At 44.1% G+C, this 61,263-nt stretch overlaps 3 protein-coding genes across 18 annotated transcripts; all 3 read right to left on the bottom strand.

Moving 5' to 3' along the window:
* Positions 1 to 3,964: 3,964 nt before the first annotated feature.
* On the bottom strand, positions 3,965 to 7,794 carry cd79a (CD79a molecule, immunoglobulin-associated alpha). 2 transcript variants are annotated; one of them, XM_023833292.2, is made up of 5 exons: positions 6,811 to 7,794; positions 5,828 to 6,151; positions 5,193 to 5,308; positions 4,690 to 4,752; positions 3,965 to 4,593 (listed from the first exon to the last, which is right to left on the bottom strand). In XM_023833292.2, the coding sequence occupies exons 1-5, from the start codon at positions 6,848 to 6,850 to the stop codon at positions 4,474 to 4,476; spliced, it is 663 nt and encodes a 220-aa protein (XP_023689060.1). In that variant the 5' UTR covers positions 6,851 to 7,794; the 3' UTR covers positions 3,965 to 4,473. The 2 variants fall into 2 exon arrangements, with proteins under 2 accessions (XP_023689060.1, XP_023689059.1); XM_023833291.2 differs by having other exon boundaries at positions 6,815 to 7,794.
* A 139-nt stretch (positions 7,795 to 7,933) lies between these two features.
* arhgef1 (Rho guanine nucleotide exchange factor (GEF) 1) lies at positions 7,934 to 36,659 on the bottom strand. 15 transcript variants are annotated; one of them, XM_023833273.2, is made up of 32 exons: positions 36,550 to 36,659; positions 29,135 to 29,221; positions 28,828 to 28,941; positions 27,771 to 27,869; positions 25,135 to 25,177; positions 24,945 to 25,050; positions 24,288 to 24,428; positions 22,883 to 22,912; positions 21,525 to 21,621; positions 21,335 to 21,413; positions 20,827 to 20,856; positions 20,054 to 20,260; positions 19,787 to 19,913; positions 18,173 to 18,184; positions 17,459 to 17,626; positions 16,970 to 17,151; positions 16,673 to 16,819; positions 16,511 to 16,593; positions 16,280 to 16,405; positions 16,051 to 16,165; positions 15,854 to 15,954; positions 15,689 to 15,763; positions 15,289 to 15,364; positions 15,025 to 15,192; positions 14,852 to 14,936; positions 13,196 to 13,318; positions 13,050 to 13,108; positions 12,752 to 12,886; positions 12,318 to 12,425; positions 11,399 to 11,559; positions 11,187 to 11,298; positions 7,934 to 10,836 (listed from the first exon to the last, which is right to left on the bottom strand). In XM_023833273.2, the coding sequence occupies exons 1-31, from the start codon at positions 36,550 to 36,552 to the stop codon at positions 11,224 to 11,226; spliced, it is 3,162 nt and encodes a 1,053-aa protein (XP_023689041.2). In that variant the 5' UTR covers positions 36,553 to 36,659; the 3' UTR covers positions 7,934 to 10,836; positions 11,187 to 11,223. The 15 variants fall into 15 exon arrangements, with proteins under 15 accessions (XP_023689041.2, XP_072572682.1, XP_072572680.1 ...); XM_072716581.1 differs by having other exon boundaries at positions 11,399 to 11,556; XM_072716579.1 differs by having other exon boundaries at positions 12,318 to 12,422.
* Positions 36,660 to 41,061: 4,402 nt separating this feature from the next.
* On the bottom strand, positions 41,062 to 47,553 carry erfl1 (Ets2 repressor factor like 1). The gene is made up of 5 exons (XM_023833320.1): positions 47,489 to 47,553; positions 46,810 to 47,044; positions 44,810 to 44,996; positions 43,070 to 43,199; positions 41,062 to 41,921 (listed from the first exon to the last, which is right to left on the bottom strand). The coding sequence occupies exons 1-5, from the start codon at positions 47,550 to 47,552 to the stop codon at positions 41,098 to 41,100; spliced, it is 1,440 nt and encodes a 479-aa protein (XP_023689088.1). The 5' UTR covers position 47,553; the 3' UTR covers positions 41,062 to 41,097.
* Between the last annotated feature and the right edge of the window lie 13,710 nt (positions 47,554 to 61,263).

Below are 61,263 nucleotides of genomic sequence, written 5' to 3'. Positions count from 1 at the left end.
GTATTTATTTTGTTACAAAAGCAGGCATTCTTACTTTTGTTTAATATTTTAATCAAACTTTTAATTTAACACAAAAACAAATGAACAAAACACTGCAAACAAATCCACAGAACAGAAACTGAACCAAACTCAGTAAACAAACAGTATGTCCTCAGTGCAGGTTGACATTCAGAAAAATCAAATGCCTCAGCTTGGATGGGCTGATGCGGTTTCTCCTCTCAGTTAGTATCTGCCCTGTTTTTGAGAAGACTTTCTCCGAAGGAACAGATGTTGCCACAATACACAGTCTCCCCTCCATCACCTTCACCAGGTGTGGGAAGACTGAGGCCTTGGCCTGCCACCAGCTCAGTCGGTCTTCTATACGTTGGATGAGGGGCTCCTCAAGATAACATCGCATCTCCATTATAACATCAGCTGTAGTATTTCTCTTTGCAGCATCTCCTGTAGCTCTTTCATCCAAAAGCCTCCACACATCACTAGTTTGTGGCTCCTCCTCCACTTGGCGCTCTAATGGTGGAGCTGGCTGGGGTGCATTTTGCTGTTGCTGAAGTGCCTCGTCAATAGCTCTGTTTTCACTGAATGCAAGCTTTTTAAACCTAGGATCCCGTAATGTGGTTTCTGAAAGGACAGTGTTGAACTCCATACGCAGAAATTTTTGGTCCATGGCTGAACAAAGAGCCGTAACCAATTCCTTTACTTTCTGCACAGTTACTGTCAGTTGGTGTTGGGCTGTCACCCGCTGAAGACCTTTGCAAAGCAGGAGCATTTTGGAGGCTGTGACATAGCTGAAGAAGAGAAAACAGCAACTTTTAAAATTAGGCTTTGTAAAAATTATTTGGCGTATATATATATTGCTTTTTTCAATTTAGTTTTGTCAATCATATGTGTTGTTCCTGCAAAGTATAATAGTGACTGAATAGTACTAGAGAAAAAAACATCTGTCCAAGGTACCTGTCTGCACTTATCTCCACAGTCACTTCCTCAAATGGTTGCAGGACAGTGCAGACCTCTTTCACCAGCTCCCATTCCTCTTGTCTTAACACATCAACAGGTGCATTGGCAGATGTTGGCATCTTTTGTTTCAAGAATGCATTTCAACATATAAAATGTTGAATTCCACCTGGTGGCACACTCTTGTTTGGGCCTCAGTTCTGGCAACCCCATCTGGCGCTGCGTGGACTTCAGCCTCTCTGCAGCTACTGTGCTTCTGTGGAAAAACTCTACAATGGCTTTTACCTTGTCCACGGTTGTTTTCACCAACCTTCAGGGAATCTCTTATCATCAGGTTTAATGTATGCACCAGACATGAGTGGTGGTCCACTTCAGAATTTTTAAGTTTTCTGCAGTGTATCTGTCAGTGAACTCAAAGCAGTCCAGCAGGCAAGATGTCATCTTGTAATTTTCAATAAAGTGGCAAGTGACAGACATGAAAGAGCAGGTGGTTCTAGAGGTCCAGCAGTCAGTTGTCAGGCAAACTGATGGAGCTTTTTTCCACCCTGCCTTACCATAATGCACGTTCTATGTCATATAGTTTTTAGATCATTTTTAGGGACAGTATTTTTCTACTGGGTAGAGTGTACGTGGGATTTGAGGCTTTGACAAAACTTTTAAAACCTTTATCTTCCACAATGGAAAAGGGCTGGAAATCAGTGGCAATCATTTTAGCCAACTCCTCATCAATACTGTGCTGTTTGGCTGGGGTCATCTGCTTTGGTATAAACTGACTTATTTTGTTTTTAGTTGCAGTAAGAAAGGTTATACTTGCACCACTAGTAGCTGCTGCAGCAGTAGTTGTTGTTGGTTTGGGACCAGACACCCCAGGGTCAGTAGAGGTTGAGCTAGCTTGCCCTCTCTCTTCCAACTGCATTATGGGATGGACAGTTCTGATGTGTTTGTGCAGGTTTGTGGTGGAATCTGCTCTTACTGTTATTTTCATTTTACAATGAAGGTACTCTGTTCTGATATACCTAATGTCTTTAAACTGCAGTCAGATGCTGCTTCATTTACGGGTGTCAGTCATATTTACGTTTTTGCGACACACTGGCACTCTCCTCACTGCTGTCTACTGTCTCACTCACTGACTGAGAGGACCACTGTTGCTAACTCCTCAGCAAGGAATGTCGCTATTGGTTGTCCAAAAAGTCGCTGAATGACGCCATCGCCTAATTTGCATAATGTTCATGTAATTATAATGGACGCTGTAGGAGAGAGGAATAATGTCGTGGGAGAGACAAAAGGTGGTTAAAACATCCTAAATACGTTTAGAACTACAAATGAACGTTCTTCTGTCGATTCTTGTTTTTTTATATCATAATTCCAACCCTCTTCCTATATTCGGGCTTGGGACCGGCAAAAGTGACCCCAAAGAGACACTCTGGCGGAATTACTTATTCTTAAAAACTGTCATACTTGGCGGAGTTTTTGGCAATAAGCCAGGGCAGGAACAGCCAGTGGTGGTTTCGCGCATGCGCAATTCATTTGCAGTCTGGACACGGAAAGGTGAACATTTCTTGCTCTGACTGCAGCTGGGCGGGGCTGCTGCGTGAGGACTGTCCGCCTGTGAATGCTTTGGGACGAGAGGGGAGCCCACGGTAGCACCCGCTGCTCGGTGAGGAGAGTAAGAACAATACGTGCTTCTACGTCAGAGTCTCCAAAAGTCTCCAATAACACTAGAAAAAGTCGCTAGATTTGTCGCTAGTCGCTTTTTTGAAAACGAGTCGCCAGAGAGGTCTAAAAACACGCTAAATATAGCGACAAAGTCGCTAAGTTGGCAACACTGGAGAGGACGGACAGTCGCGTCTGTCACCCTCTCTGTTTTCACAAAATGGTATGATCCTATATCCTCACACGTGATTGGCCACAAGGCCGCCATGCTGTGACCAGAGCTGAGCCACTGACAGTGAGAGCTGACTAGCGAAAGGAAAAAAACTGTGGAGCCGACTCTCACTCGATGGTAGTCGGCTATTCTGATTCACTACAAAGCATCGCCTCTAGAGCCGATGCTTTTGCGCATGACACATCACTAATCAGAATACGCATATCATGAACACCATTAACAGCCGTGTTACAAACGATTAAAAATGACATGCATTACAGTTGATATAATTATTCATTACAAAATTAAAGTTTACATAGAATTGTTCAACCATTTAAAGATAAAACAGATTAAGTGCTTCTTTCTCTCGGCTGATCGACATACTTAGATTTAGAACACAATATGCAATATTGTTATTTGAAAAAATACCTTGTTTTCTACTTGACGAATACAGTTTCTCAGTTTTTGTCCGCAGGGTTATCTAATCTGGTCAGCTGGCAGGCGTGAGATTTTAAAATTCGAGTCTATTCTGCGCAGGCAGGTACATGTATATGCTTCAGTTACATTATCTTGTAAATAATCTGTAGGGCTGCAAATTACCCCAACGGTTTTGGTGCAGCTATTTTTAGTGTTATAAATGAACGATATAGACAGGGTTGCCAGTTTCGGTCGGCTGGCTGGCGTAAGATTTTATATTGAAGACAAGTCTGCATATGTATTTATATGTATGTATAAGTTTTATTACCTTGTAAATAGTCTGTAGTGTTTGCAAACTACCGCAACACTATTGATGTAACTAGTTTTCGGTTTATAATGGAATAATATAGATTTGTCGTAGTATTTCTTGTGTGAGCGAGAGTCAGAAAGCATGAATATCATGCCAGATGCATGAGTTATAGCAACCCTGTGTCCAGTTGTATATAAATGAACCGCATGCAAACAAGTTGAATTTTCCATACAGGGCGCAGTAAAGTTTGCTTCAGTATTTGGTGGTTAATACTAGCTGTAGTATTTTAACTGATTTATTTACATAATGTCAAGTCTGTGTAATGCAATATACGTATGTTCCATTTGCATTTTTATACATGAATTAGCGCCGCAGCCTTGCATTGGATGTTAGACAATTTCACATATGTGTTCCCAAAGGACTCGGCTCAGTTTTTTTTTAATAGTCATGAATCCAAACAACTGCGAAAGCAAGTTACACAGATAAATGAATGTACAACGGGCTATTTCACTTATTTAGGAGGCCTGAGCCGACGCGGGGGGGGGGGGGTGCTAAATAAAGTGAGACTAAATAAAATTGGACTTGCAGACGATAACATTGTTACAAAATGTGTACGAAAATAGGGGGCAAATGGATTAAAAGAAAAAATAGGGCGTTAAACCTCCCTGAACAGGGCCTAGAATCGCTACGCTAATGTGTAATATGGCAGTTTTCAGCCGCTTATTCTGGTCAGGGTCGCGGACAATTTACATTTAGCAGAAAAAAAGCCACGTTAGAAAATCTATACTTAAAAGAGTGTCGTTGCTGAACAGGTTAATAAGAGGCATGTATACTGCAATTTCTTTTGAATGTTCGTTTGCTCAGCAGCAGTTAGCCTTCCACTGTAATTTTATCTCCCTGTCATTATGTAGGCCCCTGAAGCCCCTCTCAATTACGGCTTCTCCAGCTGAATCTCTTCTCCCTTAATGTTATCCACATCCTGGTAGGGTCCTTGCACCTGAGATCGCTGAATCTGGTGGTAAGCGGAGCTGCACTCGTCGATATTCAGGCCCTGTGAATGGAAATGCAGACGGTAGGTGTAACGGGGGGGGGCAATGCGGATGATCGGATGTTCCGTGTTCTGTGTTGCTGCACACCCACAACTCACCTCATAAATGTTCTCTTCTTCCTTTTTGTACTTTATCTTCTCCAGCTGGTGGTGCCTCTTTGTCTATTGCAAATTAATGGCAATATTTATAAAAACAGTACCTCACACCCTACCTTGTGTATATTGATTTAAGGGAGGCTGAAGAGGGAGAACCAGAAGCTGGGGGGGGGGGTGTTGGTGATACTGGCAAGGCAATTTTTTTTAGGAAAAACCAAAATGCCATTGGTCTTCAAAATACCATCTAAATTCTGCATACCACAGTATGATGTCTGGATGGTATGAAAGTATTAAAATTAGACACCGCCCATGCTTTGTGCTGGTGGGGAGGATGGGGGCTGTTGTGCCAGTATGGGGAGGGGGAGAGGGTGCTCGTGGGAAAATTCCTGAGTGTGGGGAAATTTTACCACCTCTGAATATTCACTGTAGCAACGTTGTACATCGACATGCAGGATACAACAGCACAGCCAACATTCAGCGACTGGGTGGTATGACACTGTTCTCACCTTCTTGATCAGCATAACTCCTGGCATGATCACACAGAACAGCAGCAAAATACCCTCAAACATAAGTATCTTGTTCTTAGCACTCTCGCTGAGGTTCAGGAACTTCCTTAGAGGCCCTAAGGGAGGATGACTAAAATTAGGACACTGACGGAAAAAATATAGACAAGAAATGGATTGTGGGATGTCCGTTTTCTTCCCCAGTAATACATGCCGGAAGCTTAGCATCTTAAGATGTACATACTCGCAAATTTCCCTATATATTTCATAAGTACTTTTCCAATAGACTGAGCTTGGTGCTGGTTGCAGCAAATGCAGGGTATGGTGCATTCACATATTACATGCATGTTATTACATATTTACTTAAGCTGCATTCTTTTCACTGTGAGGGGAAATCCACACAAATATGTGAACACAAAGCCAGCAATTGGAATTAAATTGCGTGGCAGAATTGTTGACTGATTTTCATGAGCTTGAAAAAGTCAGCTGAAACATTTATTCATAAAAATTACAGCCCTGTGTTCTGTTCATTTTAAGTGTTTAAAGTGGTTGCAGTTTCTAGTGATGTTCAGTTACTCTAGTATTTATCCATCACCACAGAAACAACATAATAATTGTAATATTCATGCTTTACTCACTGTAAACCTGCAGGAAGGTGCCATGGGAATATATGCTGGAGTCATTGACAAGGCACTGGTAAAAGCCTGTATCCGTCAGTTTGACATTTGAGAATTTCAGTGTGTGGCAGCCCACTTTTCCTGCCTCTTGCTTGATTTCACTGGTTTCGTTTACACGGCGCTCTGGGTTGGTGGCATTTTTTGTGGCAACATTGCAAATCCATATTGGCTTCACATCATTCCCATCAAAGCAGCACTCTAATATGGCTGTTCTGGACACCTCGACTAGTAGAGAAGGTCTGTCCTTCTTGGGCGTGACCTTAGACGTATTTCCAAGGCTGACAGCTATGGAGCACATGGAAGGGCACACGTTAGCACGTCGATGCACAAAGCATGCTAGGGACATGTGTTTACTAAAGTAACTCTATGACAGGAGAACTCAACATAATGCATCAATGGCTCCAAGGTTTACTCACAACACGTTGGTTACTAAACAACCATATTTAATAGCACATCAAGTGAGCAGTGTCCATTCACAAATTAAATGAACTGAAGTGAAGGAAAAAAATATCTTTTATATAATTTTTACACATAATGTAAGGACAGGCTAGTCAGATAGAGGTATAGTGTTAGAACATAGTGTAATGGGAAGTGAAACTTAAGAAGAGACTGACATCTGTTTATAACTGATGTGTGACGCTGTGCTCTGACAGGAGATGAGCTTCATTGAAGCCATTATTAAAAACAGACATGGTCATCTTCACAAAATATGTTGGTATTCATCAACAGTGGAAGACATTTACCGTCATTTTCAGAAATGTACAGGCAAACTGACAAATCTCAGCAAAGTGCGTAAAACTACACTTGTAAAGTTTCTATATGGAAACAGTGCTTGAGTTGACCAAAGCTAGTGCATTCTTTTACCATTAAATGTAAAGGGTCAACAGGATTACTGGTCATGTACCAGATAAACTATCACTCTCCTTGATTCCCCTGTTACTCACCTACCCAGCAGCAGAAGAAAAGGATCACTTTGGCAATCATCTTGTCTCTGGAGCTTTTCTGAACCAAGAAGCAGCTCTGAGGGGATGGTTTCGAATCCTTCTGCCCTGGTTGTCTTGCTATGTAGGTTTCTTGCTCCTCCTACAACCTTATGGCCCCTCCCTCTTTTTTCACCCCAGTAATCTCTTGGTTTCCCTCCGACTGGCACAGGGCTGTCACCATCCTTTTCATACAATGTCCCCATACCCATGTTTGTACTTCCTGACATTCCCCCTGTGTTCTGATCCTGAGGTCTTCCATCTTCTGATTTCTTAACTGTCCTTCATCCTCATCTTCCCTTACACCGCTGTTGAAGGCATCACGTCACATCTGGTGTGCAGGAGATGCGCTCCACGGGCTCTAGAGAAGGGGGCCTGACGGGCCTCAGCATATGGGGCAGGGGGGATGAAGTGTGACTCCCCAGATATGCCCTGTCCTCTGCCACATTTATGTGCTCCATAGTGTTGCTTGGCCACCATTCCTCAGTGAAGACCTACAACCCAACTACCGGAGCAGCAGCTAAAGGCGAGAATCAGGTACAGGGGCAGAGGGTGTTTACACTGATGCTGCCCCCGAACGGGAATCAGCAGGCTCGAAATTCATTTCTGACAGTCATCCCTGCTTTACTAATTTTCAGGTTTTGATACATTTCCGGGTACATTGTCTGCCTTTCACGAGCAAAATTCTTAATATCAGACCTCTGCTCTGTCCTTAATATCTTTGTATACACTTTATTATGGGTAACTCTCCAGTATTTTATATAGGGTGCAGTTTATGGCTCTGTGTCTATGATTAGGAGGTCGCTGGTTCAAACCCCAAAGCCGGCAGAATCATGTTACCGTTCAGCCCCTGAGCACGGCCCTCAGCCCCTCAACTGTTTCAGGGACTGGCTGACCTGCGTTCTTAAAAATGTATGCTGCTCCGGATAAAAGCATCAACTAAATCATTAATATTAGCAGTCCGAGATTGTTTGCGTACTGGAAAAGTTATCAAATCAAAAGTCAAATAAGAGATAGGAGGCATTTGTCCTGATTTATTCACTGAGAAGACAAAGGCTTTTGATGTAAAACCCAATGACAGACAGTGTGACTGAAACAGGTTCATTTATTTAAAAAATGGAAGAAAAACGTACCTCTACTTAAGTTTACACAATTAAAACCCTCTTACAGATAAAAATCAAAGCCCAAATACACAGTATACTTCTTGAATATCCATATAGATCAGATAAATGTGTGTTGAGCTCCTCTCTGATCAGACCTGCTCCACACTGCCATCTGGGAAAACGGCCAGCTGCATTTGGCAAGTGATGAGAAACGAGCACAGCACCATAAAAAAAAAAAAAGAAAAAGGTGGATACAGCACAGATCAAAACGACACTAGATATACTCTGATTGACCGTTGAAACTAACTCAATGTGATCATGCACCAAAGGATCGCCACAGTGTTTCCAGAAAAGCCCTTTGGAAAGATGGAGGATTGATCACTACCAGGCACCCATATAAGTATAATTCTTAAACATATACGTCTGTGTATTTGCATATAGGATGTGTGTGGAAAGTGTGCAGGGGGGATGATACTAGGCTGGCTGCTGCAAGGAGAATGGAGGGGGCCTGGTGGCCTCCAGCCCCCAGTGTGTGCAGCTAGGACCCCTGCCATCTCCATGCACTCATGCAGCATCGCAAGGCTGCGTACTGCCAGGCCAAAACAGGCACGTTCAGCAGGAACAGACCAGAGAGAATCTCCTTCCTACAAATGATGAAATGATGGTCAAAAGCCAAATGAGACACTACATGTCTTTACTGATCACTACAGCCAGATATAATGGCAAACTATGGGTGTTGGTAGTAGACAGTTACGCTTAATGTTGGTCTCCATGCTTGTGATGGATGAGGATTTCCAAGGAACATCTCTGACGTGTTCGTCAATGCATAGTACGAACTTTAGACTGTAATTTTGAAAAAAGCCCATTAGAGAATATTTAAAGAAACACTCAATAAAATTGCATTATGGGGCATAGCAGGAAGAGGGCAGGAGAGTTAGGTCCTGGTAGAAACCCAGTCAGTAGGATCTCTGCCCTCCTCCTCGCGTGTCCTGCATCTTTGACCCAGAGTTTTTGTGGGGGAGGGGGGAACAAGTATGGAGAGGACATAGAGGGTACTCTGGAAAATACTTCTCAACTACAAGCATTTACAGGTCATTTATTTAGTCAAATCTGGCCATGTGCTTCTAAGATGCTACGTACATCGATAGGACATGGGAAGTAGCTGTGGAAACTAGAGGTCATAAATGGTGTTGCGGTTTAACTTATATACGGTGTCAAGGCCCTGCTTAAAAAATAAGCTAAACTGCATAATACAGCAGAGATGAAAGCACACTGATCATCAGCAGAAAGCGGACAGTTACAGTAATGGACTGCAGCAGCTGTGTCTTGGCTGATGTCTCGAGCTCTAACTCATTTAGATGACGCTGCCAGTGACCCACGTCAAGCCAGTGGCTTCAGTGACAACGGGAGAAGCTCATGTAGAGCCCACAGTGGGGACAGGGTTAGAGTTACGGCCTGCTATGGTGACAGCCTCCATCCTTCGGGGGAGGAGTCTCACAGTGACTTACTGCTGTAAGCAGATATGTTGGTGCAACACTGAAACAAAGGGTACTCTCACAGGTAAATGAAATGTGCGTCACTGGCTATAGTAAGCATGTGGGTGAAGAAAGCTGGAGTGTGAGATTTACTGGCACTTAGACACAAAAATGACAAGAACTGAGACCCTCAAGGGAAGTTTGAAGGATAGCTGAAGGTTTTTTTGAGAATAAGGTTAATATGAAAACAATTTACTGAAAAATAAATCTATTCATCAGGTTCTATCTTTGGTCCTGCTCTGATGCTGGAGATTTAAAAGACTAAATAAAAAAACTACCATTTATCATCTTGAAGAAAAATACATATTGCTGTTGATATAGATATAACTTTCATCCTACGTACTATGACAGCATTGTTACTGGCTCCCAGCATGTGACACCCCCTCGCTGTGCTACGTGGTACAGTCCAGAGAACGTGACACCCTTTCACCGTGTCCCACACTACAGTCCAGAGAAGTGCCTGCATGTGCATGTCTGCATATTGAATTGACATGCCATCACCCTTGCCCTCCTGCGCCCGATCCATGGCCACTGCGGCCCCCATATTCACGTTCCTCCAAACCATCGCTCCTCTTCACTGATAATTCCTGCTTTCATCACTTATTTGTTCTTAATGAATTAATTCGCATGATTCTCCCTCACTCTCTGCACCACCCACACCACATCCCTTACATACACCATCAGGATGGAGGAACAGCTACTAAACACTAACACTATGCCTGCCAGCTCTGAGTACAGCCTAACGTGCCCTGAGATCAGTTAACTAATTTAGTTTTCTCAGGACTCTTAATTTCAGTAATCATTGGCACTGCTCCATCTGCAAAATTGCACCCATATAGACGTGTTTTCTTAATGATTGGCATCTGGATAGATTATTATAACAATATATACAAATTCCAAAACAGAACTTCATTTGATTGTCACCCACTAATTTTGGCTGTTTTCATCTCCACTGGTAGAAGTCCTGGCCACCAACTTGCATTCACTGTAAAAATGACACTTGGCAAGACTGTATGTGGCACATGTATGTGTGCATGCATTACTACAGATCATAATCTATACACTAAGGTAGTGCACTATACCACTCAGAGAAACAGTACAGATCCTGTCTTTGGCAGTTTTTTTTTACCCCAATGTGATGAGATTTGTGTTATTTTAGCCATAACAAGCCAGTTCCCACCGATCTTCAGTGATGACCAAGGAAGGCCTAATGAAGGCATGGTGGGATCCAGGAGGACCTGCTCGTCCATCTGATCGTCCGGAGCCAACCTTCCCATGGGGGTCCAGCATGGACAGAAATGGAAGGGTGCAAGGGAAGGGGAGGGGGTGAAGCTGCAGGCAAAGCAGGAGGACTATACATAAAGGGGAAAAATACAAGAGAGAGACAGAGGGGAGAGTGAGAGACAGATGGACGGAAAGGGAGATGGGGGAAAGAGACAAAGAGAGAGTAACACAGCGACACAACGACGGAAACAGACAGTAAGAGATTGAGAAAGAGAGAAGGGGAAAAAGTCAGACAAAGAGTGACAGAAAGAGTGGGAGAAAGACAGAAACAGAAGGAGATAGAGAGAGAGATGGAGAGAGAGAGACAGGGGAAGACAGACCGAGAGGGAGAGAGAGACTTATTAGAAAAACACTGTCAAATGAACCAGCAAATGGCTCCATGTTCTGCTCCACATCAGTACAGAAAGCAGAAGCTTACCTGGTGTCCGGTGGCTTTTTAGCACCTTCTGGCCGCCTTACTGGTAGCTTTCGGCCGAAATGGAGAACTTGCAGAGGATATCCTGCAATCTGTGATGTTCTTCTTCTACAGCCTATGATTAAAATAAGCCGAGTAGAAATGTCTACCACACTATGACCTTAGCTCTTTCCTGCCCAATAATGGGAATTGCTTACTGGCGCTCCCCTGCTCACCTGTAGCTGTTTCAGATGCAGCTCAAGGCTATGAAGACGCCTCAGCACCTCAGTCACCTGGTCCTGGGACAGCACTATGGACTGCCCCTCACCATCTGGGCCTCCTTCCTTTTCCCCTCCCTGCTCCGCTGTGCTCTTTCTGTCGGTGCTGTCGCCCTCTGCTGGAGACAGAGAGAGAGACAGGTAAATTTCCTGAGATCAGGTTTATATATGAACTGGGTTCATCACCACTATGGAAGCTCCCGTGAGGGTTTGTGGGGCCAGTCACAGACTACTGATCACTGGAATCAGAATCGGCTGATACTGATCACTTATCGCCAATCACAGGGTGAAATCAAACACTTCCCAAATAACAAAGGTAGGTTTTTCAGAATAAATATAAGCATCTCCGCATTTTTGGAAACAGTCTATCCCTTTTCTCATCCAAAATTTGCACAGCTGTGAACAACTGCTGACTCTCCATCCTCATACAAGTAACACCAAGAAACTTGGGCATTCAAATTTCTCCTGCTCCTCTTGGGGAAAATGCAGATGTCTAATGAGCAACTACTTTTGCACATATGCTGCAAACTGCAAATCTTTCATAGTTAATAGATATCTGGTAAAACTGCCAAACTGGAGGCGACACAGTGCTGCTGTTGTGTTTGAAACGTCATGCACATATTTTACCTCATCTGCAAAAATCGGTATTTGGGATCAGTGAAATTAAACGCTGCCAATCAAGTAATTAAGACTGAAAATAGGGTGATTTAAATCGCCTGCCAATAGATCAGAGCATCGTTGCCATTAGAGGATGTCTATGTCTTTTGGACATAGACATTTGCAGTTTGATCTCTGGAGTACTTAAGAGCTGTTCAACTCCAGTACTTTCCCTGATATCATATAAAGAAAAATATGTGACAAGTCACAAGCAGCATACCTGCCGACTGGCTGCCATCAGCCTCCAGATCCTCTCTGTTCTCTTCCTCTGGCTGAGAGGCTTTTGGTGCAGTACCACCTACCAGCAACTGTTCCAGCATAGCAACTGCTTGTAAGACAGATGACAGGGGTCATGTGTCACTGCTACCGAAGTGGACAAAACTGGCAGAGAGGGCAGGCATAGCGAAACACACGGGGTGGGGAGGGGGGGGGGGCATACCATTATGAATAAATATTAAATAATTAATGTATGGCTGTGAATGAACATGTCAACGATGTGTGTGCCCTGTCATGGGCTGATGCCCCATCCTGGGTTATTTCCTGCTTTGCACCCAATGCTTCTGGGATAGGCTCCAAACCCCAGTGACCCTGCGTAGGACAAGTGGGTATAGAAAATGGAACGATGGATTAACCAATAAAATATTTGCATCTCACCATCTTCAAACGCGCCACTGGCCACTTTCTCTTGAGGGGCGTTGCTGTGGCTGAGCAGCTCAAACCCATTGGCTGACAGGTAATCAATCAGCGCCTGTCGGGTGTCTCCACCTTTGGCTTCAAACTTATCTGGGTCTAAATTGTGATGCAGTTGGAAATAAGTGGTTAGGAGACATCAAAGACATGCAAAGACTGGCAGATATTACATAACAGAAAGCAGTGACTGAGGCTTTGCTCTGCTGAAACCATGTGAAGCCCTACAGAACGGCAGCTAATGGGGACACTGGCAACTCCTTACCAGAGCTAATGCTGCGGGGTCCGCTGCCGTTCTCCGTCAGGGTGAGCTGGGGATGCAAGCTAGGTTGGGGGCACATAACGGGTGTTAGGCTCTCAGTGTGTGGCAGCATGGCTTAGCACTGCGGCAGCCCGCGGAGGCCTGCTTACGTGGTTGGGCTGTAGGGCACCCCTGCTATGGTCGGGGGCAGGTTGCTTATCTTTGGCTTTTCCAAGGTGGAGCCTCCATTCATCTTGAGCTCCTTCACCACGGACTGGATGAGAATGGTCCAGCTGTGGGCGGAAGGAGGGCCAAGGTGGTGTGAGGATGAAATTATAAGGGGGTGGGGCAGCAATCTGAGGGGACACAGCAGGTTCTGAGGCCTCAGAGGACATATCATACTTATTGACTTTTTCGAGAATAACATCGCTGTGTACCCTAAATCTGGCCTGAGGATCTGACTGCTTTTTGGAGAGACCCTTTAAAAAAGGTCCTGCACGTTTTTCTAGCTGCGCTGTTTTAGATTCAGCAACAAAATAAGCGAACCGGTGTTTGGTGTCCATCAGGAGTGCATTAATGCTCATCAGACAGAATCAGCGAGTTTTCAGACATAGCGGTTAGCTTTGTTAGCATGCTGGCAAATGACAGTCTCCACGGTAACAATAAAGACTTTTGCTAACCAAAAACCATGGGTGATTGGAACTATTTGCAAGGCAGTGAACACCCGTATTGCAGAGTGCAACGCAGGACTCATCACCGGCGGTTACAAAGCTGTTTCTTATGGTATTCGGTAAGCTTTAAATGAAGCAAAATGGCATTACCGGGAGCGTGTGGAGTCGTACTTCCACCAGGGTGACACATTCTGCATGTGACTATGCACAATCACGGACTTTAAAGGTGAATCAACCGCGGTTGCAAGTGTCAACTCTCAGTATCAGGAGAATTGCCTCCAACTGAATGTCAGCAAAACCAAGGAGCTGGTGATGGACATCAGTAGGTGACAGCAGCAGTCCTACACCCCCCTCAACATCAATGGGACTGTAGTGGAGAGGGTGGGCAGCTTCAAATATCTGGGAATTCACATCTCCAAGGATCTGACACAGACTATACATACACAGGCCCTGTCCAAAAGGGCAAGGCAGCGTCTCTACCACCTGAGACAGCTGAGGAAGCTTTGGGTGTCTCCGCTGATTTTAAGGACTTTCTACTCTGGTGCTGTGGAAAGTGCCTTGACCCAGAACATTACCTCCTGCTTTAGTTACAGCTGTGCCCAGGATATTAAAGGTCTACAGAGAGTGATCTGGGCGGCGGAAGTCTGTGGGAGATGCAGGACCAGAGCGACCAGGATCGTCAAAGACCCATCTCACTCCAGTCACTGCCTGTCTGATCTGCTTAAATCAGGAAAACGCTTCAGGAGTATTATAGCAAAACAGAGAGGGTCAGAAAGAGCTTCTATCCTCAGGCCATATACATCAACAGCAACTAACACACTGCACTTTACAACACAAATATACATAGTCTATTATACTATATTGTACATTGTACAGGTATTGCCTATAATTGCAATGTTGTTATTTGAGTATATATATATTTTTGTTTGTTTTTTTTTTTCTATATATTTTCATAACCTTTAGTCTTACACTTTTTATATTTATCTGTAATTTAATTTGCGAAACCTTATTCCACAGACGCAGGAGCAAAACAGGGTACATTTCACCACACATACTTGTACAACTGCGTATTTGACAAATAAAGAATCTTGACACTTGACCCCCCCCCCCCCCCCCATCACTTATACAGTGGAACCCTGACCCCCCCCCACTCACTTCTTCCTCTCCACGGTCGAGTTGGCCACCAGCTCGTAGATCTGAGCACCCCCCTCACAAGTGATCATGTAGAAGGCCTTCTGGTCTGGAAAAGGGACTTGACATCAAGGAGATGCCAGCTGGATGAGCCCCAGCCCCCCCGAGTGCCGTATAAGGAGTCCGGCGACCCTCACCCGTGGCCACCTCCCTCAGCAAGGCAGAGCTTAGCTTGATGACGGGGCTCAGCATCTGCTTGCTATCTGGGACGCCGGACTGTGTCTTGCTGTGGCACTTGAGGACCATCTTGTCGTCTTGTCGCTGCAGCAACACCAGTAGGTCCCCCAGAAGGACACACTGCACGTCTGCAGGGGGTAGGCAAAAGGGTGGGGGGCAATTTCGACACTGTCAGCATCTTCCAGGTAACATGAAGTAGGATGGGGGAGGGGAAACCCTCGTACCGACAGATTTCTCTTTGGTGACCTTCCAGGTGACAGGTCCTTCAAAGATCATCCTCCTGGAGGTCAAGTCAAGATTCTGAGGATGAAAAAGAGCAGGATGATAGATGAGAAAAAAAGAGTGCGACTTTGAAAGCAATAAAAAGGAGGAAAGAATTAACTATGACCACACAGGAAAACAAAACCTATCTCTCACAACTTACCCTGCAGAATAGGACTTATGCTAGACAATACACAGTTCACACATCATAACAGATGCTAAGTTTGTGTGAGAGTGTGATGTGTGATTTTCCCCCAATTTCCGTTAGTAGATATTCATGACCATTTATTTAAGGATCTGTAAGACATTGAACACAAAACTTCTGAGCCCCATGTAGGGCCCCAAAGTGCCTCTGAGCCCTACCTTGTACTCCTGGTACAGCTCGGTGCTGGGCTTCAAGCCTGACGGGTCCAGTCTGCGCTGGTAGTCTTTCAGGTTCTGTGGAGAGGAAGATCATGACATCCCCCATCGCTATATTTAAAGAAACAGACCTTTCTTCCTCTCTTGCTGTGCCTTGCCACCACCTACCAGAAGGTTCTCCATGTCCTTCACGACCTCGTTGACGTGGTTAAGGATTCTACGGCAGCATTCCTCAGCTTGGCCGATTTTCTCCTTCTCAATGGGGTCCTCTGCAGGGAGTGGGGTGGGGGGAGAGTGAGGTCGGGTAAACCGGCTCCATGGCGGGGTCAGGTCACCGGCTCCGTGGCGTCCAGTTGGACTCTTACCTGTGCTCTTGGCAATGCTCCCCAGCAGAAGCGGGTACTTGGTGAGCCGCTGCATCTCCATGGGAATGATGTCCTTCAGCTGAAGCCTCCGGCACTGAGGCTTGGCCTCTGCTTCCTGGCAGAACAGGCAGAAACATGCAGTTCCCGAGACTCAAAAGAAATCCCCAGGAAGAGCTTTCACGTTTCGGGCGATGGGCTAAGCCTGATATTCTGGCACGCACGTAGCTACCTGTATGAAGGACCCAAAGCAGGGGTCCTTCTTTTGCCGGCTTTTGATCACGTCCAGTGCGTAGGATTGGTGACTGCAGAACCGAGCTGTCAGCTTCTGGAACCACTCGCCCTCCGAGCCGTGGAACTTTAAGGCCCATCAGAGAAAAATTTGAAAGTCACCTCCCCAGCCTCTTACCTGACCAAATCCCGCACCCCCCCCCCCCCATCTGCCATGCCCAGCATCGCTCACCCTGTTCAGGAGTGTGGAGGATATCGTTTTGATGATAAAGTTGTCCTCCTGCCTGAGTTTCTTCAGGTTCTCATAGAAGGCATCTGAAAACAGATTCAAACAGACCAAAGTTCATTAATGCTGCAAATAAGATAAGAGCAGTGACAAATGAGTTTGACTCACAATGCATCTCGAAGATGTCATCCAGGTTGGGGAAGATGGTGCCGAGCTCGGGGAGGGTCATTATCTCACGGCGCTCGAGCGGACGGAAGAAGACAGTCTGCAGCACACTCAGCATGCGTACGTGGGCGTGCTCCGTGGTGAACAGCTCTGAGGGAGGGGGGTATATCAGGCATCACCACAGCAACCCAGCAAACGGACACCTCATCATACACTCAGTGTGACCAGCTGTAACTGGGCCCTCCCTGCCGGACACACACACACTGGCAAGAATGACGTCCTGGCCCCCGCCCCACGCACCATTGATGACCTCCTGTCTCTTGATTTCCTTCTTGCTCAGTCCCTTGAAAACGCCTCCAGGCACCTGATCTCTCCAGTTGGGTGGATCCTGCTCGAGCTCCAGGAGGCGAGGCTCCACCTCCTCTTGCGGGAGTGGGGTGAGGATCAGGCTGTCGGAGGAAGCCGTCCCGGGGTCGCCGCTGCTGCAGGGGGGGCCACGGGGAGGTCGCGAGGTTGTGAGGTAAACAACACATATCAACCAAACACCAGTGCTAATAAAAATGGCACCAAACCCGCCCAGTCAGTCCAGCATTTCCCGCATCTTTAGTCTATCGACCTGCAGACAGGCAATAAGGTGCCAGGAAGCCGGTTACCACCAACCAGGCCACATGATCCAACACTCCCCCCGCCCCCCCAATTTGCCCCGGGACCTCTCCCTAGGTCCCAGTTCCTCCGGGGGCCACATGGCAAGGTCTGTGGCCGCCGCCCACCAGAAGAGGGCGGCCTTACGGGGGCAAGTGCGGCTGGGAGGGTGAGGGGGGGCACGCAAGGCTGCTCGCCGCCTGCAGGTCCACGTCACTGCGGGAGCGCGACTGCTTCCCGCGTGTGGAGCTACCCCGGTGAGAGCGGCGTCGCTCCACACACAGGCTCTCGCTGCGAGCCAGGCGCCCTGACATCCTGCAGGGAACGGGGGCCGGTTATGAGGGGGGGGGAGGATGAAGGGGAGGACGAGAGAAGGCAATACAAGAGAGAGAGAGACAGAGAGAGAGCAAGAAAGGGGAAGAGAAAATACCTTATTGAAAAATGGCTCTCACATCATGCACACACACCAGGTTACCTGTGATCGCATTAAATGGCCTTTCTGCTGAACATACAAGCCCCTGCATCACATCCCAAAGTAAAAGCGGCTACAATGATTCTGACTGAGCGCTGACGTCCAGCACAAGCCCAGGGTGATGCTCCATGCGGGGTGTGCATCTGTGAGACCACGGCCGGCAAGCTGCCGGGTCTGCACCCCACAAACACATGTCATGTGATGTGTTTATGTGAAGCCTCCCTTGGAGGTCATGTGACCTTCTGCATGTGCAGTGCTGGAGTCTGTGTGACAGCCATGAGTGTGCAAGTGTCTATGCAAGCCTTTCCTTTACTATGTGCGTCTAACGTGCTGCTTCCTGCACGTCGTGTTGTTTAGACTCAGGCCATGGCGAGCATCTGGCTCCTCACCTTGTCTTGCGTCTGTGAAAACACGTGACAGGGCCCAATTATACCAATGCACGCCTGCAGGCCCAAGGTCTGACCCCGCCCCACACGCAGCGAAATGCTCTGGATCGCGAAGCGCGGCTGCTCCTGCAACATGGACCCCACCCCCCGCCCCCCGCCACATATCTTTGCAAGCACACGACAAATAGCGAAGAGCAATAAAACAGCTCTCAATATCCATCCATCCATCCATCCATCGGCGCTTACCTAGCAGGTTTGCACAAGGTTGCCTCAGCCAACACTGGCCGCTACACGCTGGACGGGATGAAAGTCCATCGCACTCTATGGGTCATTTAGAGACACCAGTTCACCTAACCGCACGACTCTGGACTGTGGAGTTCCTGGGGCAAATCCTCGCAAGGAGCAAACTCCATATACAAACAGAGCAGGGGGTGGGACTCGAACCCGCATACCTAGAGGTGTGAGGCCACAGGCTGCCCAGTTCTCACAACAAAGTACATAAACAGTCTATAAATACCTGTAGCACAGCCACTGTATATTCCAGCAGCTGATGGGGAATCTAAAATCCAGCTGTTTCCTGTTCTTTTAATCCATGCATTGTACAAACAGTGAAACAGCGCCCCTTTTCTTCCTCTGGGACAGGAACATGCTTTGTAAGCAACTGCAGAATCTGCACCATAGGTCAATTGGTGATTAACAATATGCGACTCACTACCACTACAGCTTAAGAGCTACTGTAAACAAAAGCAGACTGCCTGTTCTACAGAGTGCAGACCCAGAGCTCTGCTCTGTTTCAGATCACAAACAGAAGCAGTTTGCCTGTTCTAAGGAGAGCAGTCCTGGGGGTTCAGCTTCACTGGGGTTGCGGGAGCTCTGCACTGGTCCAGCTCACAAACAGAACCAGTCTGGATGTTCTAGGGAGAGCAGGCCTGGGGTCTCAGCCTCTCTGGGCTGGTGGGAGTGCTGTACTGGTCCAGCTCGTAAACAAACATCAGGCGAGGCAGCGACAGAGGAAAACACCTGCAAAAACAGCACATGCAAGGTGCACTCTCGCAAGCATCTGCATTTTAGCGCACGGAGCAGAGAGGAGAGCCACTTATGCCCCATTGAGTCTATAAAAATATAATTCAAGACATCAATTTTTTCTGCTTCTGTGTGATGTTAAAGCTGCACACTGGTATATTGCAGTCTGCCAAATCCCCAGACTGGACAGGGAACTGTTTAGTGCCAAAAGTAACCCTAGGAATAGCATCAAAGGGGATATGGGGTGAAGAGAAAAGCAGCAGGGTGGAAAGTGAGAGAGAGAGAGAGAGAGAGGGACAGAGGGAGGGACTGGGATGGTTGGCATATAAAGGAGCTGGTAAGGGACTGTCTGCAAATTCCGGATTCCTTCTGAGCGAGCGCAGCAGGATGCCCACCATCAGCAAAAGCATAAGCACGCAACAAGGGCTCAGCGCTGCCTCCCCAAGGGAGTGTCATACCCATGAGGCTACACTGGGACAAAAGCACACAAAAAAACAACACAGCCTCTGAGGACTGTGCCACTTTAACAAATGGTGAAAGCTACTACAAGATCCCTTTGCCAAAGCCAGCCTGCATTACAGTCGTATATCATACCTGTCCTTGTCCTGGGTGTCCTCGGGCAGGGGGTCAGGGGCAGGAGCTGGTTCCCAAATGGGCGGCCCCACCACCGTCCCAACTGGAGACACTTCCCCACCCTCAGATACAGACGGGGGGTCTAGACCTCCACCAAGGGACAGTAAAGAAGAGGCTTAATTCTGAGGTGACCTTGACCTTTGACTCTGCCAGGCACAAAGCACATTAATAAGGTGGATTTTACAAACCCTGCCCGCCCCCCCAAAAATATATGCTACGAATCCTCACCAGGGTCAGTGCTTGGGGGGTCCGGGCTGGTGATTACACTAATGCTAACCCCAGGCCCGTCAAGGTTCTCGGGCCCATCGCGGGATTCTCGGACTCCTGCGATGCCAGCAGTTGACGGCCTCTTCACAGGGTTGGGATCGGGGGCCACAGGCTGGGAGAACTTGGCACTTGAACCCTTCCGCTCCTGGTTAAATTTCTCCTTGTCAACTAACAAGTGTTTGGGGGGGGGGGGGGGGAGAACACAATGAGTATAGATGGCATCACAAAAGAGCGTTGAAGAGTGGGGAGCGATTGCCAACAGAGATGTGTGGGACAGCCACACATGTATATGCAGGGAGGCCGATCGGGGAGTCTGTAGTAAGGAAAGGGGTTAGTGTCCTGGGTTGGGGGGTGGTTTGGTTAAGTGCAATCAAATCCTTCAACAAAGATATGCAGACACTGACAGATGCATGCTAGAGGACAAAAGCTCAACTGAACTAAAGGGTTGGGCTAAATCTGAACACAGTGGCTAGAGCTAGGCCGAACAACAAACGTGGTTCCATCTGATTACCATGAGCGCAGTGTCTGCTCATCTTTGCTGTTGTTAGGAGGCGTCAATGCCACACACCATACAGCACTCCCATGTGATTACCAAACTATCGGCCCACTCCCTGCCTGATGGGGGCATGCCGGCATTCAGTCTGATTAGTAAAGGGGTAAACCATTCAGTGTGTGTGTGTGTGTCTGTGGGAGGGGGAACCACTGAGAATGGGGGGGGGGGCAGACCATGGTACCTTCATTGTCCAATTTAGTTTTGCTTTCATCTGAAAGGACAAAAAAGCAAGACAATTTTGCTATTGAAATAAGACCTAGTCTTACAGGATAGATTAAATTAAAAAAAAAAAAAATTATATTAAATCAGATCTCACCAACTTACAAACCTGGTCTGCCACATATTCAACTTCCACACACAAAATAGAAAGCATAATATTCACATTTCACATCACCATGTTGTGCTTTTGCATTGATTAAGGCTCTTTTATTGCAGGGCTGAAAACAAACGAAACAACAAACGAACAAACAAGCAAACACACACCAGCAACTTCCAAAATAAAGTAACCTGCAACTCAAAAACTGTGGCCTGATCTGCAGAAATTGTATATTTAAAGTGTTTGCAGCTGTTTAATGTTGAAACAACTATTGTAATACATTATAGGATAATAACAAGGAACAAAAATGCTACAAATAGCATAGCATTCAGTCAGGCACGAATCAGTGTTGGTCAGCGGATGGGGAACTTACTGCTGCCACCTATCCAACGTCCTGGGTCACTGAAAAAGCGCTGCTTGGTTTTGGTTTCATCGGGCTTCCTTCCAGGGATCTGGAAGAAGACATGAACAGCTTTGTGACTGTCCGCTCATCGCAAGAGCCCAATCACTCAGGATACGAGACTGGATAAAAAAACACAGAAAACAGGAGAGGAGTATAAGACCTTCCAGAAAAAGCTCCTGGACTTCTTGTTGTCCGTGGCCTTGGCCTTCACTCCAAGGTGCTTCATGAAGGAGGCAACCGCACTGAAGATGGCGGAGCTGACACACAAACACAAACACAGTGTCTCAAACTTTCTCCTGCCGTTTCTACCAAATCTATCAAGGGCGAGGAGGAGGGAGTATGGAACAGAAGGAGGAAAGAACAAATGAGACTGCAAGAAGGAAAAGGTGAGGAGATGGGCCTCAGAGTCAGACGACAAAAGGAGAAATGAAATAAATGTACCTGTTAGTGTAACTGGAAGTAATTGTGTCTGGTGCTCTTTGGTAGAGGTGGGAGTAAAATAAAAAGGCTGGGATGCTGGGTATGGGGAGCATCATGAGAAATGTTGGGGATTTAAGTTTTTTTAAAGGGTGTGGCTTGGTGAATATAAAAAAAGGAAACAGTAGGACAGCATGGGAGAGGCTGGATGTGGGTGTGGCTGAGTGAGGGGGAGTAGCCAATAGCATGGGAGAGGCTGGATGTGGGTGTGGCTGAGTGAGAAGCAATGGCCGATAGCATGGGAGCAGCTAGACGTGGGTGTGACTAAGTGAGAGAAAGTGGCCGATAGCATGGGAGTGGCTGAATGTGGGTGTGGCTGGTGAATATAAAGTGGGGGAGTGGCCGATGGCATGGGAGAGGTTGGACGTGGGTGTGGCTGAGTGAGGGGGAGTGGCCGATGGCATGGGAGAGGTTGGACGTGGGTGTGGCTGAGTGAGGGGGAGTGGCCGATGGCATGGGAGTGGCTGGATGTGGGTGTGGCTGAGTGAGGGGGGAGTGGCAGACAGCATGGGAGAGGTTGGACGTGGGTGTGGCTGAGTAAAGGGGAGTGGCTCAACATCAGAAGATGAGAGCTGGGTCAAAGGAAATTATGTGAAAAATGATACAAAACATGAAGCACTACACCCTAATGAAGTGGTTATCTGACTGTCCAACGCCCAAGCTAACAACGCAAGGTCATCAAGGCTGCAAGCTAAAGACTCAAGACAAACGCATGTAGCTCCACTCCATGCATTAGCCACATTTTTGTTATGATCTTAACGTCCCCATTAAATCATGCACCCATTAAATCATGTTTACAACACTTCCCTCGCTAGCATGCAATTTAAACAAAATCCTGCAGCATAAAAATAACAGCCGAAAATAATAACTATTCACTTGTGAGATCTGTTTGACAGAAAAACACCCGTGCCTACTTTCCTGAGAAACTAAAGTATCCCAAACAGCCTAAGAACAGGTAATTACTGGAAAACAAATTTGAAGTTCTAATAATAACAGAAATAACAAACAACAACAACAACAACAATAATAATGAATACTCACAATTTCTCCTCATCTGTACTGATTGGGGTTCTGGAAAAGACAACGGTGCAATGTAAAAGGGCAGCAGGTTGCGAGTATGCCCAGCACAAACCACAGCAGACTCACCGTTCAAGTCGCATTTTCCGTTTCTCTGTCTCGACTAAGTGGAAACTGTGCTGCTTTGGGCCGGTGAAACCTAAAGTTACTCTGCTTTTCCCTTTGCAAATTCAAGCAAGCTGCAGTGCGGCTGGTTTCAGAGCAGAGAGATATTAACATATTCTGATATTTCCAAAAAAGTATATTTTGGGTCCTTCAATTAATCAGAAAAGAATAACTTCACTGAGACATAAAATCTTATTGTTAAAGCAAGTATAATTAATGCTTCCAAAGTTATTTACTGTACAACTGAAGGAAAATGAGCATAATAATCTCTCTTTCTACGTCTGTATTTCAAAACGTTTCCTGCTAAACATCAGCAAAAAAAAAAACACCTCCCTACTGGTGAAATTGCAGAATCAAACAAGTTTCAAGACCGGTGGAAACCTGTATTTAAACGGTTTGTCTGATGCAACAAGCCTGCAAGAATCAAGAAACAGGATCCCTGTGTTTTCAGCGAAAACAAAAGGAACTGAGAGGGCTTCCCCGGGAACAGCCAATCAGAGGGATTCAGCTCCCTCTTCCTAGGCCTCGGGCAGCCAGCGGGAGGTGGGGGAGGTGACATCATCATGAAAGTGAGAAGCAAGGGGCACTTACAGTGGTGGTGGTGCACTTTCAGTCACTGAAAGGAAGGGACTGAAGATTCTATGTGCCTGTTGAATTACCCTGTCTCAGACAGACAACCTCCCCAAAAACCTCAGCATAAAATGCTGCTCCTTAAGCTAAAGTGGGGGGGGGTTCTGCTAGCATGATGTTCCGGTGCCCATGAGCTGAGCTTCAGCCTCTCCACGTCAACTCCTGCCACTGACCCCCCCACGCTGCACACCCCCCAGCTCTGGCAGGCTGCCACAGTTACAGCTTCCTGCCAACGTGGCACTGCTGAGTTCATCACCCCCCCCCCCTCACAGACAGCAGCCAGACACAGCTGCACCTCCATCTTCCCAAAGGACATTTTGCCCGTATCTACCCTGCCCCCCCATCAGTCCCCTCCATCTCTGCCTCTTTGCCTCCCTCTCTCCTCGTTCCTCCCATCTCCACAGTAGAGCCATTTCAGCTGTGCTGCCCCCCCCCCCCCACCCCCCACCAAACAGACTAGACTTCCTGATGCCCTCATTCATGCCAACTGCAATGCCGGCTTGTGAGTGTGAGAAACCAAGCTCTTTGTCAAAGGTCCAGGAGGGTTGACTGGTGCACCAAACACCCTCTCCATCACCCACAGCCACCCCCTACCCACCCCCCCCCCCCCCCCCAACCAATAGAGGGAACTCACTGGATGTCGAACATCTTGTCCAGCAGCGTTTCAGCCATGGCCTTCTCTTTCATCTCCAGCGGGATCCTCTCTGTGGCTCGGTGATTTTCTACCTCGATCAGCTCATGCTCGTACGGTGTCATTCCCATCATCCTCTTTGTTCTGGACATGTTGGGAGGGGAGGGGGATCATCGGGGGCTGTTAGTGCACATGCTCAGACAGAGTATGCTGAACAGTGCTGGGATTGGGGCAGGATTAGTACAGGTACGCAGGCTGTTCGCATGGTTTAAGGATCATTGTGAGTGTGACCCACAGCTAGTGCACGTTCAGCTGAACCTTCAACAGCCTCCTACCTGGCATCAGGCAAGCAAACATTTCTCCACATCTATCCAATGCTAAAGAAACCACAATCTCAATAACATCGTGCATTAATTAGTTTGGTCTTCTAAAAAAAATAAAACACACACAACTTACTTAATTCAGGCTGACTTCCTTAAAAGATAATCATAAGATTGTGAAAATTAGCTTTTCCTATATAAAAAAAGGGGCTAATATTGACCACAGGCCTGTAAAAGCCAAGCGCCCTGTGAGCTATTGTGTTTGGTGAAATGGAAGAGCCGGGATCACAGACGCAAAGCGCTTTTCTCTGCCCAAAAACACAAAGAGGATGCTGGGCACCTGAAGTCGTCCAGCTGCTTGACGACCTCTGAGGAGATGTTATTCTGGATGTCAAGGGCAAAGCGCTTCTGCGTTTCATCACCCAGCAGCTCAGGGCGGAAGCGGTCTAAGTGAGCAACAGAGAAAATGAGCCGAAATGTAACATTTATACAGACGTAACCAATCAGACTGCTTGAAGGCACCGACTCACCTAGCTCAAAGGCTATGTGGCTAGGAATGGACACCCTGAGAACCTGAAAAATAATTTCAATAAAAAATGAAGGCAGCATTCATGTTGCTAACAAAGACTCTCAGACAGGGGCGGCGCCAGGGGGATGCTTGGGGGTTTTATAGCTACCCCTGGAATAACTACAGCACCCCCGTAGCACACCCAAGATATAATTTTTTATGAGTATTTTTAATTTTACATTTCTATTGCATGGGTACTATGTTTGACCAATTAAAAAATAAACATTTATAAACGGAAAAAGATGACGTCACCTAAAAAATGATCTGATTCAGCCAAAGGGTGGAGAGCGTATTTAACGTTTGACCTTACGTACTTTTTTACATTGGGTGCGTTCGACTTGGGCTTAGGTCTGTCTGCAGCTGACCTGATGTGGAGCGAGATCTGCCGGTGGCTGCAGGGGTGGAGTATAAACTGACTGCAGCCAAGTTGGATAACTTCTACTCCTCGTAGTGTGCGAGACCTGACTGCAATGGCAGCACTGCCAGAAGGGTGTAGATAAATCTATACAAATATCACCTGCATGCACATTACTTCTTTTACAATAAGCAACTCCTGATCCAAACTGTTAGCAGTGGAAAGAAAATAAACTATCGTGTATAGTGGCCCTGTGTAAAAAGATAGCTGCCAGGAAAAAGATCAAATACATGTATTTCACGGATTCAAAGTTTTTGTTGTCATGTAGAGTACAATGCAATTCTTACTTGAATGTCTTCTTCACAGACTGGACGATTAAACAAATAAAGCAGCACAACATTACAGTAACCAACAATAAATAAACAACTAACTTGCGTGTACTATTAGAGCATTTATGTAATTTATTAAAAAATTATTTTACCAGGTAAATTAACTGAAAACCAGTTCTCACTGCTTTACTTGCTTTTGGGAGAAATAGCAGATAATGCATCGGAACTGGCAGGAATACGTGTAACTAAACTTCAGCCAATAAGGGCAAAGTTGTGTCGTCATGGAGGCGGTTCCAGTTTGTGCAGCTGGCTGAGAGGTGCTGCATGACCGGTCTCAAGTCGTCTTGCTCTCGCGAGGTTTTTATACCATAAATGCATTGCTTTAACCCTCAAAGAACAAGAGCTCTGGACAGTGAAAAAAATCATTGATTCCTTTTTACTAAACCACAACAACAGGTACATTGTGCTGTTATGAAGACATCTAATAGTAAATGAAAGATTTTCCAATCTCTACCTCATTTTGAGTTTAATTATTTGGGATTTTATGTCTGGAATGGAATACTGCTTATTCCTGGTGACTCATTTCAAATACTTTTCCTACTACTATGTTCATGATGCAGTGTGCTTCCGTTTCTGTTTGTATTGAGCAAGTAGATTTGTGTGTTGTTTCATTGTCAGAGATTGTCTGTAGGTTTGTTGTTCATGCCTACCATGATGTGTAAGCATACATGTGCATATACGTGTTGTGTAATAAAAAACAGTAATAACACATCACCAGGAAACATAAATTTCACAGCACCCTAAATGAATTTCGGACCGTATTTTAAACCACTGAAATTGTGGCAGCGTATTTGAAACAGCGAAAATAATGGGACTGAATATTGTAAAGCAGAAATAAGAGGACTGAATGTTGCTGCTTGAATAATAAAGATGCGAATAAAACACATGGAATATTTTCAACTGAATTTGTTCTTTTGAAATTTATTTTGAGGCAAAATTAAATGAACTGAATTCATGTGGTTGAATTATAAACATGCACTTTAAAATTGCAAATTTGCAATTGTATTTGAATTATGTCACACTTTATGCGTCCACATATGGAAAACGCAATTGCAAATGCAATTTGCAATTCCTTTTGAAAAATGTCTGGGATTTCCCTCCATATCAATCAGCTGAACTACCGATATATAAAATACATTATTAAATAGCCTTGTACAGAAAAATGTCCACCAGGTGGCAATATTGAACATGTACAATTACTTGTACATCAATAAAGATCATTTGAAGTTGAACAAAATACAGTACTAAGTAAAACCAGCCCCATGTTCATGTTTAGATACAGTCAGTTTTGAACACAGACAGTGGGGTGAGAGAACAGCAGAAGTACAAAAAAAAAAAAAGCTGAACCAGCAAGTAGCAGAAACAAGTCAATTCAACTGCGGAGTCTGACTTCCACCACAAAGAGCTCGACGGAATGAGGCGAGATGCAGAGGCAGAGAGCGAGGGAGGAAGCAGAGCCCTGAGGGTCATTCCCACAGCATAGAGGAAGCAGAAGGTCAGCGAGCGGCGAGGGTGATGGGTGCTGTCATAGGGGGGGGGGGGGGGGGGGGTGGGTGAGGCGGCGATGGTGGGAGAGGGATGCACAGCAAAAGGTAGAAACAAGGGGTATACGAATGGCAGGGGCCTGATCTGTTTAGGTAGGGAACTGCAGATGAAAGGGAGGCTAAGGTTGCATTCATGCAGCACACAATGCAAACCCCGGCCTAACCCCCCCCACAAGGGGTTACTCGCCACAACCCCACCCTCAGGGATATTCATAACCTCCACCCCATAGAGATACTCGTCACCCCCCCACAAAGATACTCATCACCACCCCCTGTAGGAAATACTCTCTGCCCCCCCGGAGATACTCACCGCCCCCTTGTCCAGAAATGTGTTGTAGAAATCAGAGAACTGCTTCTTGGTCTCTTTGGCATTGTAGGTCCTGAAGAGGTCGGCATGGAGGTAACAAAGCTGGAGGGGCGGGAGACGGTGAAGGAGGGAACACGGGAGCAGAGAGATGCAGGGGGGGGGAGTGTTAGCAGTAACCGGGAGGAGCCCAGGGGGTTACAACATTCAGTCTGTTTAAACACCATGTCATAAATGCCACCAGCATGACAAAGAACAGAATCTGAAATGACACTCTACCACAAGGGTGACAATGGAACCTGCAGGGAGACAGCTATGCAGCCTGAGCAAAAGCAGACACAAGTGCATACACACGCAGACACACATAGACAGGTGTGCATACACACACAGTCATACACAGATAGGTGTGCATACATACACAAACACATAAAGACAGGTGTGCAGACACACAGAGACACATGTGCATACACACACAGTCACACATAGACACACATGTGCTTACACACACACACACAAACGGACACACAGCTACTGCAGCGACATGCTGAAGCTCACAGAGAGTGAGAGAAGGGAAGGACAGGGCACGCCGATACCTCAGGCCATCACGGTGTCTGCACGCAGAATAAAGGGAGAGAGGCATGCTTATGACATGCAGTGGCAGTGCCAAAGGACGATGTCACATGACCAAAGTATCATGTGACCAATTTTCACACCCCTATTTCTACTCTTATTCTGACTTCTAATAGGCTCATTTCAAAACAATAAATCATGCCCTAATAGCATAACTACAAAACTCAAGCAATTAAAAACGTTTAGAAACTAATTAAAAATTATAATTTAGTTTTCTTTAAAATACAGTGCATAGAGGCAGCAGTAGAGTAGGTTTCGCAGAATCATCTCTGGTTGGTGAGGAGTGACTGGAGACATTTTCTCAAAATCAAAAAGTGATACACCTGTACAAACACCAGCACACATACCGGCCATTATTAAAAACAAAGAAAGGCTATACTTCCTGAGGTCCATAAAGACCCCTGATCGGTCCCTGCAATTGGCAAAGGCTCACCAAAGGTGCGCAGTCAAACTGGAGCATGACATGTTGGAGGAAGACCAGCAGGTGGGTGGGCCGGGTCTTCACCAGGTCGAGACTACTAAAATGGCTGCAGTAGTCATCTACTGCCTGAGAGGAGGAGTGGGGCAGGGGCAGCCGGAAAGGGGCAACGAGGGGCACAAAAACAGAGGGGTGATTGCTAACAAACCAAAATCTACTGGGACAACCACAGAAAAATGTCATTAAATCCCTTTCACTGGAGTCGGAAGGCCTGTTCCCTAACCCAGGTCTGTGAGGAGAACTGCAGCAAAGACACACTTACGGACTCAAGGTCAGTCTCAAAGTCCTCATCTTCTGCACCGATGATGCTCATGGCGTCCTTTGAGCTCTGTGCTCCAACCAGGCCCCTCTGTAGAGAAAAGTGAGGGGGGTTAATGCACTCATCCACAGTCCTGCTGGGGGGGGAGGGGGGGCTGGATCACCAGAGATTCAGTGTCACTGAGAGAGAACGTTGCTGGGAGGCTATAGTGACAAAAGAGCCTGGACCTCACTGGAAAAACTTGGCCACTGGAGCATGACTCACTACCAGCTATGCCCCTGCTAGGAGCCCTGAAACATGAGGATGACCTGCAGGGGGCGCTGTGCCAAAAAAACCACGAGCCCAGCAAGGACTGGGAGAAGGCAGCTGGTTAAAGCATGTGCGCAAGGAAACAGCACTGTTTCCACACTGCACTTCCCCACTCAAAATCCTGCTGTTTCTGATTCTGTGTGCTTTTAATCAGGGGTGTTTACTGTACAGCTTCTGTTCAAGCTATTTTAAGAACCTTTGACGGCTATATTTTAGCTTAGTTGTAGGTTCCTGTTTTTCTCATTATTTTAACTTGTTTTGGTTCTCCTGAACATTGGTTACCTCACTTCCCCCACCCAAACTAGCTAGCTCTGCTGACAGGGACTAGCAACAGGAAATAAAACGAGTAGTGTGGGCGTCTGCTGCGCAAAGCAGTGAACCCGAGATAACCCAAGTGAACACAAGGTCTAACCTATGGTGCAAAAAGCCTCAGCATGTATTTTTGTTGTACTCAGAAGCTTTTCACCAACTCGGAGCAGCATCTTCACTTCACAAAGAGCACACAAACCAAAATAGGCTCACATATCAAACTTAATACATTGAAAAGATCAAGAGCCCGGAAACCCGTTACTGAAATATTACATTATCCAAACACAAAATTATATCATTAGGGGATATCTTAATCTGTGTTCAATCTGAAATACCTGTTTAAATTATTCAGCAGGCATTTTTCAAATCACCAAGCATGTTGCATTAATTGCAGAGCATTAATAAAAACTGGTAAAAGGATAAAAATGTAAGCAAGTTTGTTTGGTGCGAGGCTTTGGTGACAGCTGTCTACAGGCTGAGCCACAAATCCGGGAGGAACAGTCATCCGGCTTGCGTCTGGGGTCAACTTTTCGTCAGGCACACGGGAAAGCATCACAATTATGAATGAGCACGGGGGGGCGCTGTGTCTTCAGGGAACACATGGGGGCCACCAAACTTTCCAGTCCTACATGGGATCGTCTATGGATTTTCAGCTCCCTAAAATTGCAGGTCAGCTGTAATGACATCCCTTACAAAAACTACATTTTCCATAATGTACTGATGAAACAATCATAAATCAATGTAATATTTGAACAAATCTAAATTGCTCAGTTCCCTATTAGCCAACTCAGTGGCTGCAACAGCTTGCATGATCTCACCAGGTCTTACAAATGAACATTTATAATATTACTGTCAAATTAAGTCCAATCAAGTAACATTCACAGACTCACACTAAACACAGTACAGTCCACAACACTATAAACAAGAAGAAAAAGTGCAGGAATAACACAGAATTAAGTTATATGACAGTCAAAGCTGAATGGCCTTATTTTTATGCAGTTGTCTATACATTGCCCTAATTGCTAATGATGTAATTACTATTTACACTGACTGCCTTCTGTACAATTCAGCACAGTAATTGTATAGCCTAAAATAGAAATGAATGGCTATTTGTTTATTTTGTAAATTGTCTTCTCTTAATCAGATTGAGGCAATGGGAAATGAGTTAGGACTCGCTGGGGTCCTCGCTGGGTCCCGCAAAGCTGCCCCTAGAGGCGCCTGAGCAGAAGGGCAGGGTGGCAGAGACAGGAAGTGGGTGTAATTTCCTCAGGAAACGATCAGAGCCATTTCTCGTTGACTCCCGCCCAGACTCTTGTGAAAGAAAAGACAAACAGGGTTGGCTGAGGGTAAGGTTGTATGTGTGTGTGTGCATGTGTATGTGCGTGTGTGTGTGTGTGTGTGTGTGTGTGTGTGTGAGGGAGGGAGGGTGGGGGCGGGGTTAGGTTAGGTTAGTCTCTTGCTTATCTGAATGGAAATAATAAGCAGTCGACTAAGCGAACTCCAACCTGAGGGGGAAGCTGGTGATGGCCTCTGTTGAAAGAGAAAGCAGGCCTGAAAGCTCTGATACGACACATGAAGGAAGCTGCTTGTTTTGCTGGGGGGAGAATCCTGTTTTACAGGCTTGGTGTTTAAGTGCTACGACGACATGAAAGCTACTGTATCACGGCTCGGCGGTGCGATTCATTCACAGCTTTAAATGGAAGGCATGAATTCAGGTGTCACTGGACACACGCCCTGGCAGGGAATGGAGGGAATGGAAGAGCAGGCCAAGGCCTGCCAAGCCACCAGGAAGACGCTGACTGCGATCTCCACCTGGCTGCAGGGGATATGGGGGTGTCTGCCACACACCCCCCCCCCCCCCCAAGCCACCCAGCGGGTCAGGTGTGGGCTGCCTGCTAGTACCTTGAAAGAACATGCCCCTAGCGAGACCATGGATACAGGAACAGGAAGTGCAGAGAGGTGTTCTGAGAAAAATACAAGAAAAAGATAACGTGCAACAGGATGCTCATATGACGAAACTGAGAGAGACAGAGACAGAGAGGGAGGGAGGGAGAAAGAGATGACACCAGTAAAGGTGTGAAATGAGGCTCCCTTGTTCTCGTTCTCACGCTCCTTCACAGAGCCACCCAATTAGCCCTGCTACCCAAACCACCACAGTACAGTGGTGGACATGTGGATTGTCTTCCTACCTCAACGGAAACAAAACAAAAGGACCTTCAAGAAGCACAAATTATTAAAGCATCTTTCATTAGAGCCTCGTTCGTTCAATGCTCTGAAAGAAACACATACCTCTCAGTGCCCCCCTGCCACACCCACGGTCACCCCAGGCACTACGTCACAGGCAACACTGAAGCTTTTCAAAGTCAGGGACACTTATTGGCAAGGTCTGGAAATCGGGTGGGGGGGAGTTGGCGGGGTAAGGGCGGCACGCCTAAACGCTTCCAAATGTTTGTCTGGCACTGAAGTAATTGCACCATGCCGCCCCTCTCTCCCAAACGCACTGTTCGATCCATGGACTTCCCATCTCGGGGGCCCTCCGTGGCACAAATGTGGCTCAGCGAGGAAAAAAAAAAACACTGCGGAGCCTTGCCAGGATTAGTTGGGGGGGAGGGAGGGGTGCCAGACGGTGACCCCGGTGACATGCGGTATGAACCTACAGTAAATGCACAGGGCAGCCTACTCCCCGCATAAAATCCTGGCCAGTTTTGGAAACTCTTACAGTTCCTGTAAAAATAATCCTCATCACACAGGTTAGCTTAGCTGAAAGCCCACAACAGCCAAATCCTTGCCGCGCTCAACTGAGCTCTCATTAACAACGCATGTATTGAGCATTCTCCTGCCCCACCATCACCTGCCTGCAGTCAGTTTGTACAGCCCACCCCATCCCTGAGTAAACACACTCTGCGTGGTCCAGTCTCATATTTTCCGTTCCCACTGGGAATGAAAGAGCTCTTTTTGGCCTCTTGTTAACACCCGCACCTCCCTGAGCTGTCTGACCCAGGAGAAAGCATGGGAGAGGGGGGGACACAGCCCAGGACCGGACATAGTGCTCCGGAGGGGAATCGGGGATCACGCGCTAGTGTCTGCACTCACGTAGCCGCAGGACCTGACACAGCGCTCTGCAGGGGGATCAGAGATCCCGTTTTGGCGTCTGCACTTGTGAAGTCGCAGGACCGGACACGGCGCTCTGCAGGGGGATCAGAGATCCCGTTTTGGCGTCTGCACTTGTGAAGTCGCAGGACCGGACACGGCGCTCTGCAGGGGGATCAGAGATCCCGTTTTGGCGTCTGCACTTGTGAAGTCGCAGGACCGGACACGGCGCTCTGCAGGGGGATCAGAGATCCCGTTTTGGCGTCTGCACTTGTGAAGTCGCAGGACCGGACACGGCGCTCTGCAGGGGGATCAGAGATCCCGTTTTGGCGTCTGCACTTGTGAAGTCGCAGGACCGGACACGGCGCTCTGCAGGGGGTTCAGGGATTGTGTGCTGGCACCCGCACTCACGTAGCCTCAGTACCAGAGACAGAACTCTGCAGGGGAATCGGGGATCATGTGCTGGCAGCCGTGCTCACATGACCTCAGGACCTGACACAGCACTCTGCAGGGGAATCAGGCAGCCCATTCTGGCGTCTGTGCTCGTCTAATCACAGGATGGACACAGCGCTCCCCAGGGGGATCAAGAATCATGTGCTGGCATCTGCGTTGCCACAGGACTGGACATAGGTCTCTCTTTTAGCTGCGACTTCTTCCCCTTACAACAGATGCTTCATTCCATAAATTTAACTAAAAATGAAAAACCCAGAAACACCACAGATCTAATACCCTACAATGCCATTAATAAAATATTAGTTTCCACACCACCGCAAACCCTTGCTGCTATTTCAAGACAATAGTGAAAATGAGCATGACGACATTACTTTTGCACTCCATTCAAAATTGCCAGAATAACAATGTTAGTCCACATCTGCCCTGCGGTTTTCAGGCTAACCCCCCTAACGGCCTCCACAAGGCCCCCTACTGAACCAAAAAAAAAATAAAAAATAGCACCTTTTTCAGAAATTATGTAAAGTGACTGAGAGAGATGGGGAGAACGGAAACATTAAATAGCCCACATTCCTCCAGAACAGACACAAGGTTCAAACAAGACTGCACTTGCTTAGGTGGGGGCGGGGGGGGGGGGGGGGGGGGGAGTTGGGGGGGTGGTAGAGCAACAGGAAGCATCAAAGGCCTGTTCACAAGGAGGAACAGCTGTGTATCTATATCTCAGGTGAGGTCTTTTGTAGTGCAATTCAAAATAATTTCAACCATTTCCATACATACCTCTAAAAAACTTGATTCTGAGCAGCTTAGCTATAAAATAATCTGCTTTCTTACGATTCATCTGAGTATGCTGCTCACATCCTACGAGCCTCCAAGTCTCGGCAGATCACAAGTATACCGCATGCGATACGTCACACAAATGCAGCCAGCATCGCAGCACCCCCCCTTGCATTCCCACCCCAGAACAAGATGTCAGATCTCCCACAAACAGCGAGGTCTGTGGCAGCAGGCTTGTCCCTGAGGTGTGAAAAGGAATCCAAAAAATAAGTATGGACAGTACAGTTTGGGCTCAATTATCCATTTCCAGTGGCTGGAAAGTGACTTGACACAGCAAAACATAACTGCTGACACCAGCATGTGAAAATGCATGCCGATTATGCAACGGCTATCACTTAGCAATTTAGGAAAAGCTACTCCTCTTTTAGGAAGAACAGAAATGCACAGCAGCTAGCTGAAAAGCAACATACTAATGGACCATTAATGGTCATGACAGAGAAAAAAAAAAAATAATAATAATAATAATAATGATAATAATAATAATGGGTGGATATTCGGAGAGGGTCATGGAGAGCACATATACTCACAGATAGACGAGGGGTATGTTAACCAGTATCGGGACTTTACGATTGTGGGGCGGTAAGCTGGTATGGACCTAGACCCGATGTTTAACACAGAAAACCGACAGCAAAGTTTCCGAAGTCAAAGAAAAAAGTCCAGCAACTTGAATTAAAAACGGAGGGCTGAAACACAATACTACATCTGCTGAAAATTGAAATTAGAATAATTAGCCACGTTTGGAAGAAACTGAACCTGAAATACTTGTATTATAACATACACTGATTATACACTTACAGACTGATTTACATGTCACCCGTACCGATGCATTTATCTGCAATATTTATACAAGAAACAGTTGCAATAATCAGTTTTGTTGTTTATGTAAACTGTCCCTTTATTTGAATTTTATTTTATTTTTTTGGAAAACCGTATCAGAAGGGCATAACTTAACACTACGCTTATTCTTTGTATTTATTAAAAGAGGCATATCTACGTATCTCTATCCAACATATTTATATACCAGTCCATTTCAGTACATCTTCATATACACTGAAAAAAAGTATACATGATTTATACACTTCATATATATACTACAGCATTCTAAAATTGCAATACAATACTTAACAAAGGAAAGAAAACAAGGGCAATCGTGTGTATATTGACACGGAAACACGCTTGCAATCACTTCGCTATTTAGATGGCTACACTTAATAAAGTCACTTTGGCACGACCGTGAACATTGCCATGTGACACGGCGACTTAACCTGGCGATCGCGTTGTGTATGGCTCCTTTGGGCCAGTTCGACTGGGTAATCGTCCGATCCGGCTATCCACAGCACCCCCGGCCATCACCAACCCGTTATGCACCGAAATCAACAACGCCAAGATCATATCCCGATGGACTGAAAACTTACCTCAAATTTATGTATAAGGAAGAGACTGCCGTTCAATAAGATTTCCGGTTTGAAAGTCGCCGTTTGTCGTTTGAAAGAAACATTGCAACGCGGAAGAGCGAGTTTCAAGAGTAACAAAGTCGATCGCGTTATTTTTTTTACATGTAAAAAAAATCCCGAAGACCCGTTCGTATATACCCACTCTATATGTTTGCCTTTAGGACAAATATAACAATGTTTTACAGCATGTGATTTCTTCAAAAGGTCATCTACCAATATCGTAATGAAATTATTTCAGCCTGGCAACTTAGTTTCGCTCTTTATCGATTTCACTCTTCCTGTTAGACTTCCAGTGAAGGGGGAAAAAAAAACCCTGACCGATCAGTAGCTCCTTTCTGAAGCTCAGTTCCGCGGTGTTACATTATATTTGTCCCCCTGCATCAGTCTCCTTGTAACAGTATTAGCGTGGTGTGCTGCTTATTTGCGTCTACAAAGCATATATGACTACATGCATATACAGATTATTGTGAATTTTCAACAACCGATTTAAAACAGAATAAATATTCTGTCCTTAGTCATAGACACTAATATCACATATGTTCCTCGGTGGCACGCCTCGCAATGAATGCTGAATGATTTGTGTCTATATATATTTTCGTTATGCAAAACTGAAAGATGCCAGGACTTCAAATGAGTTTAGATACAATGCTACTGCATAAGACACTAATTTATACATACACATACACATAAATACATACATACATAAATACATACATATATGCTATTTTTTCACGCAAATCTAATAGAGAAGCCAGTGAAAAAAGAAATTCAACAAATTTATCTTGAGTGTGTTGACCATCCAGGCAATGTAACGCCAAAATACTGTGATCTGTAATCAGAGATAATCACTTGTTATTTCTAACCGTATCACAGCCTCTTATCTGTACACACAAATTAACTCATAATCCATAATTATTTTGTGGACTCAGTCATGTCTGCAGTCTGAGGGATACAGATATGAATATTACTTACCATTTCTCAATCAATTATCCTCCACTTTCCCTTCCTGGTCTCGTCTTTTGAGATACACTTTTTCTTTCCATCTGTACATTCGGCTTCCGTGCGCAGGAAGTTTGAAACACTATCTCACTTTCACATCTTTTTTTGCTCTTTTTCATTTCCTGTCTTTGTTCATTTTTTCTTGCATTCATTTAAAAAAATTGTTACAATTCAGTTTTCTGAAAAATTCTTTTGCTGCAGTTTTTATATTTATATCGGCTTATCTGAGCTTGATCTAATGATTTTTACAAAAAAAACCAAAACCCACTATCTGGGTTTTGGTTTATCATGATGAAGTCCCATATATAGCCATTTTAATACTGTTGAACTATTAGTGTGTGTGTGTGTGTGTGTGTGTGCCCTGTGATGGACTGGCATCCTATCCAAGGTGTTCCCCAGCCCTGTGTCTTGTACTGCCTGGGATGAGCTCCAGGCCTCTCCATGACCTTCCCCAGGATAAAGGGTTAGTGGATGAATTTTTCCATAAATCACGTGTGTCATTTGGTTAGTTAACTGTAGTTAATGAATGGGACTGAAGAATACGACTGGTCTCTTTTTAAGTATAGTGGGTTTTTGTAGCTATATTAGGATAAGAACCATAATTAGGAGTATTACAGAATAATTAATTCTATTTGGCAGACACTTTTATCTAAAAGGTGGGGTAAGAAATTGGACCTTGCTCTGAAGCCCTATAGTTACATCACTCTGCTGACCCTGGGATTTGAACTGGTATCACAACACAGCATCCTAACCTACTGAACCGCACACTGCCCATATTCCACTTGTTATTTTAATAATTAAGATTTATGTTAAGAATTTAATGTAATTCATGCACATACTGTATATTGTAATTGTATAAACTAGTGCAGCTCCCTGCATTTGTAATGTTTGTTTTATTCCACTGCCATTGTTTTCTTGCAAAAAAGAAAAATTAATTCAGAGTTGTTGCGTGCTGGCCAATAGGCCGATGGACAAACTCGAGGGCCTCACAAAACAGGATAGGATGCAAATGCTTTATTGTCCATTAAGCCTCCCAACCGAGTGCCAATGGGTCCCAAACAATTGAACGTAGTTAAAGAAAATAAAATTAAAAAAAATCTCACAAAAATAACCCAAAATAAGTAATGACTAACCAAAGTAACTTAACTGTCCCAAAGTTCCTTGCACTCAGTTACTGGGATTAAGCCCATCACCATGACTGAACCAGCACCTCTACACTGTCTTGAGTAAACAATAAAAATGTCAACCCATGTCCATATTTGGTTGCACAGAATGGGCAGGCCGCATTACAAGGGTAGAAAGCAACACAATCTTTTGCTGAGACTGTGTTTTTGTTTATTCAACCATGTTTTGTTTGGATAGAAAGCAAAAATTAAATGAAGTCTTGCATCAATTACTTACTCCTGTAAGGAGGAACTCAAGTTTTGAAATAGTACGTACACATACTGTAAGGTAGTTATAGTGGAATGAAGCTTCATGAACCATTTACTGTATTTTCTGGCACCACTAGATGGTGCTCTCTATTCAAAAAAGGGCTCAATGCATGCCTCATAGCTACCTAAGAGTACCATCTAGTCAGGGCACAAAACACAGAAAATGGCTTGTGAAACTTCATTTGGACATCACTACTGTAAGGGGTACTACTGCTTAGTTGCACTGTTTTTTCCTCAGATCACATAAATATTGCTTTTAAGCATCTTTGCCCCCATTCGGAAGAAATACAATAACTATGAATTCCTATGAGTCTAACATTGCTAACTCAATTACCTACGAGTCTGTAAAGATACCACCGCTATAATGGCCCTTTAAGCTATATAATAAAATTATGTATTGAATCTAAAACAAAAGTGAATTTCTATTTTGAATTTGCCTCTTCTTATTTCTAGTGTGCAGATGAACAATGCTGTTATCTGTACAACATGAGGTTACATTTTAGCGTGGATTTCAATATCAAGCATAATGTAAAAGCCTCTAAGTAGTCATGGGCAAAATGATGGTTCATGAACCATTTCCTGTATTTTCTAACCCCACTAGGTGGTGCTGTCTGTTAAATTAATGGCTCAAAACATGGCCCAAAGCAAGCCAACAAAAAATGGAACAAAAAATATCACAAATGGTTTATGAGGTGTTGTTTTGGCGATCACTACCTGAGTCTGGTTATCTGTAACTCACCTCACAATCATGCAAACCTATACGCAATGGATTATGGGCAAAAGGCACTGAAACTAGATGCAACAAGCATGATGTCTGCATATGACACACCAGCAGCAGCCCATAAACAGTCCACACACAAATAACACAATGTAACGTGGGCACTGCCGAAACTTCAGAAAAAAGTTTATTGCTTTTGAAGATATTATTTTCTTGTTTTCTTTTTTGTCTTTTCATCCCTTTATCCTTTTTACAGTTCAACAAAGAAATTGACTCATAATCTCACTGCATTCTTGATTTTTTTCACACAGGAAGAAGATTTTACAAGGAACTAGATTTATTTACAGTTGTGTTAGAAGACTATGCAATAAAGAATGAGTTTTGGAAGGCATATTAATTTTTTCTGGGCCTTCCTATGAAAATCAGTGCTCACAGACCTGTACAGTATCATTGCATCAGTATCTCTTATCTCTTACCTTATAATGTCTAAGTGCATATCTTACCCTACAGCATGTTAACAAAACAACTAAATAGTGAATACGCTGTATGTTGTGTATTAGCACTCTGCTCTGTTGTTCATATTCGTTTTATTGCACCGAAAAAATAGATCCCCTATAACAGTATTTCAATTTATATGCTTGTATTACTTAAATGTCACCCTGGATAAAAGCATTAGCAAAATTAATGACAACTTTAAAAGAAACAATATGAAGTAGCCAACATATTCACATTATATTTAACAACATATTCACATTACAGTTACACTGAGTGATCGCTAACTATGAAAATAAACAAAAGGAATACTCTAAATCAACAGATTCAATATACATTGCATTGTGACGGTATCTAATGGGAATAATTAGGGACAATTCAAAGAAACAGAACAAAATTCCCAGTTCAAACATTGTTCTTCTCATAAAACTTCATTGTAAAAGTCTGAAAGCTGTGGTTAATACCTTTAATCATTAAACACACTTACAGTTATCTATTTTCAGATATTTGTTTTTAAATGCTGAGTTAAATCACACAAATACAACTAGATCTGTTATTAATGCTTATAATAATTGAATTTACACAATAAAATATATACATGGAGTATAGATACAAATGTTTTGATCTTTCCTACTCTCTCTCTCTTTTCATGATGTTTTCATGAGGTGACGTTTGAAATTGGGTTGCTTTGTACAGTTTTACATTAATATAGATAATAAACATTTAATAAAAATGCATTGGTTTGCATTTGAGATTTACTACAATATCTTGAAGCAGGGGTGTACTTAGAGATGAATGGATAGGGGGTCTGAGTTTTTGTTGGGGGGCGATGGCAAACCTATATATAACATAAAGCCCTCCCCTTAAAATAGGCCTCTCAACGTAGTTACGGTTAAAAAAAAAAAGCTCTTGGTGTCAGGAAAGTTATCCTAATTTTTTTAAATGTAGTAACATGTACTGCCCACTAGATGGCAACACTACGCAATAATTGTCAGAAAGTAGACCCTTAATAACCGGGCAAAATTCAATATATAAGTCAGGGGTCTCCAACTCCGGTCCTGGAGAGCTACTATCCAGTAAGTTTTCTATCCTACCTGGCTTCTGATGAACCACACCTGCTCCTGGTATTTACCTGAGAACTAGTGTGGCTCATCAGAAGCCAGGTAGGATAGAAAACCTACTGGTTAGTAGCTCTTCAGGACCGGAGTTGGAGACCCCTGATATAAGTGCTGTTTAATGCAGTATTGTCACTTTTCTTTCAATGTGATGTCTCAGATATATATTTTAAAATGTAGTAGTCATGATCTCAATGTCCCCTGTGGTATCTACTAATGTTCCCTACCTTAGTAATATAGGGTAGTATGGTTGACAGTATAGAGGAGTACAGTGTTACGTTGTAGAGTACACTCATGGAAAAAGGGGTTCAACATGACCATGTCAGAACAAATATATATCATACACAATCAAAAACAAATTAAGTATCTGAGGTTTTGTGGAATGGTGTACTATCTGAGGAAACAAAAATAAGTAAAGGAATATGCCTGAATATAATCTCATTTAAATGGACACAAGTAAACGGGACACATAAACATTACAGGGTAACAGGTGACTGATGAAATGAGATTTTGTTGAGTTGAGTGTAAGTTATGACAGACAGAAAATCAAGAGGTCAAAATCCAAATGTGAGAAGATCAGAACAGGTGAAAAGGGGAAGAGAAACCGAAAGCAATGGTGCCAAGAGAGACTGGGAAGTATACAGGTAGAAATGCAAAGGTAGGAACCAAAAAAAGAATAAATAACATATGGATCCCAAAGAGAAGGGACCAGAAGAGAAAGGGAGAGAGAGTTGAAGGAATATGAACAAGAGACAAAAATTTATTAGCTATGAGTGAGTTTGAGTGCTTCTGTTTGCCTGTGTCTATCTACCAGAGAGAGAGACGGGGACAGGGACCTGGGGAGGGAAGGGGTGGAAGGTGCTGAGGGCGCTACGCTTTTTAGAGGACGTGGAGAGCCAGCTTTTGTGAGGGAGGAGAGAGGTGGTAAAGGTGTTGCTCTTTTGGCTTCCAGAATCTGCGATCGGCTACTCAGCCTGCCATCCTTGGACATGATAAATTCAGGCTCATTTTCATTATCAGAGCTGCAGTCGCTCAGATCTGTGATCTCCAGCTCTGAGTCAGACTCAGGGTCCTGTTTCACGGCCCCGCGCCTCTCTGATGGGCTCTGCCTTCCCCCGCCATTCCCCAAAGCAACGCCCCCTAATCCCAGTCCTAAACCCAGTCCGAGTCCCAACCCTAGGCTGCCATTAGCTCCTGCGTTGACCTCGCACCTTTCTCTCTCCCCTGCACCTCCGTTTCCCATCTCAGTCCGATTGAGAGCCAAGGTGCCGGAGTAGGGGGGCATGCAGAGCCTGGCTGGTAGGCCTCCCACGGTGCCACCGGCGCCCCCAGCTTGTGCCCCAACTCTCTCTGCTCCGTCTCCAGGTGGCAGAAGTGAGGAGAAAGGATTGGGCAGCTGGGACAGGCTGGTCGGCAAGGGGTTGGGGTAAAAGTGGGACTGATACAGGGAGCCAGGGGGCAGTTTGGGGCAGTTGTTGAGGGAGAAAGCCCCTGGGAGGTAGGGGTTGAAGCTCCATGGGTAGTCAAATGGTGGATTACGGGGGTAAGGGCCCAAGAGGGAGGGGGGCTTGGAATAACAGGGGGCACCTGCAGCAGACAAGGGGGCGGAGAGAAGCAGAGTTATAAACTCGAACAAGAGTATCACAGAACACACAGTGGACAGCACAGACACGTCATGTGATTCTCTGTTAATAAACTGCTACCTGTCAGCTTGCAGGAGGTATGCAGTGACAGGCTCATTGCACAAAGTACACATGACAGCAAATTTGAACTTGAACTATGACACAACAGGGATATCATAAACAAACAGACATCAGCTATTCTGCACATATATAAACAAACATACATCAGCTATTCTGCACATATATAAACAAACAGACATCAGCTATTCGGCACATATATTTAGATATTTAAACTGCTATTGTGCTGAAATAGGATTATTAATGGCAAAAATGAAAAGCACATTATTAAGTTTCCATGCAGGTGGAACAAAAGAATCACATTTCAGCCCCAAAAATTGTCAAACAGGGCACACTTCATTCTGCCTGCTTTTTTAAGCACCTCCCTGGTTTTGTTATTTGATATGGAGGGCTAATTTGGCACGGTAGGATCTCACTGCGTTAGGCTGGGAGTAGCTGGCAGACACATGAATATTGAATCAGTCAGACAGACCTCACTTGCTTATAAAAACACAGTAATGGGCGCCCACAGGCCACAAACTGAAGCCTGCACCCTCAATTAGGCCCTTCCTGCCTGGGAAGGGATTAGGACAGGGGGGACACATGGGAGGGGAGATGCATAAGGAGAGAAAGGAGGGAGAGACACCTCAGGAAAAACAAAGTAGTGGGGGTGAAACAAGCAAATAAATAAATTTTAAAAGAGTACGCAAAAGCAGCTATGCAGAGATGCACACACTGAGCGACCTAGTGTCCAGAAAGGTAACCGGCGTTCCAACAGACAAGTGCAACTGTAGGCAGGCAGATGTGCTCCCACGCCAAAACCCTGCATCCAATTAATCTCACGCTCTCTGGGTGATTTTTAATGCCCCTCCCTTTCTCCCCCTCCCACACCTCCATCTGTCTTTCCAAATAGTTTAATTCGATGTAGGGCAGCAGGATCTCCATATACTTCACTCCATAGTCTCCTGTCCTCTTTGTGGATTCAAAGCGTTAATATGCCCGTGAGGAGATGACATCTTTCAGCACCGTGCAAAGCTCACCATCACGCCATCTCACCTGAGCTGAGGAACGGGAAGGCATCAAGTCTTAGCTTGTCCCCATCGGGCCCCGGCGGGCCTGCACTCCTCTCGAACAGGGAGCCCCCTCTCCCAGAATCTGGCAACCGTGGAAACAGGGACTGCAGTGCCTGCAATAGAGAAGGAAGGAAGCAGGAAAGGAATGAGTGAGTGAGTGAGAGAGAAAGAGAGAGAGAGAGAGAGAGTACCAGAGAGATTAACTCAATTGATCCACTGGGACATTACAGTATATGCAAAGGCAATTCAGTGGAAAAGGACAAAATTGACTCTTCTGTGGCTTAATAATCTATGATTACTATTTGAGTCACATGATAGCAAATAGGAAAAAAGCACCGCTAATATATTATGCATATCTTAAATGTTTTTGACACGATTTATCAGATCTTGATACTTTTACCTCTTGATGACATAGAGAAGTCCTTTTGTTGTGGGAAAAATATTGTTTGTGAATATTTGTACTTCAAAAGATTTGACTTTGAATTTGATCTGAACCACTGAACATTGATACTATAACAAGAAGACTGCCAGGATCAGTATTTAAAAGGAATCCATCAGTTCCACAACTGATCTCTTTCAGTACATTGCTACTAGAACCAATATGCAGTTATTTAAATGATTGTTATAATGAAGGTTTTTTTAACGGAAGGCCAGTTTGCAAGTGGAAATGGGAACACTTACACACACAGAGAAACAAAAGGTGGACTCCGCTGACCCTGTCCCATAACATGGCGTGTGGGGGGGGAGGGGTTACCAAAGCAATGAAGAGATGAAAGACGGGACAGCCCCCAGGAAACAACACTGATACGGTACAATACAGACAACCGGGCAAACAGATGGGTGGATCGGGAAATGCAAGGAAACGACCACAGTATTGAAACCCAGTCTTCCTTGAGATGTAGTAGAGGAAGAGAGGAATCGGCTAGGTCAGAAAAGGAGAAGAATACACAGAAGGTCCTCTTTTTAAGGGGTGGCGCGGGAGCCACGGCCGAGAGGGGCTAAATAAAGGAAACGGCAAAGTCGCAAGTTGTCCCCGGGGGGCCGAGGGCTCTGAGCAGAAGCGATCAATAATTTCTGTCACTGTGGAGTTCAAAGTTTGAAGTCAGAGACTGTACTTCCAAGCCACAAGATCTCGATTGCTTAACGAAAACTTGAATTAATTACCCCACCGACTGATCTGATATACGCCTTCATTTCTTTCATTTTTTTTTCAATCGATGACAGCGAAGGATACATGATGTGAGATGGGAATGAAAGGGGATAATGTCTGCTTTTGTTTTAAGGACATCTAACACCCCCCGTCCCCCGTCCTTCACTTTGTTTTGAGTACCAGCGCCGATCTCTAAAGGAGTCGGATTGTGTTATTAAGTGTTATTCCCTTATTGAGCGTTCGCTTTAAAGAAAATTAAATTTTATTGTATAATGGAAAAGTTCACAAAGACTCATGGTTTTAAAAGACTATTATGAAAGGCATTATTTATACTGACATACAAATGTTTGTTCTTTTTTTTAAAACAAGTGTAACAGGAGCGTCTTTTTTGCTCTTGTAGACGTTTAATGATTTGCAGAGTATACTGACAGTGTTTCAAAAACTATATAGGCAATTGTAATTGTATTGCTGGTTGGTGTAATTGATAAACAATTAAGCAGTCGAACAAAGTCTGGCACAAAAACATCCTTCCTTCCCTCCCTCCATCTGTCTAACTAGGCTATCCTCCGGTACCTCTGGAGAGACCGGGCTGCAGTCTGGCGCTGCCGAACCTCCGTTGAAGTGGTTTTGGGCCAGCAGGAAGGGGGAGCTGGCCATGTCCAGTAGAGGATAGTTCACCAGAACCACCTTGCTAAAGTTGAACTTGTAGGTAAAGCGCTTGCCTTTGGTTTTGTGCAGAATGCGCTTGTTGTAGTAGTACCTGGTTCAAAGGAGACAGAGGAAAGAGGGGGGAGAAGAGAAAAGGATCAGAAGGGTAGAGAAGAGTGAGTAAAGCAAAGGGGGTTAATACAGGGGACGGGTTAAGGGAAGCTCACTGCTGCGCTGGCTCCTGCAGCGGGTTACCGTAGGACCTAACATTGGGGCAAGGCAAATGAAGTTTGCATAGAATGGAAACGCTATTTGATATTAAAGACACACACACGCACACGCGCACGCACACATATATATGTATGTAGCAGCTGTTTATACAAGTACTTGGCATCATGTTTATATACAGAAAAAATTTATTTCAGCATAAATTACAGTAAAGGATACAAATATGAATTTGTATTTAAATGTTTAACTGTATAATAAGACTTATGTGTGCCTGTCATCGCTATGCAGGGCATACAGTGACTATGTCAAGTCATTTTAATAATTTGTATGCATTTACTTCGCAGGGCGATTGCGTGCTAGCAGTAATTGAGCAATTAAGCAGGGCTAATCAACGAGGCTAATTAAGGGCCTAGCCAATTCATAACAATTAGACCCCACCGACAGCACCTATTACTGAGAGGGCAGAATGATGGGAGGGGAGGAGAGGGGAGGGGGGAAACATAGGACAGGAAAAGAAAGGATGGAATAGAGAGGGGGAAACAGGCGTGAGGGTGTGTCTATGTGAGCGAATTAGCCGTATGTGACATTTGTCTTGTAGTGGAACTGGAGGGACATTAAGGGGCCCAGAGACATTAATCTGGAGCTGGCCGGAGCCCCACACCTGTACGCTCCTGTGTGTAATTAATACTCCAGGTAGAGTCACAGATCCCAGCATAGGCGAAGACTGAAAAGCCAGCATTTGGTTTTTATCAGGATGGTCAAAGACAACAAGGGAGAAGTCACCGGATCATCACAAGGAATGGCGTGGGAGAGGAGATATACACTTTGGTAATATCCTTTATTTGATATCACCAAACCCTGTATTCACAGCAGCTCCTGAGGAATTACAATGACAATTGGACAAAAATGACAATGACAACATGGTTCCGGTCTTCATTCGCCCCCAGTGGGTTACCAGGTGGTCTCAGAACCCCATGATTAGTGGGCAGAGGGTTGTATGGTGGCTGGGCAAACCAGAAGGTTATAGATGCAGCGCAGGAAACGTGTGCAACGTTCTTTTCAGGCATTTTAGTATTTTACCTGGATTCTCCCAAAAATTCTCCTTGTGTGTGCTGCTGTTCTACTATGGTTGTTCCTGTATTGTTCCCTGCCTTAGTTTTTGTGTTGTAGCTACTTTGTTTTTGACCCATCATGGTACTTTTGTATCTTGTTTTTTTGAGTTCAGTAGAGTCCCAACGTCGTAAGCCACAATGTGGATTATCCATCCTTTGTCATGTCTGTCCGGAACATTATCAGAAACAAAACATTTTATCATATGAATCAGTCATTTTTTGGGTTCTGTTTAGTTATGACACTGTACCATAAACAGTGTTAGTTTTATTTTAAATGATGAAATCTTTATTATTCTAGAATTGTTTTAAAGTCTTGCTTACATCGCATCCTTTTGTGATATGACTTTTGCATGTGTGTCCATTGCGATGTCACAATATTTATCATCCCCCCCCAATGTCAAACTCCTCCTGACACTGCTGCTCCCTGCACAGACACATGGAAGAAAAACATGGAGGAAGAGCATGGAGGAGGAGCAGAGAAATGGGGTTGGGTGAGACTGACACATGGTCATTAAGAGGAAGTATGAGTGATGAGGGCTCCTGAGAGCTCGCCTGCGGCCATGGCACCACCCTCTCGGGCCCTACCTCAGTGCGCGGCTCAGCTTGTCGTAGTTCATGTGAGGTTTGCATTTGCGGATGCCCCAGAGTCTGGCCACCTCATCAGGGTCCTTGATGACGAACTCGCCATAGTCGCCCTGCCAGGCGATCACCCCCTGGTACTCTTCCTTTTGCAGCAGCTCCAGGATGAAGTGCCACAGCTGGATCTGCCGTGAGCCTGGGCTCGACTCTGGCTTGTAGGCCCAGTCTGGGAAGGCGATGCCTGCGATGCAGGGAGTGGAAGGTGGGGATGGATGCTGAAGCCCGTCTAACAAGCTCTAACAGATGGGGAATTGCTTTAACCAACAACCTCGTTTTTTTAGCTTAGAAAAAAACAGAATTAAACATACAGAATATAGAAGATAGTAGGTAAGGGAAATCTTATAGGAGAGCAGTACAGGGATTATTATTAGATATTATAATGGAACTAGGTCAGAAACAATGTACCACATGATTTTTGCCAACACAGAGACCATCGGCAAGAACGTATGCAAGTCTGTGTTTTTTCCAAAATCTTCTAAGTTAATATACAATTGCAAATGGATTTGTAATTATATCTGTACCTGGTTAGTAATGTTTTTGGTAAAGTCATTTAAAAAATGTCAGTCTGCAGTGGTCAGCCTGAAGTGTTGTGTGCTGTAGGTAAGTATCACTCAGTGACAGTCACCTGGTGTCCACAGGGCAGGGACCGGGGGCGTGAGCAAAAGGTCACTGACACAGCTACAGTCCATAGCTCAGCCGCACCTGAGAGACAAGAGAAGTGGAGGGCAGGAGTTCAGGGAAAGAGCATTTAAAGGTAAAAACAGAGTAGGGGTATATGGGAATCAGCATTTAATGGTACAAACAGAGCAGGGGGTTTAGGGTATGAGCATTTAAAGGTACAAACAGAGCAGGGGATTACGGTACAATCATTTAAAGGTACAAGCAGAGCAGGGTTTTATGGGAACCAGCATTTAAAGGTACAAACAGAGCAGTGGGTTTAGGGTACCACCATTTAAAGGTACAAACAGAGCAGGGGATCATTGTACCAACATTTAAAGGTAAAAACAGAGCAGGGCTTTTGGATATGAGCATTTAAAGGTACAAACAGAGCAGGGGATTATGATACAAGCATTTAAAGGTACAAACAGAGCAGGGGATTTAGGGTACCAGCATTTAAAGGTACAAACAGAGCAGGAGATTAGTGTACCAGCATTTAAAGGTACAAACAGAGCAGGGGATTATGATGCAAGCATTTAAAGGTACAAACAGAGCAGGGGATTATTGTACCTGCATTTAAAGGTACAAACAGAGCAGGGGGGTTAGGTACCAGCATTTAAAGGTACAAACAGAGCATGGGTTTAGGGTACCGTACCAGCATTTTAACTAATAATATTGTTTTCAAAATCCTATCATAAGTTTCACCCCAACTTCACCTGATTGATTGATGAATTGAAAGCACTATTTTCATATTTCATGCAACTAAAATTCAGGCATACCCCATACTTGTATACCTGAAAATATGTTTGATGATTTAGCACAGAACAAATAATTCTGGAAAAAATACCAACAAAAGTACCATTATATTCCAGTCATCAGGAGGAATGTCTTAATTTAAGTGAGATAATTCTCATTGTGTTTTCTTACAAAAGTTCTAGTTTAATATATTTTAAGTCAATGTTGGACAAATAAAACTGACATGAAAATGTTTGTAGATTTTCACCAGACGCTACATAGATATATGGGAAAAAATGTCATAAAAAATCTTGTTAAATAGAATTTATTCAGTTAGTAAATCACTGTACAATATATACACAAAAACTAATTAAAATTAAAATGTGGATAGATTGGTTAACATGACTCAATAAACTCATCTGTTACAGTATTTTAATATAAATGCTGTAAGAAAATGACAGTGGTCTGGCAACTTCAAGTTTGCAAAAAGTCTGTCAGATGGAGGTGAAAAGCCACAAATGCCCTGCTGTTTTATGCTGCCCTCTCTCTCTCTCTTTCGCTCTCTCTCTCTCTCTCTCTCTCTCTCTTTCCCACTCTCTCCTCCTCTTCTCTGTCTCTGTACTTAATTATGCTCTGTGAATTTTGGATTTTCCCTCCAGCATTGAAATGGAACGTGAATTATTAAGGTGTGTTTGTATAAATTATTATTGCTAACTCCAGGCATTTCTCTGCCTCTCTCAGTCTTTGGACTTCTCTCCCTGCTCCTTCACCCCCCTCCCTCTTTCTCCATCTCTCTCCTCCACCCTATGTGTGGACTGGTTCTCTTCGCCCCTGCATTTACGTGTTTCCGTGTTTACACCCCCTCCTGGCTGCTCCCCCATTCCCTTTCGAAGTCTTTTTAACCCTCTTCAGTTTATCATCCCTCTTCAGTTTCTCTCTTTTCTTGCTTCCATCCTCCTCAGTCTGTGAATTTTCCAAATGAGCAGTTAATGCCAAATCTAAGGTCGAACAAATAAGTGAATTAAATAGTACAGTCTTCCATTTTTTAGTTTGTATAATGATCAGATTAATGACCTAATTGGAAGGGGGGGGGGGTTCTGGCACATTTCCAGGACAATTTAAATATTTTTGAAGCAAACACAAAGCCAACTACTTCACTGATCAAATGCAATATCAGCACGTTCTTCTCTGCTATATTTGCTGCTTTTCCTTTTTGGCTTGTTTTCCTTGAAAAATAAATGTCCACTGAACATTAAACATTGATTTATGTGATCCTAGTGTGTTTTTTAAATAATTATGACCAGGCCTTTGCTTCTCAAGGGCCACCCCCTTTTGACATTTCAAACATGGTAACCCTAACTCTATGCGGGGTAAATAACTTCACACACTTTCTCTCCAGTGCCATGGTTCACTAGGGTCTGGCGTAGTGGGAGGTGAAAGCAATACGTGAAAAGTTAGAGATGAAACTTCTGAGCCTGGTGTGCAGAAAGACAAACAAACACCAAAAGCTACTCGATTCACACATCTTGGACATGATGCCATACAATATTCACACTACGACCAAGGGCTCCCCTTGTGGGGGTTTATAACTATCTTTATGTGTAAAAATTGTACTTAATATCACCAAACCCTGTATTCACAGCAGCTCCTGAGGAATTCCACATACACTGACAGCATGGTTCCGGTCTCCATTTGCCCCCAGTGGGTTACCAGGTGGTCTCAGAACCTCGTCATTAGTGGGCAGAGGGTTGAATGGTGGCTGGGCAAACCAGAAGGTTATAGGTCCAGCGCAGGGAATGTGTGCAACTTTCTTTTCAGGCATTTTAGTAATTTACCTGGACTCTCCCAAAAATCACATGCCACCATAAATAATAAAATAATAAACAGAAACTTGGTCTACCTCCCTGGACACAGGGATCTCACGAGTGTGCAATTAGATCATCTGTTTGCACGGTGAGACTCTGGCAGCCCCTCCCAGTGCTGCCTGGTGCTCAGTATGGCAGACAGGCGATCCTCCACAGTCGGTCCGTCTAAATGAACAAACCAGTCCTTTTGCACTGCCTGCGTCGCCGTCCTCCTGCACCTTTTCCCTCAGCCTCCCAGACTCTCCCTCTCCGTGTGTTTCTCTCCTGTGCAGTAATTTTCCGTTTGATTTCGGAGGTAATGCATTTTTTACAAATCAAAGAGGAAGCAGGGCCGTCCCACTCCCCAACCACCCTCTCTGTGCAGCCCCCACCCCCCCCAGGCCAGAAAGGAGATAAAGGAGCCCCCATCATTTCCTTGTTAGTTTTGATTTGGGCAGCACAGGGCTTTCAAGTTCCCCCCATCACCCCCAGAAACATTATAACTAGCAGCCCAGGGAATAAAGCTCCTCACACACTGTAGCAAGGAGGCAGAGGGAGGGCTGGCTGAGGTGCCCCTACACACGTGTGCTGCTGCACACACACACAAACACAAATTCACACACATACACACACACATCCAGACTCACATGCACACACACACACACACACACACACACATATGCACACACACTCACATGCACACACACACACTTACATGCACTCAAAACATTCACACACACATACACTCGCATACACACACAAAACAACAGTAGAAGGCTTTCTCAGGCCACATGGCCCAAAGTGATATCCAAGGCAAAATGAATATAGAAAGAGCCAGAAACATGGAATGACAAAGGGACAAAGAGTGGTGTACATGAAAAACAGGATAGAAACTGAAATGAGAAGTCACACAAGAAGCAGAAACTCACACAGAGTTAAAAGGTCAGGCACTCATTAGCCTGTGTGTGTTTCTGCCTTGCAAAATGTAGCCCAAATGGTGAAGACCAAATAAAAACATAGGTACTCAGAGGCCAAAGTGTTTCAAGTGCTAGCACGGTGGAACAAGGCAGAGTGAGACTGCAACAGAGCAGTGCATGCTGGGGAGATATTTCTGAGGGGCTCCCATGGACAGGAAGAGATGGCAGTATTGGGGGGCAGCATGTGGCTCAGTAGGCTAAGCCTCTGTGCCTGTGATCAGAAGGTTGCTGGTTTAAGCCCAGTCTCAGCACATCTGCAGCTCCATGAGCAATACCATTAACCCTCATCTCTCCAGGCACTGCTATGGGTGGCTGCCCGTCATGGCCAACTTGCTGTCATCTACATCTGAGGGAGGTATCGTGGAGAATTTCCCAACAGGGATCAATAAAGTATCTATTATTATTATTATTGAACCATAACCAGCTAAGTACAACTAAATACAGAGCAAAGCCCTAAAACAGAAAATATATATTCAGCAAAAGCCACAGGAATACAAGTATGTGCTGGGCAAAGAAGCTCTTACTTTTCAACAATGGCCTAAAAGAGCAAATATGGAGGGTGAAGAAAAATTGGACTAAATTAAAACGAAATGTGGGGACCGCTGAAGCTGGTCTCCCTCACATTTTTCTGGAGATGAAACAGACACTGTCTCATTCCTTTTTTGGCTGCCATTAAGAAGCTCCCTCCCTGCACAGCCTCTCACTTCTTCTTGCTCTGTGCTCCTGCTTCTTTGGTTTGCAGTGACACACTGCACAGCCTCGGGGTTGAAGAACAGAGGACTGTGGCGTTAGCTTTGTGGGACCGAGGGCAGCAGGGAGGAGATGGGCAGAAGGGGGCAGAGAGAGGCAAGGACTGAGAAGTCAGGGAGGGAGGAGATCTGTATCCAGGAGAAGTGGGAGGAAGGGTGGGAATAAGAAAAATAGGTGCATTTTGTCGAATGGGGTCCAAGCTGTGAGTGTAAGAAGTTCATAACATCACTAGGGGAGCTGGTGTGCAGAGGAAAAATAACACAAGACAATGATAATGTTACATTCAATGTACTGTATGTGTAAAACCAATGATAATAAAAGTTAATATCTTTGCAATCAATTTATTCTTCAATTTGCATATAATAGTAATAATGCCCCTTTTTCTTATTTATCATCCATGCTTCCATTAATCTTGCAATTGTTTTTCGAGGTCAGAGTTTTGGGATCTTATCCTTAGTATAATTATTATATTACAATTGATACAAAGTAATACTGTAGTTTCAAAAAACAAAAGAATTACTTGAAACCCATGAGAGAATTTGCATACAGACCGGTACCAGCAATGACTAAACATTGCCACCTGCTTTCAGTCCCTGTGTGATTTTTATTACGTATATGTTGTCAATTGAGTTAGTAGGTATGACTGTCATAGTCCATTATTAGCAGTTTAGATATTCTAGATATGCATGCAGGTCCTAAGGATAAAGCTTTTCAGTTGTTTTATAAAAAAGAAAATAAATATTCTTACGATTATGCTTTATTTGCCGTTTGCACGTGTACATGCAATATGCAGTACACATATATACTGATATGCTTGTTGTGGCATTTCCCATCTTGCTCTCCTTAAAGACATACACACATAGCCCATATATACAGTTGAGGACATAATTTTACTCAAAAATGTCTAAATATATTTGCCTGGAATTGTTTCATTTAGCCTAAAAAGTTGAAGCTAAACTGTAATAAAACAAAACTTAGACTATTTCCCTACGTCTGTACGGTGGTACCTTCCATCATGACTTCTTTTAATACTTTTTCAGTGCTTTGGCTACCGAGTTCCTTATTAAGTTGCAGTGCGGTTTCAGAGAAAGGACGCGTAAAAAGAAGCCCTGAAATAAAATGTTAAAGACGCAATCAAAAGGGTGAAGCATACTTCAAAAAAGATGATAAAGTATTCTTGAAAAGGTGAAAGAAGGGGGTGATGGGAGTGTGTTTATGCAATATGGTATCAGTATCGTATAGACCACCGACTTTAAGATATAAGGAATAGAAGAAAAAAAGCGGAAGAAAAAGTATCAATCGATAGGGTTAAATTATTCATCGTCATTAATTATCGATCGCTCTCCGCTGCCGGCTTGTCCGCCTCGCACCGAAGTTGAAAGGAGGGAAAGCGCGCTTTATTAAAACCGGCTCGGGCCTCATTGTTTCATGTCCCGCGGCAAAGAAAAAGCTCGAGCTTGCTACTCCCCGAGCACGAGAAAAAATACACATGCGCGCACACACACACACACGCGCGCGCACACACACATACGCACTGGCCCCCCTTCGCGCGCTCAGTCTCTTCACTCTGTCTCTCTCCCGACGCGCGGGGGAGCTTTAAGGAGAGCCTCGTGCGGTGTTCACGCGGCGGTTTGTGTCTCGCGTGGATCGATGAGGGATCAATGGCTCGCGCTGACTAATAGCCAGAGAACGCCTTTGATCTCGCGGCTGAGAGATCAAAACCTCCACGAGAGGGGAGAGTGAGAGGGGGGTTAAAGAAAGAGGAAAAGTAACGAGGCCGGCGAGCAGACCCTAAACTTCACGCGCGTATACACGCACAGGATATGCATGCACACCGACTGTCGCATATTTGCAAACAATTAAGATTAGTAATGGAATGACTAATGCCTGACGAACGAGCCCGATTTCTTAACATTTTAATTACATCATTCTTGCAAGACATGGGCAAAGCATATAGGTGCAATGCACATTTGCTTAAAAGAACCGAGGTGAAATCAAAATTAGTTGAGGAGTGACTCGATGGGAGACGACGAGACATGGCATAAATTTGATGTATGAAAATTTGCTGTATGAAAAGAACAACTTTCTGCAATTTTCTGTAATCAAAAAGTACCTGACAATAGTTGATGCATGTATTTTGCATTTACACTGTATTTTACCATGACTGAGCTGACATACATTTGTATTAAACTCAATGAAAATCTAATAAAAATTCACATAATAATAATAAATATTATTATTATTATTAGTAGTAGTAGTAGTATTCTTATTATTTAAGTCTATTTTGTGAAGTCAATGACTCCTTCATCTCAATCAGTCTACGCAAAGCCTGAAAATTGCACACTCCTTTACTCTCTCAAATACAACTTTTGTTAATGGGGTGAGACTGCAGGAGAGGGGGAACCATCTGCCGTGTCTTTGGCGCAGCTGAGTGTCTTTGGGGCCTGACTTCACATTCACCCTGAAGCCAAAGAGTCAAAGGAAGGTGGGAGGAGAGGGAAGACTGGGGGGGGAGGGGGGAAGTGTCAGTGACAAGGAGGGAGGTGAAGAAGTCACAGTGGGAAAGGGGCTGGGGTACAATTAAGGCCTATCATGTCTGTAACACTGTGGAATAGACAAGAGCAGAACGGCAGGAATGTTGGGAACTTGGAAGAATGGAGATAAAAAAAGTTTAAGTGAAGTTGGTGATTTAAATGTTGAAATGCAACCACACACGTAAGTTTGGTTTCAACACTGGTAGGGACCAAGTCAGCCCCAAGCCCCCAACCCCCAAACACACATGGTACTTCCACAGTGTTGTTTGGAATGTGTCCCTACTGTCCATACCCTAATCCACGCCCTTGAATACACCCCAATCTTTGTTCTGCGCCAGAGGTAGGCTAATGCTATTTTATTTAATTTGCACCGCAGCCTATCTTGTTTTGCTTCTTGACATCCCTAAGCCTTGTTTGCCATCACTTTCCCCATTGTGAATGTGTGTAAGAGGTCACTACTTCCACGGTCGTTACCTGCCCCACATCCTCCTCTCCCTTCCCCTCCCCTCATTCCAGTCAGTCTGTTACTCTCTATCGCACTCACTTCCCGAATTAACCACTCAAGAAGTCACCACTGACTCAATCAATAGCTCATACATAAACCCCGCTATAATCGCTCCCTCACACTGTCTCGCTTCCCCTCCTCTCTTTATCCTCTTCTATTACCTTCCTGCTCTCGCCATCTTCCCCCTTGCTCCTTTAAATGCTTTCTCAATTTTATAATGAATGTAATCTCAAAAAATATATTTGAAAAAAAAAACTAATAAAAGTAAGCCCGGTTCCATCCACTTCCATCGTTAACAAATTTCTCTGTAAAACTCACTCATTCAGTTTTGGTTAAGGCTAATTGTAAGGTGCGACATGATTCAGTATGTTAGTGTGTCAAAATACCTAAAGTGTTACCTAATTTAAAGGTAATTTATGATAAATGTATATATATGCATATATAATTGGATTCTGATTGTGAAACAGATTGAAAATTAAACATATATATATATTCTTGAAGACATCCAATAGAAACACACTAAATAGTATGAAATAGCAGAATTACACATTCCCTCTCATGCACGCGCTGCCTCTCTCTCTCCTTCCCTCTCTCCCGGACTCTTTGATTTCATAGTATGGTTTGATCTGTGAGGAGCGAGTTTTGTAAACACATTTTTCACGATCATATACCCATCGGCAAAGGGGAGGGAGAGCGGGCCGAATAAATGAGAGAGGGAGAGAGAGACAGCAGTACAAAGCAAAGGAGAGGGGAGGAGAGGGGAGTTTAATGAAAAAGAGACAGACATACAGACACCGAGAGCATCTAACGCGAGTGCACATAGATGTCTTCAATTAGATTGACAGATCCAGACAAGAAAACATACACAAAACACACCAGCAGTTCGCTTGAGTACACAGTCTCACTGAGTCTTATTGTGTAGTATTAATGTGTCCAAAGACTCACCAAAGCGATACCATTTACACGTGTAGAGGTAAGATTGGTTCCGATGTGGTAAACCCTTCTGCCTACCATGACCATGCTGTAACCTTTCCTAAACAAAGCACTATAGCCTCACTAGGAGTCCACGTTGACAGTAAGAGATCTCGGTCCATAGGGAAACCATAAAAAACATTTTTGTGAAGAAGTCTACAAAGGATAGAGCCAGAGGCATCCATACTCCCAAGAAAGGGAAACAAGTAAAGAAAATAATGAACACAAAACAGATAGAAGCTCTAGTAAAACTAATAAACGCGCATGCTCTTATTCCTTTTTCACATTCTGTTACGATTGGTCTCAGACTTACATTTTGGCGCTTAATTCGTTTAGCTTCGATTGTTAAGCGAGTAACAGCGCTAACCCATGACTTACCCCGTCACCTCCGCCAGCTCCTCCACGGGGTTAAGCCAGCGGAAGAAGCTGCGCGCCGCTTCGGGGAGTCCGCAAAGTTAGACAGAAAGGCAATCCGACAGCGCCCGATAAATGCAGTGCTGAATTCCGTTTACTCCTAGTTAATTCGGTTAGGTTTTATTTATTTTCTTTGTTCTTTTTTCCCGCACGTTTAACACATATACTTTTTCTGTAGGCTTTTTTAAAATCAATATGTGAATGCATGTTACATTTTTCTAAACGATGATTTGAATATCATTTATGAATTTATTTAAACTATTAAATCTATACGGATTTATCTTGGTTAGTGTTTTCTAAGTAAAAATTAATTTTGATAATTAAAAACTGCCTTTATTTTATACTCCATAGAGATTTCTAAATATTTAAAATTGTTCGTGTATTTAGATTAACTTAAAATATTCGTTTCATCCTATGATTTTTTTACTTTAATTGATCATAGATTAATCTATATATTCCCGATTAACATCAGTTGTGTGGTTAATCGAAATTTCAGATACAATGAAACATTATAATTGGTTCACCTTAATCCACGTTGGTATTTCATAACGATCTTCTTTTGGGGTGTTAGGGAGAGAACAGCAGTTGGCTCTTGTCATTAATGGCTTATGTAATATCTACGTTATTTTGTCACTCCATAGGAAGTCTTCAGTTTATTGATCTTTAATGAAAAATAATATAGTATAATGCATAAAATGAGTATAAAGTGCGGGTACAAGTTGCTATAGTCATTTAGACTGTAATCAGGAACCGTACAAATTCCCTCGACACACTAGTTAGACGGGAAAGAAACTATATCATCTTCACTTCTTATTTGGATTCCTTTTCCTTTCTTTTAAAAGGAGAATTGCTGGAAGGGATGCATTGCTATCGCGGCGTATGTGTATGCGCGTGTGTGTTTTCGTCTTCTTTCTTTTTTTCCCTTGTCCGGGGAATTGTTCTGAACGTCCACAAACACATCGCAAATACCCGCCGGCTTCTCGCCATCGATTTCTAATTAGTCTGCGCGATAATCATTGGAGAAAGAGATGAGAGAAAAAGGAAAACAGAAGAGGGAAGCGAAAAAAAGGGGTAAAATACGCCCAAATGTATAAACGATGTCAGCAAATAATTAGCGTATTAAATGACATTATAACTACAAAACAGAAACTGTCTTTCATAGATATACATCACAAAATGAAATACAATAGAAGTGGTTATTGAAATAAAAGGGAAAATACATAGGGAAAAACAATAATAACAAAAACTTGACACGGTCGGGGGCCACAGGTCTGATAAATCGAACATTGTAGACTTAGATGACATCGACCAAAAAGTCGGGCTTTCGGAAGCAGCGCCCAGCAACACCTGTATGGCTCGTTTCTCCCTTTCTTCTCATTATCATCATTATCGCAGATATCTTGAATTTACCTATATGTTATTCTAGTCTATTTAACAAATAATAATAGTGTAATTTAATGTAAGACATTTTCACTCTTTGCTTAATGTCCCAAGTAAAATTCTTGATTTTTCAATTCTTACTTACATTCGACTACTCCCGATTGGTTTCCCAATACATACTTATGTATAAATCCATTTGTGTTCAGAAGCACTCATTAAATTAATCTCAACCTAAATTTTCCACTGAATCCAAGACTGCACCCCTACAGCTGCCCGGTCAGTTGTTGTAAATAAATAACATGTACGGCATAATATGGAAGAAATACCGGCGTATTGTGTAAAATTTGCCGTTTCCTATCGTCATGCAGGCTCACTTGCTTAACTCTGTCTGCCGCACCTTTCCTTCTTGTTCCCTGACTGTGTAACAAGGGTCACTCGCAGGGTTCAGTTAGCTAATATACTTTAATTAAGCTTCCATCATCCTGAAAGCAAGACCATCGTCTTGCTCTCCCTTTCATGCTGCTGTGTCTCTCCGTCTATCCATCATCTAGCTGCCACTCCCCGCTCAAAAAACCTGGTTTCTCGGCTACAAACTCCCTCACGTCGTTGTTCTCTTCCCTACCAATCCGCTCTACATATCTTACGCACTTCATCAGTAGGGAGGCCTTTTGCTAAAAATTTAGGCACACTGGCGTATAGTTTCCCTTCCTCTGTCTTCACTTTTCATCTGTGTTGTGACGGTAGTGATAAAGTGAGACACTGTGGAATAACTCAACAGGTCCTAACAATCTCATCATGTTCACCCTCCGTGCTGTATATGTACTTACCCGTATGCTGTGTAGCTTTCCTATAAACTTTGCTTTCTAGAGGTGCACATAATTCGCTTCAGTTTTAGCACTAGTCAATTTAACTCACCCCACGCCAACATACCGTTACTGCATCAAACTATTTTATTTTCGTTTAATTGTACTTTCTTTTAGCGCCGTATCGGAAGTGAGACAGGAAAATGTTCGCTGTTTTTTTCCAATCTGCCCACCGAAAAGTTGTAATTTCGCGCAATGGTTGGGATGTTGCTGTATTCACGTTGCCGCGGCATAAATGACAAAATGGTGATTTGGCCAGAGTTAAATGTTTAGGGGACATTCAAGGAAATTCTTCAGATTTGTCTGACAGCAAATCCGCGTGAAACCGCCACCACCACCACCAACAACTACGACAACAACAATAATTATTATTATTATCATTATAATAATTATTATAATTAAAAGTTGTTTCGAGTATGTTCGATAATTGATGTGTTATTCGAAAGACGTGAATCCCCATATTCTAAATCACTTCAGGAACTGTGTACAGTGTGTCAAGCCGTCGTAAACCATTTATTATTACAAAAAACAGCATTAATATCGGAAAATGGAATTACGTTTTCCCCGTGTATTTATTGATTACCTAAAGAATTTAATCATAGCTTCAATCGCTGTTCAATAACTGGGATAATCATTATCAGCAGAAATAATAAATAGTAGTGTGTTACTATTTGTAGCAACATAATAAGTTGGAGCTCTAGTGGTGCCTAAGCAAGCTACCAAGTGGAAATGCTGCGATGTAACATTCACCACGATGTAATCTAGACAATTACTAAAGCTACTTCGGAATACGGCCCTACTTCGAAGCACATAACGGGGCAGGATACTCACCAAGACACAATGAGGAATCTACATCTGTCATGTCAAAGGTACTACAAGGATTACTAATCAGTCTGCATCTAATCAGCTAACCAAATAACAAGCGTATAATACGTCCAGGTATAGTCCATCTCGCGCTTTCTTATGGAAAGTCCGACTCAATTATTATTATTATTATCATTATTATTATTATTATTATTATCATTATTATTATTATTATTATTATCTCCTGCAGTGACCATATTCAGACTTGCTCTGTGTCATCATGAACCCCGCAAATGGTGTGACAAACGACTAACACTCTCAGCTCGGGTATTAATGTTACATGTTTAAATTGTAACCCCTCAAAGTGAAAACCAGGAAACACACCCCACCCTCCCACCCCCAAATAACGAGGAAGTGGGTGGATACCTCCCCCCCCCCCCCCCCCCCCCCCCCACCCCAGAGTTAGGCCCTTGTATGTAATAGCACATGAATCCATGAGCTTCTGACTCTAGCCTATTACTAGCCTGCTACTTTTGCTACAGCACGGGGATTTGGAGTAGGCTATAAAACGTAAAGAAACTGACGTTGCACGTCGTGAATGCATTAACAATAAATTTAACATAATAATTATGCACGAGACAGTGAAGGCAACCATGACAAACTTTTGATAATCCAAAAAAAAGTCAGGTGGGAGTTATATTCTTGTAGTTTAAAGTGTTTTAAAACATCCGCAACAGCAACCGGATTTAAAATCTTGCAGGGCTGAGGAGGTATAAAATCCACCAATCCCTTGTGGGATATTCTGGGGTAGTGCAGCCTCCCATACAAATTACCATTGATAACAAAAAAAAAGGAAATTAGACATCTATATCTGCAATGTCATGTATTCACTCAACAACCTCTACGAAATAACACAATTCCCATTAAAGTAGAATATACAGCTAACATTCGGGAAACAAATATACACAAGGGGCTTTAAATTATTTCTTCCGTAATCTAAACTATTTTCCACTTCAAAAGGTGGCTGACCAGAAGAAAACCCTCTAACCTCGCAATCCTCCAATACATACAAACTTTGGGATTTTTCAGTTTTCATAATATTGCCCCGATAGATTTACTCCCGCTCGGCGCGAGCTTTTCTTTCCTTAAAACCATCACGTCTGATTCGACTAAAAAGAAAACTGAGGTATAATGAGTCAGTACTGCGGGGCGAGCAATGAGGGGAGCACTGAGGAAACATTAAAGAGAAATTCAGATTCATAGTTAACACCAATTAGCAGAACAATGATAAGAGGTATCAATACAGGTTATGTTGCAATTATAGCTAAAGTGACTGACATTTACATTATATTTGTAGTATAGGCTACCCGTTTACCTTTTCGGATAATCTATATATACCTTTTTGTGGTGTAATAGATCTACGTATATGCTATAGAACTTTTTCAGATGTGGCATTTCCTGTGGTCCCGTTGCGAACAACCATGTAATGCCACACATTACACTTCTGCCATCGATCTTCATACAAACTCTCCCCTCTTCCCCTTTCCCCGGTAAACCCGGGGCATTATTCTGCCCCTTTTCCCTGTATACACCCCCATCCCCACGCCCCCGTCCTTCTCTTTCTGTATCAAATTGAATGTGGTTTCGGACACTCGTTCCACCTGGCGCTCGGCCGTATTACACACTGCGCACTGCAAAATGACAGATGACTAAATTACACAAATAATGACAAGTGACACTTGCGTTACCGTTTTCTATGCTGAAGGGCAGCCTGAAAAAGTATAAAGACCAAGAGAGAAAAGGGAAAAAAGGACACGAATGTGGATTATGAGAGATGAATAGGGAAAGAGATGTGGAAGTTTTATGCTATATTCTGTACATTTGTAATCTGAGCAAGATATGCTTGTATTTAGGTATCAAAGTTGCTGATAGTTTTGGGCGTATTATATTTTCCTCCATGCCCAG

The sequence above is a fragment of the Paramormyrops kingsleyae genome, chromosome 9 (genome assembly GCF_048594095.1).
Source record: "Paramormyrops kingsleyae isolate MSU_618 chromosome 9, PKINGS_0.4, whole genome shotgun sequence".
In the NCBI taxonomy this organism is placed as follows: Eukaryota; Metazoa; Chordata; class Actinopteri; order Osteoglossiformes; family Mormyridae; genus Paramormyrops; species Paramormyrops kingsleyae.
The sequence above is the reverse complement of the archived record's forward strand: the minus strand, read 5'-3'. Positions and strand labels throughout refer to the sequence as shown.

Bases quoted from the DNA above. Each gene is read 5' to 3' on its own strand.
- erfl1 (XM_023833320.1), bottom strand. From the start codon at position 47,552: ATGGACTGTAGCTGTGTCAGTGACCTTTTGCTCACGCCCCCGGTCCCT. The intron at 44,997-46,809 runs GTAGGGCCCGAG...CCTTTGAACCAG, and splicing joins AAGCTGAGCCGCGCACTGAG to GTACTACTACAACAAGCGCA. The intron at 41,922-43,069 runs GTGAGATGGCGT...TGTCTGCTGCAG, and splicing joins CTTCCCGTTCCTCAGCTCAG to GTGCCCCCTGTTATTCCAAG.
- arhgef1 (XM_023833273.2), bottom strand. The intron at 22,913-24,287 runs GTGAGTTCCCTC...TGTCTTTTCCAG, and splicing joins GACAAGATGTTCGACATCCA to AACCCCAATCAGTACAGATG. The intron at 13,319-14,851 runs GTGAGTGGGGGG...TTCCGCCCACAG, and splicing joins TCGACCGTGGAGAGGAAGAA to CTGGACCATTCTCATCCAGT.
- cd79a (XM_023833291.2), bottom strand. From the start codon at position 7,076: ATGTCAGGAAGTACAAACATGGGTATGGGGACATTGTATGAAAAGGAT. The intron at 6,152-6,814 runs GTAGGTGAGTAA...TGTGCTCCATAG, and splicing joins TCCTTTTCTTCTGCTGCTGG to CTGTCAGCCTTGGAAATACG. The intron at 5,309-5,827 runs GTGAGTAAAGCA...ATCCTCCCTTAG, and splicing joins CACCTTCCTGCAGGTTTACA to GGCCTCTAAGGAAGTTCCTG.